Genomic DNA, 70,653 nt, shown 5'->3' with positions numbered 1-70,653 from the left:
TTAGTGCTACTGGATTTATTCATATGTTCTTTAGAATTAATTGGGTGTTTGTTTTGCAAACTATGTCAATCGTGGATGTTATGTGACTTGTGTGACCACCCACTGAAGTCACACATATTTAAATAAATTTAAATTAATGTAATTTTGAATGGGTTTCATTCAGTGGTGAGCCTTCGTTTGAAAAATAAATTAATGTTCCATATGGCATCTGCGAAAAGTGTTGTTTTTTTCCTTCTCCGTTACATTTTTAGAGCTAATCGAATGCGCCGAATGTAAACCAAAGCATAATTAAATCAATTTAAGCATATAAGTGAGTTCGTAAGTAGTATAAGAGTCGTTGAATCACTTTACACCAATCCGCATAGAATTGTTCGGTACTAAATGAAACTAATTAAATTGAAGGCATTCCTATAGGACGTGTGCCTACGCAAAAATTGTGCTCATTTTATGAGTTGTGTCATTTATTCAACATCCAAATAAGCTAAAGAATGGTTGTGTTTGTTTTATGAGATACTGGCAAACCGTGGCAAAAGAACGTGGGGTTCATGTAGCTAGACGTCGAGTCAAAAATACACAACATTGGTGATTCATTGGTATGATGTTTCGTTGACTTCCGATTTCAAGTGCATTGTCTGCAATTTACAAAAAGAGTCGGCGATCAAAAGCAGCATGTGTATGTTTTTTTTGCTTGTCGTGCAAAAATGCAACCCTCCGAAATTTTAGACAGTATTTCACGCATCGCTGACGATGAGGCACAGTTATGCTACAAAACATACATCGGAGTCTACTGTTTTTATACTCCCGTCGACCGTATGCTATGCGTGCGCGTTTTGGCAATATATGTTTTTACCCCTCCGAAAAAAAAAAAAAAACAAAATAAAGAATAAAACGAAAAAAAAGAATGCGAACAACCGAAAATCCATTAATGAATTGAATAAACAGAACCAGAGTCAAACCCTACAAGGAAGTGAAATTTGGCTGCAAAGGAAATATCGAAGTCCCTACGTTGTACATGATTGTACAATGTTACAATAGTTAAAAGCATGCTTTGAATGGTATTTCATTTGTTTGGTCAATCACTTCCAAATCGATTTGCATGAGACATTTTTGTCAGCTCTTATCAAATCACTATATATATATTACTATATTTGTTCGTTCTATTAATTTTGTGATTTCCTTTCAAGGTGTCTTACTAAGGTTTTTTTCTATGAAAACATACTATGATTTTTATTTGGGATTTTCTATAATTATTTCGTTTATTTACCATGTCGCCAACGCCTGATGACCTGGTTTATCCAATCCAGGATTGTTTATTCATCTTTTATTCACTGGGGAGAGAAAAAATACATAGTGAACATTAATTATTCAGTAATGGAGCGAAAAAAATGTGTGTGGCTGAATGAACTGTGAATTGGGTGGTGAACAATTTATCGATATAGTGATTAACATTGAACTTTCAAACAGAAATCAACCCATTAATTTCTATCTTGATTTCGATAAATTATGACAAAATTATGAAAATATCTGATTAACAATAAAATCGCAAGTTAAAAAAGTGTATGGACAATATTTGCCACTGTAAAAAAAAGCCATTACGAATCGACCAAATGTGAATCATTTCATTTTAAATAATCGTAACAGCTATTATGGAAAAAAATGAACGAGAATAACTCTTAATTTAATTGATGAGCGAGAGAGAAAGCATCTAATTGGTTTTAACTGCTTTTATGAAGGGGATCATTTTTATGTATACAGAAAAGCCAGCCAGCCGCAGTGTAATAATAATGTGTTCGTTCCGTTTGCAACGTTCGCCACTCGTTATAATGAAAATGATATAAACCTATACGAGTTCACGATACTCTAGTGTGGCGTAGCTCTGGCTTAAGTGAAATACAAGCTCATCATTCAGTTTGTTGGTGACGGTGTTACAATTTAGACGCAAAACCAGTTTATTATTAGTTACACGACTCAATTAGTTTATTCTTAAAATACGGTGCTCCGAACATAGAATTTATTTAATAAAATCGTTCGTCCAAGATGAAAACGAAAGTGATTGGATTTTTCGCTGTTTTACTTGCAATAAGCAAGTACATTGAATGTGATAATATGTTTCAGCAGCAACAATCACAGCAACCACAACAACCGTTATTCTGTAGTGACTTGCGGCCGCAAAATCAAGTTAATATTGATCAAGTGGGTGTTCATGTTCATTTTTACATTACGTTTTTTTTTTTTAACAGAAAAATGTTGATTCAAAAAATATTTTTCTGTGACAATTTTGTATATTAGCTGCTCGGAATGTGGTATGGAAATGAAATAATTATGCATCATGATACTATGCGTAGCGATCCTGTTGCATTGGATTCGTGTGTTATGATTCATTTATCGGATATTACTCATGAAGTAAGTTTAATTGCCTAAAATTGTGTGAATTAGTCAATTTGAAGCACTTGTGATTGTATACATGAATTGTCTGATTGTGTTCTGTTGCAGATAGCATCAACCCGACCACGGCAGCCAGACAATTTCCAAGAGTATCATAATCAGCAAATCTTAGCCAATTATGACTATAACCAACGGCCATTCGGTGCCCAACAATTCAATCATTTAAGATTGGTTTGGTCCGAACAGGATATCAATTTGGAATATACATTACGTTTTAATACAACACGACGTGGATTTTGGATTTCATCGGCACCACAAAAAGGTAGCGTTTGCATGACTTTTATCAAGTGCCTGTATTTTTAATTGAATACTGGATTTTTACTGTGAAGTGTCCATTGTTGTAGGTCAAATGATAAAATTGAACTACGGCCAATTCACTGGGGTCATTCAAGTAATGAAGGTCGTTAGCAACCAAATGATTTTAACTTTCTGCGAAAATCTGCCCGGGAAGCAGTTTTTCACCATCGTTCTATCACGGCAACCGAACTCCATTTCGAATGAGGTAAAACCGAGACAAATGCCATCTTGAATGCAATTACATTTTTTTTTTTGAAATTATTCCATTTGCAGGATATGGGAAGTATTCATGCATTACTAATGCATCGCGGATTACAGACGGTATCGGTTCGTAAAATTTGCAATGGATCCTCATCAATGCATAGCATATCAATTGTATCGGTTCTTTTCACAGCAATTCTTGCATTTCTTCTTAAACAAAAATAAAAAAAAAATATATTTCTAAAAAGCCAACATTCTTACTTTAAGTTGTCGCGTGAAAAATGTAACCAATACTTTTCATATTCACATCACAAATACAATTTTAAAGTTATTTTAACTGATTTTATGTTTTACATCAAACAAAATCATAACAATGATTATTTCATAAGAGAAACAATAAGTGTGAATAAACAAACAATAAAAAACATAACGTTGAGCATTTATTTTCTCTAGTCAATTCTTTTCCCTTTTTAAAGGCAGGTTGCTTAATTCATGTCGAATGTTCGATTAAGGTTTCTAAAAAAATATGCGGTTATAAAATAACGTGCGGTCGCTCATTCTGGCCATATCTTCATGGTTTTATAATTGTGTGTTAGAATTGATCGCAGTTTATCGCGTCCTAATGAATTTGACCGCACACGCATAAATTAACGGGAGAGAGAGAGAATATTCTAGAAAATTTACCAAAAAACTAACATGAACTTTATCGCTAAATAAGGGCACACGAAATTCTGGTGATATCTGGTTTTTTTTCTGGATATAGTTCATATCGTTTTTGTGTATTTTCTTTTCTGTGGGACTTTTTTATGCGTCTTAAATTTTAATAAACGAAGGAAATTCACAAAAAAAGAATACACATAAGCGATATTTTGCAAATTATCGAATTTTATACGAATTGCGAACTAGATCCAAACTTGATATATGACATGTCGTTTACTTTTGAATGTATTTATTGTATTTTCTATGTGTATCGGATCAGAAAAGGCGTTCCACATTTTTAGTGATAAGTTGTTCAAATTAAAACACTTGGACAATATATGTATAATGTGTCTCACTGTTCAACGAAAAATGCATTACGACAATTATCTTTCTTTCAACCATCTTGCACTTCAATTTAATTATTGTTTTTATTTTCATTAATTATCGCACAAAAAAAACGTTCTTGTTCTAGCCACTATCAATTAACAAAATGAATGTGTCTACTGTTGTAACGAACTATTGACTTTCATTTTCATGGTTTCGAGCATGAATATGTTTTGGAGACAGAAAATCCACGCGAAGAACGGTCAAGCTTCAAATGAGGTATGTGGGAGGTCAACGTTGGCGTTTCATTGCTGAACGGATAAATTTGTTTTAAAAAAAAACTAAGCGAAAAGGCACAATGCTTGCTTTATTGACGATAATTGATGATTCTCCTAATTATCAACTCACTTTCGGAAAGTAGATCACATTTTTGGTGAACAAAATTTAGAACAACAAAAATGATGATCATATCGATTCTAGGACAAACACAAATATATCAATCGAATTCGCTTTAATTTATACATATTCGTTCAACTTTCGTATTGATTTTCATGTGCATATATTTCGCTGGAAGTGAGAGCACGTGCAAAGACGTTGATGTGAAGAAGAAGAAAAAAAAGAGTCAATGTCAATGAGCAAGAATCAAAGTATGCGTTACACAAAGATGAAATACAGTTTCGAATTGTAATAAATGGTTTAGTTCATTAGAATGTGAACATATATGACAGTACTGCATCTATCGACATTTTTCTGCGTTATTTGTATGAAAATCTTCAAAATGTTGAGTGCCAAATTATATTTGAAATTCCCGATCTCAATCCAACCACATCAGAATTGGACATTTCTTTGGACCTTTCTTCGGGTGATTATGATGACTTCAGCTATGAATCCGACAGTGATTAGAACAGATGTAAAATGAATGACAAGTAAGTACAATAACTCTTGGCTATGTACGTTTGAATAGAAAAACAAAAATTACTAAAAAGTTTATTATATGTAACTCATTTGATTTATTTTCAGTAAATATTCGAAATAATTGATGCTTTACTAATTCAATTACAAATATGACCAAATATATTGTTGTACAAATGCGATGCAGTCCTCATGATCGAATTGATATTGTTCTACGTGGATTTTAATTATTTGGAGACAAATTAATTAGATTAGACAAGTAATTGATGCAAAAACGAAAATATTTATTAACAATTGATAAAATTAGGCGCAATGTTGAGTCCTTCACTGCGTTTACCGTTATGTCTTTTTGCGTTTCAGATTGGGTATAAAGAACACCTAACAAAAGTTTACTTTATTTTTTAGATTTTATGTAAATTCCCAGCAAACAAAAATGTAACGTTTTTTATCCATTTAGTTGAAAAGTGCAACGCGTTGACCCATTTTGCTGGTCATTTAGATTTGATGGTTTTAGATTATAGGCATAAATGAACACAGATCCTACGTTCTACAGTATAATGTGAACCCGACCCAAAACAATGTTAGGTTTTAATTTTATATTCAAAATTATGTGAAATAGCGTGAAAAGTCAAATAACAACAAAAAATCATCCGTTCATTCAAATCAGCGATTTGTACAATTTTGAACGTTTAACAATTAAATACTCTCTTGACTTCAGAAATAAAAAAAGTCGACTTATACAAAATTATCATTAATTCAATTTCGAATAAGAAAAAACACAAAAATGTGACTATAAATCCAGGACAGTTCGAGTGAAAAATAAAAATATTGATCGAATTCTTTTTGTTTACTTTATGGCATTTTATTTATTATTTAAATGTTGTGTGTTTTATTTTCTCTCACAATAACTATAGTGTAAAGCACAATTTATAGCGTCTATGGCATCATTTTATTTTCTTTTGTTATTGATAACACACAAAATGATCGAAACAAACGGTAAGCTAATAATATATCAGTGATGGTTTTTTCCTATCTGAATAGCGCTAGCTATTCGCAGCGTCTGTACAGCATTGCTGCCCAGATGATGAATCGACGCGGTTGCCGCACGCGTCTTGTACCACACAACATATTGTCATATAGTCTAAGTAACCAGTGAGCTCACAGAGTATGATACACTAATACCATAGTCAGTATACAAACGCATGTCAAACAGAGAAAGAACGCGAACGTATATGCTCTGTGTGGTACAAACGAAGTGTGTGCGCGTGCGGCAACCGCTACGATTCAGCATCTGGGCAGCAATGCTGTACAGGCGATGCGAATAGCTAGCGCTATTCAGATAGGAAAAAACCATCACTGTAATATATTCATTTTTTTATTTCAATTAAACTATGAATTCTTAACATAAATTCTGAACAGAAATAATTGAATACACAAATATTCATTTCATTCTTTTTTTTCTTGCGTTGATATTTATATTAATTTTTTTGTTGTCATTGATTTTTTTTTTTTCAATATTTGTGGCACATAATTTTCTTTAGGTAAATGCTATTTTGGAGTTTGTGGTTTTAAATAATACAATAAAATTCAACTATGACGAACATGTGCGATAGTATTCAGATTGAAGTTGAATGCGCTCCAAATAACCGACCATTTCATTGTTTAATGCATCGATTTGTGCCTGTAAGCCTTGAAGTTCTCTTTCATTGTTCAGATATGTGTCGGCCATGCCTTGGAGTTGTACTAATTTATTTTGTGTGTTTACCGTAACGACTGAAGCACGTTGCAACAATTGTTGAGCACGAGCTCGTGCACTTTCCGTTGAGCTGGCTTTTTCGGTCAGAACATCGTTTGCCTTGCGATAATTGTTCTTCAACTGTTGGTATTCAATTGTTTTTTATATTAATTATTTGGAATCTCTTTTTTAATAGAGTATGTCATACCTTAACTGCGCTCTCATGAGCTTGATTGGCTTGGTCGCGAACATTCTCCGATTGGCTTTCGATTTCCTTGGCATCGAATTCATTCTTGAGAACATTCTTTTGCAATTGATTCAACTTTTCAAACAATTCATCGACCTTGGCAGCAGTTTCGTTGGCTTTTACTTGGGCTTCAACAGTTACACCGTCAATCTGAATACAATGAATGGTTGGAGAAGAAAAAATTAGAAGAAAATTCAGATCGACATGGTTGAATATACTTGTGTACCTTTTCCAAATCATCGCGTGCCAATGCAATGTCTTCGTTTGCTTGTTTAATGGCATCCTTGGCTTTCTGTTGGGCAACATCAGCATCGTCGAGTGCTTTTCTCAACTCTTGCGCTTGTTTTAGTACATTATCAGCATGTTCACTGTAATCAATCCATAGATTTAGCTTCATTTTTCAACGATTCAACGTTCTTAATAATTTCTTACCTTGAACCAATGGCAATTTCCTTGAGACTGGTGGCGCGTGCCAAATCAGCGCGAGTATTTTGAATAATTGCATCGACATTTTTCAATTGTGAAACGGTATTATCGATTTTATTGGCTAATTCTTTGATTTGGTCAGGATCCAATTGCAAGTTCAGTTCCAAAATCTACAAAAATATTCGTTATCATTTTAATGTTTTTCAAATTGAAATTATTCGAACTCACCTCTTCAGCTAATTTTTTGATTTCGCCTGGTGAAGCAGTATTGTTGTTCAAAATAGTCGACAAATTGGCAATCAAATCATTGCCCTCGCTAATCATCGATTTGGTTCGGTTTAGATGAGTGTTGGCAAGTAGTAGTGCGCCTTCGGCTTTTTTGTATGCTTCGGTTGCATTGGATCTGGCTTGTGATAACTTGATAAAAAAATGATGGACAAACGACAGTTAAATCGAACAATTTATAACGAAAAATAAAATAAAAATACAAACCGATCGAATAAGATCATCAGCGACGTCTTCTTTGGCCTTGATTTTACCTTCAGCATCCTTAACATATTCCAGCGCTTTTTGAGCACGTGTCAATGCTCCTTTTTCACATGAGAAACCACCGCACGTGCCGCAACCGGCACCACCGCAAACACTGTCGCATGGATCGCCACGTTTGTCACACACTTGTTCATTCAAATCTGGAATTTTCGATGTTAGATTTTGCAACTCTGACAAATATTGATCCAATGTATTCTCATTTTGTTCTTGAAGTGTATTGAATTCGTCATTTGCACGACTAACCAATTGTTCGGTACGATGACATTGGCGTTCGGCATTTGCGCTCAAATCTTGTGCTTCGGCATTCAACTGCGACAATAGATTTGCCTTATGCCATGCCTGTCGCGTCAAATTCAAAGCGCCTTCAATGTTGGCCTCTTGCAATTGCGTTGAATTTTCTTTCAATTGATTGGCAACACCTTTAATTTCATCGCCTCGTGCACGAAGACCGTCCAATGCAACATTTGCCAAATTAACATTCGAATATAAATCATCCAAGCGAGTCTCTGACGCTTGCAATTCGGTCAATGATGCGTTCAATTGTTTACGTAAATTCTCTTCAAGATTTTCCAATACCCGAATATCTTGTGAACTAATCGTTACATTATTCAAAACGCTTCGAATTGATGCAATTTGTTTTTCCATTGCGTCAAATTCTTTGGTATAAGCTCCAGTAGCGCCGGTTGTCTTGATTTGTTTGGCTTCTTCAATGACACGTTTAGTTTCTTCGCGCAATGAATTCAATATCAAATCCCAATTATCGAAACATTCACCGCATGGTGAACAGTATGGAGCCCGTCCCAAATAACCACGAGCACATTCATTACATTTATATCCACCGATTCCTTGAACACATTTACATTGTCCATTTGTCCGATCACACTGTTCCGTGGCCGATCCATAGTGATCACATTCGCATGGTTGGCATTTAACATTCGGGTTACCCCAGAAATTGGCTTGACACTCGTTACATTGACGACCGCCAAAACCATCTTTACAACGGCACTGACCATCGTATGGATTACATTGTTTATTTTCCGAACCGATTGGATCACAGTCACAAGCTTCGCAACCTTCACCACTGGCAATTTTCCAATAATTCTCTTTGCATCGATCGCAACGAATTCCTTCAACATTCTTCAAACAAGGACATTGACCATCGTTTCGATTGCAAAATTGAATTTGACTATCCGTTCCCAATACATCACAATCGCATTGGCGACAATCTTGTACAAGTGCATTACCAAAGAAACCATCGCGACAATATTCACAATTTTCACCGGATGTATCGTACAAACACTGCAAACATGTTCCAGTGTGTAGGTCACAATTTCCTGGTCTCGATAGTTCGACATTATTATTACAATTGCATGGTGTACATGTGCCGTTCACAAGTTCTGGATGACCAAAGAAATTTTCAGCACAAATATCGCACTTGGCACCAGCATACCCTTCACGACAATAGCAAATCATATCCTTTGTACGACGGTCCAAGTCACAAGAATCCGAATGAATATGACCAGAGGCGACGGTGCCGGGACAACGACATTCACGACAACCAACTTCACTTCCAAGCAATGGATCACCATAGAAACCTTCGATACAACGTTCACAATTGCGACCACTGGTGAAATCGGCACAATCCAAACATTCGCCCGTTTGTTGATCGCAAAGCTGTGCATGTCCATTACATTCGCACATTTGACAGCTTGGGAAATTCCAAAAACCAGGTTGACACTGATCGCACATACGACCGTATGTATTCGGATGACATTTACATTGACCAGTTATTTGATCACAATTATTGTCGGTCGCACCGATGCTATTACAATCGCACGCCTTACAACCTTCTGGTCCAAATCCATAATAGCCTGGTGCGCATCGATCACATTGTCGTCCGACAACATTCGGTTTACATTGGCATCGTCCACCAAATTCATTACATTTCTTTGTATGTGAACCAGTTGGATTACAAGCACATGGATTTGCACCATCAAACACAAATATACTAATGGTATCGATTAGATCTTTACATTCAGGTGACGATGTTTCATCCCAATCGACACGATAGAATGATTGATTACAATTCGATTCGTACAATTGTCGATTACTGTCGGCATCTGGTGTGCCCGACAATAGTGCTGTGGCCTCAATTCGTGGAATTGTTGATATGGAATCGATAAGAATTTGTGCGGCCGGATTATTTTCTTGTTTGCGTTGACGTTCAAACAGCAATTTGATTTTATAGATTTTGCCTTGTTCGAGGCACACATTTGTCAATGCACTAACACTCGATTCACGTTCTGGCAACGAGAATGGCACACGATCTTCGTACGATGGATGGGAATACGTGCATGGACCATTTGGATCGTATTCTTCGGGACGAATGACTGTGATTTTGGCCACATCCCAATCACCGCGTGACACTGTTTGATAACGAACAACAACATCATACGGCATCGTTTTTGGTATATCATCAATAGTGAATATAAGTTCATTGCCTTCGTTAACACGAGTATAACCGGGCCCTGTCCATGGTGCTCTACCATCGGTTGGTGGTTCACGCAATACAATCGTACAATTCTAAAAATATACAAGTATTTGATTACAATTCAATTTTGAACAGATCTTGGCCTGAGAAATTCAAGTGTTAAAGTGAAGGAAAAAAAGACACTCACGCCATAGCTTGAATAACCCGATTCACATTCAGATGGTGGCACTTCAGCTTCGTATGTTATTTGTAATGATGGAACAAAATAGTTTTGCTTTGGTGTGTCACATCGAAGACCTTGCATGTTCGGTCGGCACGAACATTGTCCACTTATAACATCGCAATGATTATCGTACGAACCACCCGGATTACAATCACACAGTTGACAACCGTCTTGAGTGGCTGATAAACCATATGTTTCTGGCATACATTGATTACAATCTTTTCCAGTGACCAAACGTTTGCAAACACATTCACCGGTGTATGGATTACAGCCCAAATTTCCAATTGTTCCCAATGTATTGCATGTACATTCTTGACAACCCAATGTATTATTTGCATCCAAATTCCAGAATCCTTCCAAACATGTGTCACATCGTCGACCGGCTACATTCTTTTTACAATGACATTTACCGGCTTCATTTTCAGCGTCGGTAATTGAATCGCAAATTCCCTCATCAATCGCACCGCGAGGATCGCAATCACAACCTGAATGAATTCAATTAGTAAAATTATCAGTCGTATGCAGTTTTTTTCAATCAAAATTAAGTCATTTTTTATCAGAAGATAATAATCATGTCTGCCAAGACTTAAGTGCACATCAATTAAACTCGACTTACGTTTGCATACATATGGACTGTTAATTGGTTCATTTGGATCACGATAGAAGAATGGTATACATTCTTCACAATGTTGACCTTGTGTATTGTGTTGACAATTGTCACAAACACCGCCGCTCACGCGACCAGACAGCTCATAGACGGCTGCATCAAAGTGACAGATCTCCGTGTGATTATTACAGTTACAAGCTGAAATAGACAATGTTTATTCGTATTACATTTGACCGGTGTGTTAATTGCATTGAAAGTCGACGGTGTGACATTTGCTTACCTTTACACGCGTTTGTTTGTTTACCCAAAGCTGGCTTCCATGGTAAATCATTGTAAAAATCTAAACATTCTTCACAATTTAAACCTTTTGTATTGTGCGTACATTCGCATCGACCGTGCACCATATCGACTTTATTCTCAACATTTGGCATTGGCAAACAATGCGATGCATGACCATAACATGAGCAAGAACCACGAACAACCATATTTGAAATGGCATAATAGTATTTTTCCTACACAAAATAGATGAAAGAAAGTCATTAAAAAGGGCCGACCAAAACCTTGAAAAATTGTGCAAAATATTTACCTGAATTTCTTCGCGATCATCGAGTAAAGTGTCACCCAAATTATGCAATTGTGTAAAATTGATACGTAAATTGGTCATTTTTAACATATTTTGAATGTGATCGGCGTATGGATTTTCAATATTGTGTTGTGGTGGCAAAACACGGAAAATAACTTCACCATTTTTCGATGGTTCGACACTTGAATACCGTTCATCGCACACAACGTCCGTAATATTCTTTGTGATGCGTGGTATACCTGTTACATTCAATTTTCAATAAAAAGATTTATTAAAAAAATAAAAAATAAAATAGATTTGAATGAACACTTGTGTTGTTACACACTTACCGGGGAAAGCTTCATGACATTTATGGGCAAAGTATCGATACACATGCCAAGTTCGACCGAAATCATATGATCGTTCGATTAACATAGCGGCCGGACGGAACGTTTGGAATACAATGATCAAATGCGTAAAATGGAATTCAGCTTCCAAATCCAAACGAATGGTAACATTTTGTTTGCCATTTTCCGATTGCCACCATGATTGTTCACGAGTACCGGGTTGATTTTTATAAATGATTTGTCCAATACGATGATTCAATCGTGGATCGTTAAGGGTATTATCGGTGCTTTCGCATGAAAAACATTTTTTCTCTTCCAAATGCGATACAATACAGAATCGCTCACGGCCACGAGTACCACATGTTGACGATGCCGCCAAACGATCCTCACGACCAATTAACAAATTTCCAGTCGCCGGATAACATGAACTCTTCTCACACGGATGTACTGGCTTTCGCGGTCTGTATGCTATATTAGTCGAAATATATTGTGCAAAATATATATATTAGCTATAATGAAACTTAAGTAAGTGTTAGTAAGTGTTAGTGACTGTACAAAATCTTTTTTTAAAAAAAATTACAGTTTGCATCATTTGTCACATCGATGAATACAAAATAAAAAAAACACAAGTTTGTTAGAAACTGTGTATAAATTTAATGATTATTATGCACAAAACGATCATATGAAAGAATGCCATTGTTTGCATCACATTTCATATGCGGTGAAAAAAAGAAGGAAAAAAACGACAACAACGCATTGCATTGCGCTTTAATTGCAAATGTTTATGCATTTTTCACGTGCAAAGTGTCACAGAATTATGTAGAATCTTCCAATAGAAAAAAAAAACACACAAATTATGGTGAAAAGAGTTAGTCACAAATCATAGTTTATGAAGATTTCGATGAAGGTACGACCTGAATTTATCTATCAAAAGGAGCAAATACCACAAAAATTTTGATATAAAATCTACACATTGTGATTTTTCAATGTCATAATTTGTTGCTCCCCACAATTTTCAGCCATAATTTGGTTTTGTAAAAAAAGTTAACAACAAATCATGCCATTGGCAAAAATATCTCATAATTGACCCAAAACGGCCAGCCCTAGTACCCAGATTAAAATGTTGAATATATTCGGTCTTTGTAATCACTATGGTATTACGCATTACATTTGACTATTTTCCCCCCTTGATCAGTTATCACTCTATGTACACGTACAGTATGGAAGACATATCTATTTTCATTTCATTCATTCGAATTCGTCATATAAGCTGAGTGTTCTGGGAAAATCACTGTAAAAGGCACACCCAAAATATGTTTTTGTTTCTACACAAACGATTGTATGCGTAAGTTATCGACTTGAAAAAGAAAATGAAAAAAGAATCATCTGGTTGTGTTATGTTTATTTCATTTCGTTCTCTTTCATTTTCTTATTTCTCAATATAGTAGTAATTTGACGCGATAAAATTCTCGATATACATTGAAAAGGAAAAGGTTACATATGATGTTTCCTATCAGCCTTCGTTAGATATACTTTAAAAGAGCATATATATATTTCAAGTTAGATTGTACTACAAAAAGTCACATTCAAATCGAGGCAGCTCGTCAAAACTGTATGAGAGTTCGCTGAGCATTTTGTTTGCTAAAGAGAAATGTGATCATCATCACTTGGCTAAATTTAGAACGTCTTTTTTTATCTCCGGCTAACAAGATATATACAACTGATGCCGCTGCATCTTAAAGGGAACCACACGAACTACGATGGCGAACGGTTTTCCAAACAAATAGAGTCAATATGAAAATATATACAAAATGAAAAGAAACAGATAAACATATTGGATTGAATAAAACGATTGATGATCCAGGTTCTAGTGCTGGCATTATATCGATTGAAAAGGGGAAACAAATGTTCAAATAGTGAAAAAAGTAAAGAAAAACATTGATAAAAAAAATGAAGATGGGATATAATATTGTGAATCAATACGTTGGTGCATTTGGTCGCGTTCGTTGATGAAATAAATGGGATGAACAGTGACTGGATGCTTTGAATGATTTTTAATGCCAGACACTACAAATTCCTTGATATCTTGGCTATCGTCGTCATCGATTTGTGGTTGTTGGTCGCCACGCAATGGTGTCGTCTTTGTGACCATCGTTTCTGCGGTCGTTTTGCGCTCTTTGCTCAATCGGTTTCGAATTATTGAGGCTGGCGTTTGTGTCTTAAATCGATGCGAGACATTTGAATTTGGAATGTATATTGGAGCGTGCAATGCTTCAGTCGATTTACGCAATGAATATGAAGATGTCCATTGATTTTGATGAGTTGTCATGCGATCGTCAAAGCGATAATTTGAAGTGCCTAAATGGTTTTTGTTTGTATTGCATTCATTTTTTATATGTGATTCATGCAACATGCATAATCGTAATGTGTAAAAGGTGAAAAAAATGAAATCGATTTTTAATTCAGTTCGATAATAAAATGAACATTTTCTTCATCAAATTCGTCGTCATACCAAAACATATGAATATTAAAGAAATTTTGCCTAATTGTTATTCGTCTTCGTTTCTATTTTTTTTTTGAAATAAAAAACGTCAAGAATGAAATGCTTACGTTTTTGCCGAGCTGACTGTGCATCCGACTGTTGTGCCACACATTCTGCTAAATCTGAAATGAAATTTCACATCTGTGTTAACTTGTTGCCATCTGAACCGCGATTTCGTAATAGTTTTCGAACAAAACACAGCAACGACCAAAAAAAATTGTCGTTTTCAATTTTAGTTTAAAATGTCACTTGCCTTTAACTAACACTAAAACTATATAGAATATAACTCCGACAAATGTTGATTTTAATTTCACCATGGCTCCTCACACTTGTCGTCTGGTAAACGTTTTTTTCTACGAAGAAAACGTTCCCGTCCTAAAACGAATACATGAACATATACTACGATCAGATTTCGAATAATTCGTTTCTTTTTCTTGTTGCTGTTGTTGCGGTTCGCGTTTTCTGTCGGTCGTTGTTTTTTTTTTTGAATTAGAACACTGTGGGTAATAGAAGTTCAATTTGTTGTTGAAATAATATTTTTTTTTTGTGTAAAGTCAACATATGTAGAAAGATAGAGAAAAAAAAGACACGACGATCGATAAAGACCAATAAGAACATGAACGACAGCATGTAAAAAGACAGCGAAAGCGAAGATCAAGAATAAAACCAACCAAGAAAAAATCGTCTTTATCATCATGTGACGAAAAACCATGATAGTTGCCGGGTTCTCTACAATTCATTCACATAATCAGTTTCAAATATGGAATTTCTGCCCCGAATATGCCATATTTCATTCAAATTGTACTTGCTTTCAATGAAAACCGAGTAATACACATTATTTTTATTCACTCTTATCACGCTGAATGTGTGTTGTTCATACATCCGTACATCGGGACAGAATTGAGCTATTCAAAATAACAAAACTGCTCTCATGCTATCAACAAAAATGGCTAGGTTTTTTTCTCCTTTACTCTTCCGGTAAAATGTGTAATCTTATCGAAGGTTAAAGAACTGATGTAGCTTGTAATGAGCACACATTCTATAACTATGGCTTGTAAATTTATTTGTTTTTTTTTTGGCGAATAGTTAATGATCGGTTAGTTTCATCCTGTTGATGTAAAATATTCGTATACGTCTCATTCATTCTATTTGAAAGCCAAAAAAATGTGCTGATCAAGTGAATCCTCGCTATCTACAGCCTTATTGCTATAGTAAATTTATTACGAAAGTGATTGGAATTTAAAAATGTGAAAATGTCAAATAAGCTCAAAAATGTACACGTTACGATTTGTAACCTAATAGCGATGGAAATTATACGGTTATAAATTCTCGATTTCAATTCGAATTGCAGGTGCCGAAATTATTTTTTAGCACTGAACGGCAAAAACACATTATACATGTCGATATGGCCAATGTGTATTAAATGAGTTTATGTGAGCATTTAAAATATATGGTGTACTGTTTGGACTGTTTTCTCAATTATTCGCATATCCAATGTAGTCATTTCGTCGAATTACCAGCGATTTTGCTGAATGGTACCACACACTTTATTGCATTTTCACTTGTGTTTGTGATTTGAACAGTTTTACATGCGCTATTCGTCCATAAAATCTCATGCTGTGCAAATCTTTATGCACACTTTTGGCCACCGTAATGTGATGAATAATTTGTTGCAAACAACAGCATAAATCACATATTAAACTCATCATATTCGAATATCCATGTTGCTTGGATGCAATTATCAATTTCCATATATTTGTTTTTGCTTGTTTTTGTACAATTTATCGTCAATCGCACACACAATGAACTGTTTCTATGTCGGAAACAAAACTCCAACGCTCAGCATGCGTGTCGTATAAAAACCCATAGTTAAAATGTTTAATGTTTTTGAGAACACATGTGATAAAAATACTCATTTTATGATCAATTGTGGTCTTAAATTTTTCTGTACATTTTGTACTTAAATTATATTTCATCGCACCATATGTTCAATTTTTGGTATTTCAATTATTTTCACTGTACAGATTTTTATTTTTTGCGCCAGCTTCACTGTGTTCGTTGGTACAAATTTTCGGGTCGTCCATTGATTTATGTAGTCATGCACGTCGGCAATGATCAATACACGTATTACAAACAAAAGATATCGTTGCGATGAATAAATGACGTCGTTACCATGCACAAAAGGAACGTTAAATTGTTTTTTTCATTTTGGTCGACGTAAAATCAAATTGTCTTTTTACCAGATGAACAATATTTTGTTTTGAAAATACCATAGAGTTTGAAAGGATCATAAGCACACATACACTCACGCTGATGGAAGAGAAAACATTCAAAATAACCAAATACATTCAACAGATGCACAAACATTCTTTCACCATATAGTTGTGATATCAACGTATCCAAATGCACCGAGAATAACTTGAAACTGTAACACGATCATACTTTGTCTTTCGTCAGAATTCTGCAAAAATCTTCTTTAACACAAAACTATTTCTATTTAAATGCGTTTTATTTTCGATCAAGCTGAAGATTTATCCGAAAAAGAAAATCACACAAACACAAGATAAGCCATATAGCATGGAATTCAGAAATGCAACAACAAATGGTACCTACACAACTTCAAAGAAAAAGGAGAAAAAAAAACAAATAACTTGGAAGAGAGAACGGAACGAAATAATACTTTGGTGCTGTTGACCGATTGAAGTATTCCACTCGACTGACGACGGGAATGATCGAGTCGGGATCCGGCATTGCGCATTCATTCTTCTTATGGTTTTACAGTGCTGCGCGCATACATAAAAATGAAGTGCGTTCTCTTCGGCTGCTTTTGGTTTGTTGTGTTCCTTTTTAGTGCGACGACGATCATTTATGCTTTGCGTTTTGTTGCACGTCCGTCTTCTCTATCTATGTTGCTGTTGCTCTTTCGAAAAAACCAAAAATAGAGTTGTGTTTTTGTGTGCTGTTTTCCATGCCATATCTCACTCTCTCTCCCGCAATCGCGACAGCCACAGACAGAGATGGCATGTGTTCTGTGATTATTTTTTTCTGGTATCCCTTTTCATTGCATACAGAATAATACCGACTTAGAATATATATTCGTTGCGTTCTTGTCATTTTGCCTTTGTCCCAGTTTACATCGCATTTAAAATGTATGCATGCACACCAAATAGTTCCATACAATTGGAAGCATGTGTTTATCGTAAAACATTCAGTATTCTCTTTTTTTCCCATCAAATTGTTTTCCATTTTTTTTTTTGTGTTCCGTTTACTTGTGCGTTTCATTTGCTTCTTTTCAGATTTCTTTCGCTTGCGTTACTTGCCGCACTCAAATTAGGCAGTCTGGAGATGATGGTGAATGAAACAACGATAGGCTACAATCATTTTGCTATGTTATCTCTAGCATGAACATAATATTGGCTTTTTTTCATCTTCTTTCGTCTTCGTCTCGTTATTGCCGCATAACCAGAGATTTTCAGTTTCATGGCGGCGGCAACGAAAACAAAAACAACATTCTACTAGGACTGTTGTTATTTTTTTTTTGTACCAACTTCTAATGCTATGAACGAGGCATAAAATACTCGACTTGAATGAGTTTTATTTACATGCGCAGTTGAGTGCAATGACTGGCGTGATTTCTAGCATGTATTTTTTATAGATTTTGGACAGTGATTTGTTTGCTGAATGCTTGTCGATGATATTGCTGGAAATTTCTCCATTTCGCTTTTTTTCAACGTGTTTTGTATGAATACCATTTATGGCCAGAAAATGTGCCCCATAAATGGTGAATACAGACTGAGATCAACTGCTGACAAACGACTTGACGGATCCATTTAATTTACCACCGCCACCGGATTGTATTATTACAAAAAGCGATACGTATCAAGCGAAATTGTTGTATTTTTTTGCCAACATGTTTAAATTTAGTATGGATTATAAAACGGTCGCCGATAACAAAGGTCACCAAACATACGCCCTTTTAATTTCTATTTCTAACCATTGACCAAACGACGTTTCTTTATTCAAAAATTTTATCAGCGCACGAAATAAAAATAAAACGGCATATGACGGTTATTCCAAGTTTCATATGTTTTATCAATTTTCAGGCGATTCTTTGATTTGAAAGAAAAATACTATGTCATCTGAAAAAAAGATCTGACGATTCAATTGGTACTAAAAAAATTCAATTCATCAATTTTATACAAAAAAACACGCATTTTTCCATAGTATCAATCAATTTTATTCAACAAACTAAAAATATTGTTCACTCTTATTCTTTTTTTTATTTCGCTGTGTATTTCTGTTTATTATAACGATGTGACATTTAATTTCATTATCCAAGATATTTAAACGTTCGAAAGTGTATGGTAATATAGATTATTTAACTTTTTTGGTTACTATTGTTTGCCGGAATTTAAGCAAGATCCTGTAGATTCTTTGCATTTAAATTTGAATTCCAAATACGATTTGGTAATGGTCATAATATCAGATCCCAAAATGTGCTAATTCATACTGTATGAAGAAAATAGCAAGGAAGAAAAACTTGCCTCTCAACGATGTCCGAATTCGGTCTAATAATAATTTCACAAACGTAATCTATAGTTGGTGATAATTTGTCGATAATTGTAGCATCAAAAATGAAGATGATTTTAATCTTTATTAATTTTCAAATTCATTGCTCTTTGTTCATCAAACGTTTGTAATATATAAAAAAGATAAATTCCATATTCGATGTTTCTAACGGATATTTTGTTGAATTTCAACTGGGTTACACGCTCTTTTGATTTTGTATTGAATTACCACATTTTGTATCCAATTTACTAAATATACACATGAATTTTCATCAAATATAATGTATCATTGAAACTGCACACAAAACATAAAATTTCAAAAAAAAAATGTATCTCATTACATCCTAGTACTAACAATAAATTTTATTCATTTTCGACTTTGTGTTTTGTTGTTTTTTTTTTTAGAAAAATAAAGCAAATTTCATCAAATTTAATTTTTTCGTGTTTTTTTTTTGTTCTGAGTGTGTATTGAATTTTGTCCGAGCGATTAGAATCGAGGGATTTGATTTATTAGGTGTTAAATGGCAAATGTCGACATTGAATTAAACCAAAAGGAATTTACATCGGTCACCATGATAGCTTAATCAGAAAAAATGCATTTCTTACGAGACTCTCGTAACGAGAGAAAAATTTATTGAAAAAGCAATTATTCTGTGTCTCTCGTCCGTTTAATCTTTTATGAATATCGTTTTCAAATGACTGTCACACTCTCTCATTCTACACTTCAAGTACAAAGACTTGTGCAAAAATATCACAAAAATCAGCTAGTTTTATAGAATGTCTTATTTTGCATTACATCAAAATGTACAAAAATAGAACCGATTATGTGGCATAACAAAAATGTGTGGCTTTTGCTGGAATTTCAATTGCCTGAATAATAATAAATACATCGAATAATAGTTTTTTTTTCTCGACGATATAATCAAGCGTAATCATGAAGCGATTTGCCACTGATTCGACTTGAGTTGGGATTTTTGTTCTTTGTTTTAGGCAGGAAAAATAATGAATTAACGACGAGTAACGATAGAAAGGAAAAAAAATTGACAATAAATGGATAGGAATAAATTGCATCACATAAAAGCGCATTTATTGATGGCTTTGACGACGTTGCCGTTCAACATGTAAATCAAATAATAACTTATTCTTGTCGTAGTAAAATGGATTTTCATCAGCCGTCAGTTCGGGACGGTAGACGTCTTCCATTTGATTACTGTTTGATTCTACATGATGCAAGTGCTGCTGATGGTGCTGCTGATGGTGCTGCTGATGAGGATGATGCTGGTGGTGATGGTGATGGTTTTGCTTGTGTGCATTGGTCCCTAGAGCTAAATGGCTATTGTTTTGAAACCCGTTGGAATGATTCGTTGACTGAACGATGTGACTTTGGTCATGATAGTTTGGATTGTGTGCGGTGGCCACAGCTGCTTGTCCATTATGGTTCAGATAATGATGTGACATTCCATTTGGATAACTATTCACAATCGATGATTGTGCAAAATGCTGTGACTGGACTTCCTGATTGTTTACCATAAACTGATGATGATTTGATGCAATATTATTACCATTAATACTGTGACCATTTGGTAGATCTTGTTCGCCTAAATTTTGGCTGGTCAATGTGAGATTATTAATCCGTTTTGAAATCGGCATAAAATCACATGTGTCCTCGTCGCGTGACCGTTTTCTGAAATTCCAAAAAAATGAAAAATTATTTTTAAAAAAATATATATGTTGATACACATTCATTTATACACAAAGATATTTTTAGTCAATGCGAACAAAGAATTTCACAATGGATGTATAACGGAACTATTGTTATGAAATGTTGGCATTGTGTGATGTCATTTATCTGATGTCATGAACAATACAAAAAGATCTATCTTAAAGTCGATTGCTCCAAAATAGATATTTAAATGAACGAAATTGTTCATAATGGTGGTTTTGGACCACGTTCGGATCATTCGCATAACATGTCATTTCGTGTGTTGGCCTTTGTGTTTGTCAAAATAAAAATAAATTATTAGAAACGATGAATATATTTCTTTTCACACAAACCTCGTATCAGTGATTGCTGTCATTTTTGTGTATTTTTTACGTTGTTTTATGTATTTCGTTTCGTATGATTTTGTTCCTTGTTGTTGAAATTTTATTTGCTTTGTTCTTTGGTGATTTTTATTAGTATTTGCCTATTTTTTGACACCATACACCACTTGACACTATCAGCCATAAAAAAGAAAAAGAAAAAAAAATTGTTCACATTTAAAATTTTGATTAATTTCATTAAAACTCACAGTTTGTTTCTTCTTAATGATTTACCAGATTTTGAATGATCTCAATGCACATAAAATTTCAATTTGACATTGCAGGAGAAGGAAAAAACGAACAAGCAAGCAAAGAAACAACAAAACTCAACAACAAAATATTTGGCTCCCTTCTACTACTGGCTAATTACATACAAACGCAATAGATGGTTGACGTGAATAGACGATTTGCCTTTGTTGTGGAACGCACACAATCATTGCTTCGCTTAAAATCTATGGATTTTTAATGACTTTCAATAGTAGTTTCACAACACACATATAAACACACACGCACACAATGAAAATGCTGTGTAATATTGAACAATCAACTGTCAAAGTGTATACAACTGTCAAACGAGTGCCGATTTTCATACCGATTCGAATGACGTTGTCGATAATGAAACATAGTTCATAGTAAGTCATTCTGAAAATAAAAATAGATAACAAACTAAATGCCAATCGACATCTTATTTGCTTTTTTTTTTGACGCAATTCTTTGTGCAAACAACAAAGTTGACTTATCAATTGATGTAAATTGCATGGTGACCAGACATTCACTGAACTGATTAGATATTTAAGCAAGAAATATCAATTTCACACGTGTGAAGCTCGTGTGTGTTGATTTTTTTTCGCTTCATTTTCGATGGTATTTGTGTGTGAATGAGCGCACAGAGTGTAGTGTGCGTGTAAGTGTGCACGTTCGTATCGTATCTTCTCTGTCTAGCCCAAATGCATGACGAACGTTTAAATAAGAAATTCGACAGCTGAAAAAGAAATCAGAGTGGCCCATGTATTACTGCTTATAGGAATATGTCTGTGTATTAATACAGGTCGCGCGCATGTATATAAATTCATGCATTTCTGTCATAGAAACACTTCGAGTCCAAAACGGTGTTTGTGTCAAGTACATCGAGTTAGTTCGATTTGGATTCTTTTGCGTGAACTTCCTAAAAAAATCAGTGCTGCACAAATTGAAGCGAATTTTTTTTTCTTTCGTTCGTTCATTTCTTTTTCGGTGCATTACATCAATCGTAAATTGAATTAAAGAAGTACACACATATTTTAGTCACAAATAAAATCGAACGAATTCTCTTTTTTTTTCGCTGGTATTAAAATAACGGGATTAAATCGAACGTGAAAAAATGAACTGAAATCATCGTAAACTACTAAAAAAAAGAGTGAAGTTTACGTATGAATCGAAAAATCTCTCAGCAATAAGTGAAAGTGAAGATTACCTCACGACGTACACTGCTTCGTATCTATGTATTCGATAAAGAAAATTATATACGTATATTTATATTTTTAATGGTTTTTGAACACTACACGAAGTTCATGTCTAGTAAACAAATCAAATTAGTGCACTGTCCAGAAATTAATGCAAAATCAACCAAATGCTTTGGAACATAACAGACGAAAAACTAGCAATATTTTTGTTCCGTCTTCATCAAACACACAATTTTGAAACAATTGAAATAATCAATCATATGGCGGAAAAATAGAAATCACAGGCCCATTTTTGTGAAGTTCATGTATGATGTTTCCGATAAACGAACAGAGCAGACAATTTTTTGTGTGAATTCATTGAGAAATCAAAGAGAAAGTGAAAGTTATCTGTGTGCGTTTAAGCACATATATAGACACACAGTTCGCATTACATAATATACTACTCTTAAGATATAAAACATTTTTTTTTGTCGGATCGGTTTTAAATTCAAAGTAAAATATCAACAATAAAAAAAAATTCGCCAAGATATATGTACATCGAAAAGTGGTATTTTATCACAGAGTAACACTTTGCCCAAGCGCATTATATAAACACGCTTGTGGATTTCGAAAACCTGATTTTAGCAGACTGAAAAGACTCGATCCGGGTTAATTGAAGTGCAAACCATTTCGTGATATTGAACTTTTTTTTCATCATATTTCGGTTCCAAGAATTTTTCTCATTTTCTTTTTCTTTTGCGCTTACAACTTACGTTTGTAATTAAGAGGTCAAGTGACAAATTTTAAGTGCTAACACATCAAAATGACATCGCAATTGTTTCGAGCTCATGGCAAATTTTGCGCATCACATCCGTGGGAAGTGATCGTTGCGTTGCTAACACTAACAGCATGCATGCTATCAGTGGATCATGGTAAAAATTCAACACCGTTAAACAAGAATCAAGGTCGTGGCGATAAGAGCGATGGTGCATTCATTTCAACAATATTGATGACAATAATTGGATGCTGGGCGGTACTTCATAGTTTTTATCGATTTTTGAAATTAAATAAAATTGGTTCAAAATATATACCAATCACTGCCGGATTGTTTATCATATTTTCAAATTTTATCTTTACATCGATGATCTTAAATTTTCTGGGCGGTGAGGTGTCCGATTTAAAAGATGCACTCTTTTTCTTTTTGCTATTGATCGATCTACGACGTGTAGGTGCATTCGCACAATTCGTTTTTAGCGGTGCATCACAATCGGAGGTGGTCGATAATATTTCACGTGGCATGGAAATATTGGGGCCAGCATTATCATTAGACTCAATCGTTACAACGCTCATCATTAGTGTATGTACATCGTCTGGATTTTCAGAAAAACTATGCAGTTTTGCAATGACATCGGTGATTGTTAATTATGTTGTATTTATGACATTCTATCCGGCATGTTTGTCATTGATTTCGGACTTGTCAATGAACGGTCTTGATATTGGACATGCAAAACAAATTAGTACAGTATTTGAAGACGATCAAAAACCAAATCCAGTTGCACAACGTTTGAAAATAATCATGTCAACGGGATTGATGATTGTTCAATTGTGCAGTCGTTTTGTGTTTTCCGACAGTGACGCCATTCAAGCGACAAAATCACATGACGTCCCATCAAATTCGACTGATAAAACTGGCCTATCCGAACACGTTATGGAATGGATCAAAGTCAGTTCCGATCAAATTATCATTTTAATTTTGTTGACAGCACTTTTGGTGAAATTTATGTTTTTTGAAGAGCGCATCGAATTGACGAGTCAATTGAATCAGACATCAAAAATCAATTCACAAACGATCGTATCAAACACAGTAACCGGCATTGCAACGCAAACGAACAAAAAAATGCTTAATCAGTACACACAAACCGAAATTATCGAAAGGAATCGAACAATTAGCACACATTCAATAGATAGCGAATCAGAGGACAGCGGCGATGAAGATATCACAATTGAACCACGAACAATCGAAGAATGCCAGGAAATATTGAATACACACGGCGGTAGCCAATTGACGGATAGCGAACTGATTGCCTTAGTTCGGGCTGGTCATTGTCCATTGTACAAAATTGAAACATACTGCGACAATCCAACACGAGGTGTCAAAATTCGCCGCAAGGTCATTGCCGACAATGCAAACTTACCGATCGAAAAATTGAGTAATTTACCATACAAACATTTCGATTACACCAAGGTAATGAATGTTTGTTGTGAAAATGTGATGGGCTACGTTCAAATACCAGTTGGTTATGCCGGTCCATTAACATTAGACGATAAAAAGTATTTCGTTCCGATGGCAACCACAGAAGGTGCACTAGTCGCAAGTACGAATCGTGGATGTAAAGTTATTTCAATTCATGGTGTAACCAGTTTTGTTGAAGATATTGGTATGACGCGTGCCCCATGCATTCGATTCCCAAATGTACATCGGGCTTCGGTAGCTAAAAAATGGATTGACGCAGCCGAAAATTTCCAAAACATTAAAACTGCGTTTGATTCAACGAGCCGATTTGCGCGTCTACAAGAAATTCTCATCAATATTGATGGACCACAATTGTATGTACGATTTCGTGCATTGACTGGTGACGCAATGGGAATGAATATGGTATCAAAAGGTTGCGAAAATGCATTACGTTACATTAAATGCTCCTTCCCCGACATGACGATTATTAGTTTGAGTGGAAACTTCTGTTCGGACAAAAAACCAGCCGCTATTAATTGGATAAAAGGTCGCGGAAAACGAGTTGTATGCGAATCAATTGTAGCAGCTAGCGACTTGAGAAAAATTCTTAAAACAGATGCCAAAACATTGGTGCAATGTAATAAACTAAAGAATATGGCTGGATCAGCGATGGCCGGCAGTATTGGTGGCAATAATGCGCATGCAGCAAATATGGTGACAGCAATTTTCATTGCGTGCGGTCAAGATCCTGCACAAAATGTAACGAGCAGCAATTGTTCAACGAGCATGGAGTTATGCGGTGATAATAATGACGATTTATATCTAACATGTACAATGCCCTCATTAGAAGTCGGAACAGGTAAATATTGATGTATCTATTATTATTATTTATTGGTCGTTGATCGTTTAGAGCGCGAATATTTCCCTGTACGTTTTCTTCCTTGTATGTTGAACTTTAAAAATCGCATGTTAGTTTATTTTTATTTTTTTTTCTCGCTCTCTCTTTCTTTCTTTGTTTTATTGACACCATTCCACAACAAATTCATACATAATAATATGTATGCATGCCAAATTCATATATATGCAAATTTGATATTGATTTGATCCGAATGGCTTTCGATTTGGAATGAGGAAATCAATTGATTACCATTTCAGAAATCGAATCGACCCAAAAATAATTTGCATGTGTGCGTGTGTTAACAGTATTTTTACGGCGTTTCACTTTTTTTTGGAGTTGGATCTTTTTAAACACTTTTTTATACGATGGTTTTAATAGCATGTTGTGTATTCTTTTTATTTCTCTGTTTCGTTTGGTTTGAATTTTTAGTTGGCGGTGGAACTGGTTTACCGGGTCAAAGTTCGTGTCTGGATATGTTAGGAATTCGTGGTGCACATCCAACAACGCCCGCCGACAATTCAAAAACGCTGGCCAAAATTGTGTGCGCCACTGTAATGGCTGGTGAATTGTCGTTAATGGCTGCGTTAGTAAATTCTGACCTCGTTCAAAGTCACATGAAGCATAATCGAACGTCGGTTGCATCAGCGATGAATCAAACAGCAAACAGCAACATTAGTAGTAATTCATCGTCAAGTCCATCAACAGTGTCGCCGCCATCGTCATCAGCGTCGTCAAGCGCTCAGTAACATTAGATTTGTAATTTTTTTTTTGGTTCAAATTCGAAACCTGTCTTTGACTTATACAAAAATTTACACATAAATAATGTTCAAGCCATGTTATTTAAACTATAAAATCACACATACACACAAAAAAAAACATTATGTATTCTAAAGCGTTCTTTCTTCCTAGTGAAGGAATACATCAGCTTTTAAATAGTCTATATGCAAATTGTTATAATTTTATTATTGCCTTATGCTATGTACATGTTCAGATGAATGAAAAAGGAGAGGGAAGAAACTTTTTCTTTCTGTCTCCCTCTCTATTTCTCCAGTAGTAGTATATATATATTTTTAAATTAATGTTATCTTAATATTTAAGAAAACCTACAGATTTTATGAGTGTTGCCAATACAACATAGACCAATACCAATATATGTATATCTATTACGCAAAATACACACACACTCTCTTTTTCTCTATATATTTACAAGAAAATCGTTAAAGGTGCAGGATATGATAAAATTAAAAAAACAAAAATCATTCTATTTTATTTAATTAAATTCGGTTTTTGAGTGCTTACGAATTACAAACGATATTTTTTATAAATATTCTCAAATGAAGAAAAAAAAAACAATACACACCGGTCGTTTCATTTCAAACAAATTGGCTTATGAAAATCTATTTCAGAATAGAAACCAACTAACTAAAGGCATTCACCCGTTCGTCGTTTCTATGCAAGTATTGTAGCGTGTTTATTGTATTGAGTCGATTTCAGAACTTGTTTTTTTTAATTCTACGTTATACAATTCAATTATCCGGATTTGATGAATTTCATAATAGGTGTGAGCCAACTATGGGATTGGTTACTATGAACGACACAAAAAATGCCATTAAGTGTTGTGTCACTTATGTTGAAGGTAAATTTTCTTTATCATTTTGTATTACACCATCAACAATAGACATTCCTACATTCCAGGCGCATGTTTTTATCTAATCAATAGAAGCAAATAACAAATTTGAATGATATTCTTTCTAGTATTCTTTCTAATTGCAAATACTCAACGATATGATTTTATATCGTTCGCAGCTGATCGTGACCTTGGCAGTATTTTATCTATTACCAACGATTCGAATAATAACGATTCATAATATGGCCATCGAAATCAAGTATTGAGATTATATTGGTTTTTTTAATAACGCATTCATTGCTTTTTAAAACGATAAATAAATATTTGTTTTCAAATGGTTTGTAACGGTTGAATCAACAATCGTATTTGTGGATGAGCGATTAAAAACGTTGCATTTGCGACTAATAACATGTCATTTCATTTTCATAACATTCGCAGTTTACCTATTTTACAGTAGGTAAAAAAACAGCAACATATAAACATAGCCGTTCGTTAAATGAACTCATTAGTACATTACTTAGTAAAGAACAATTAGTGTTGTTGATTATCATTTGTTTTAATTGCTGAATTTATGTTTGTGCCTTCTTCTTATTTAAGGGTCAGTTTTATCTGTGTGGTCTCAATTTTTAACCTCGATAAGAATTTTAATTTATGTAAATCTGCAATTTACTGAACGTTTAAATTATGTCTGTCTTTTCGTATATACATTGACCGTAAATTACATGACATGACCGCAAATTTCAACACATGCAATCGATCACATAGCTTGCGATTGATCTACTTTCGTCAAATTGCGAAAAGTCATCTCTAAAGCTTTGCAAAGGCACGTGTGGCAAAAAATAGCAAATTTTATCGATCATCCGAAAACATTGTATGAATTTCTTGTTTATATTTATAAGTTTAAATATAGAACAATGAAATAAGTATTCTTCGATTATAACTTCGATGTTTTACAAATATGTGGATAGTGTGAATTTACGTCAGTCGAAAAATTAAACAAATCAACGTGAATGATTACAAATTCAGATTTCGTTTAAAGTCTACAAATTTGAAAATGAGAAATTCAATAAAATCTAACAACAATGCTTCAACAAATTTAGACTAATTTACGTCATTAATGGATGGAAAATTTAAGTGATTAATATTTTTCAAAAAAAAAAAAACAATTTGAAGCAAAACCTTACAATACTAAAATGTCTGATTGATCAATCACAGATTCGCAGGAGTTTGATATTTTATATGGAATTTTGCGTAAGCTAATTTTGCATAGTGAATCAAAAAAAGTCTTACAAATCAAATAGTATGTGAAACAACTTACCAGTATGGCTCGAACAAACCTACAATGGTATTTACAAAGAGCAATGATTGAATAAAAATGCGTCAGTGATTACAAATATTAACAGATTGGAGCAAATTTACCAATATACAAAACAAAGAAGCAATCAGTTAAACTGCGTCAGTTGGCGACTACATATTCACCACAATACAAGTCTATCGCATTACATTTTAAACTCAAATATTTGAATGTCATCTTCATTTTGGCAGGCGCCAGATAAAGTTGTCAAGTATATGTAATTGAATGAAATACTGAGGATGAAGCTACAAAAAAGAACATTTTATAAAAAGAATCGTTAACATGTTCCTAAAAAAATAATCCGGTTTAATGCAGGAAGTAATGTTACCACCGGTTAGTTAATTGGGAGATGAATCACACAAAAAACTCGTTCTTTTTTTTATGATGCATTAATGCACGAATTGAATTCTGAATATCATGTAAATTATATGAATATCTATAATGTATAAATAAAAGAATCCAAGAGCACTGCCGGGTCTTGCATAAAACGATGCTTTTCTGTTCATTGATAATATTTTACCAATTTAGATTTTTACATTTCGTTTTTTTTTCTGCTCATTCAGTTTTTACCAATACATAAGCTTGCCTAATATTTATTTATGGTTGGTATCTCAGACGATATCAAAAGAAATACAAACTGATCGGAAAAACTCATATCAAGCTATTTGTGAGAAATGCTTGAGGATTTCGAAATAGTAAATGTTGTCTTTTATGAAGACTTGCTGGAATTCCCATACGAAATCTCCATAACCAATGAGAGCTGCTAAAAACCTATGTGTATACAAATTTCAAAAAAAAAAATCGCACTTTGCTCTGCAACATACGAACATGGAATACAAATAGGCAACACGTTTTCAACTATACTTTGAAAGTTAGTGAAGTTTTTTTGTTATTTTTTTTTGTTCATCTTTCATTTTATTCTGACTTTTATTTAATTTACATAAACATGTAAGTGTAAATAGTTTTGTTCGCACCTACATTCATTCATCATCGCACAATGGAATACATGCGATATGGGAGAAAGAGAGGAAAGCAACGAACGACAAAAATATGCTCAATTAATTTTTTGGAACTCGCTTGTTGACGTATGTAAGAAATATATATTGTAGTTGATTTTTTTGTGAATCGATAGAAGGCTACACATTTTGTTCAGTTGACTCATATTCTATTTGAACAATTCAAGGTAATGAAATTAATGCATACATATGTAGATATATCTTTATAATATGTAAACAAATCATTGAGCGTGGATTTAATTCAGCTGAAATCAATTTTTAACGAAGAAGCGTTCGATTTCGCAAATAATCGCATTTCGAAACGTAGAAAGTGGGAGAATTTCGATCCATATCGGTTTTATGGTATAGTTCATTGTTCCGAAGCGCTCCACATTGTCGTGTGATGGGTGGTATGTGCGCAGCTGCAGGAATCAACCGGTGTGACATTCAATTATTATTATAAACAATAAAAATCTTGACCTGCCTCATTGCACGCACCAAATCAACACACCAATTCTCAATATAATATTCTCGCCGTTTGTTTTTTTTTGTTTTTTATTTTAATTTTTTTTTTTACATACGACGTGGTATGCATTAGTTTCCGCATTCATTTGTTTCCGCGTTGGGAAATTGGTTTGACCAAAAAAAAATTAACCCTTTGTTTTTTTTTCCTACCTTTTATGAAAGGCCTCTTAATGAAATAGTTTTTTTTTTTTTTGATTGAGTTACATCGTGGGCAATATATTTTAATGCCGTCTCATGAATCGGCTACAAATAGTCTAAATCTCATAAGGAGCTCGGGATGTGCACATTTCTTGTTTATATTTGTAAATCTTAGTTTTGATTTTGGGCATATGCATTAGATTTAAATGTTGAAGTTGTTCATTATTTATTTGCCATTAAAAATGTCTTTATCGATTGATCGATACTATCAGTTATTTTGTTTTGTTCACTTCTCAGTATCTTGAATCAAACAAAAAAAAGCAAAAAATGCATTTTTTTTCTTTCACGATACAGAACTTTACATATACTATAAATCTTAACTTTAACGACGTAAATAATGGAAAAAAATTAATCAATTAGTAATTTCTATACAAATTATGGCAATCGAATAATGATTTTCCTTCTACAAAACAAAATGTTCAATTTAAATTTTTTGTGGTTACTTTTTTTCATTCTTTTTCAAATCATTCGCATCATGTGCGGATATCGCATTCATTCATTGGTATATATTGATTTAATTACGCGTGTTCAATTACGTTAAGTGTAATTTCATTTTGGTAGTTCACATTTATCCAGATTAAAGCTCAACTTTTTTTGTAAGTGTGTGTGTGTGTATGCATGTCATTAAATGAACGCGGGAATCTGGCTTTAGATTCGTCTTCGCTTATTTGCAAGCGTTGGAGGCGGTGTAGTTGATGGGCTGCTATTTGATTCGTTCGAAATGGAGCCACGCGTACGTTTTTGTCCTCGTTTTGGTTGTTCGGCCATTATTTTATTGGCTACTTTTTTATCCAATTCCTTTGGCGTTTGCGGTCGGGTTTTGGTACTGGTACTTTGTGGTGTTGAGGCTTTAACTGCTGCATGGGAAATATCAATAAATTTCATTAGTACATCATCTTTATTTTCATCAATTTTTGTTCAATTTGTTGTGCATTTACCTTTGGTATTTGTTTCCGTTTTGATATCTATCGGTTTCTTTTCTTCGGCTTCAGCCAGCTTTTTAGTCATGAGTGTACTGAACTCCGACTCGGGCAACGAAAATTCCACCTCTTCTTCAGCAAATGGTACACGTTCCATTTGATCAAGTGCATCCAGATTGTACCATGTGCGTAAATGTGCCCAAATTATTTCAGGCGCAATGTCACGTTTCAATGCATTTGACATTCGTTCACAAATTCGCGCCATATAAAAATGTTTATTGATACCAACCGGCCGTAATCCGTCCAATGCATACAATAATTGAACCTCTTCTTCGGTACTCCATTCCAAATCATCCGGCTCTGAATTCTCTTTGACAGCCATTGTGCGTCGTTGCAATTGACTATGTTGTTCTAAATGCACCGTATTCGCTATTATTTTCCTTGATATTTTGCCAATTTTTCGTTGCTTTCAAAACAATTACGAAATTGAAATGATTTTTCAATATGTTTGCAAAAATTTTTTTTATCAAAACGAATGACAATCCAATGACAACGCGATGTTTATACGAATTGTGTTATATGAATGCAATGATGCAAATGCAAAAAGAAATAATGTTGTTTTGACTATGCTCAAAACTTTACGAAATTGTCTAAATTTTATGATGTTCGCTTGTGCATTTGACCTATTCACGAAAAAACTGTTTTCGTATGCAATTTCTTTCTATTCTTTTTTTTTTTTTGTATCAATATGCACTTTTGCAATTGTATTTGTGAAAATGAAAATTAACTAGAATGTGCTATATTTATTAAATTTGATAAGTCACATCTAGAGGTTCGGTGCTAAAAACTAAATATTTATTGGGTTGTTAGCACTGTATTTAACTGTCACATCAATACTAAAGTTATGCTCACAATTCAACGCCTACTTCTCAATATTTGTTCAACGATCTATTTTCTAATTCAATTTATGTGAATAAAAAAAAAAAAAGAAAAAAATTCAATTTTTTTCATCAAATTTTCGCAAAAATATCTCAAATGAAGATTTCGCATAACGAATTTAGTACAGAAAAACCGATATTTGTTGTTAATAATGAGTGTGTTCTAAATGTCAAGCGTTCGCCGGTTGTTTTAGCCCGAAACATAGCGACGACTGTCAACTGTCAATATAATAATGGCGATTTCGCCGCTGTCAACTTGACGAACACATTGTGTTTAAATGAACACATTGAGTTTACCACAAATGTGCGTGAGTGATGGCGACTTTTCAAAACACATTGCACGTGTCTGAGCATTCTGCCGACGGTAAATTATATGCTCTTTTGAGCTTCGATGGCAAATTAAAAGTATGGAATACAGAAACAAATGAATTACAACGAGAGTTTGTGCCAAACTTTCATTTAAATGCACCATTCACGTGTTTCACATGGATCACAGTCAATGGCACGTTGGGACCGCGCAAGGTGAGTTATACACCGATATGTTTTTTGTGTGTGCTTAAAATATTGAATAAAAAAATGTTTTTGTTTTGATTCAGACACCGCAAAAAAAGTCCCAACGAACAACAGAGTACATTGCCCTTGGAACTCGTAGTGGTGGTGTCAGCCTGTATTCATACAGCAAAAGCGAGGTAAGTTCTTATACATGATTGCCACCATTTTTTTTATATTGAAACAATGCACTTTCATTTCAGATCGAATGTACATTGAAAGGTGTTGGACATCAAGGTAGCATAACGGCCATTTGTCGTGGTACAAACAATGTTTTGTTTACATGTGGCGATGATTGTCGTGTGATCACATGGAACTTGGAAACTGGTTCACAAATATCATCATGGGAGATTGGCAATGAAAAACCATCGAGTCTTGTCTATTTAGCTGAATCAAATCGTTTAGTTGTTGCAGCTCGACAATTGTATCTGTGGTCAGTTGTAAATCAGGAGCTCGAACAAACCTATACCGGTCATTCATCCAGTGTAACAATGTTAAAATATTTTGTTATTAAATCAAAAGAATTCATTTTATCAGCATCAAAAGCAGATCGCATACTTACATTGTGGCGAATTAAAATGTCGAAAAAGTGTCCAAATTCATATTCATATTTGATGGAAGATATTGCCAACAGTGTTGCAACTAAAGTTGATGATGATAAATTGGAAATTGCGGCCGTTACACGAAGTGGTGTATTGCATTATTTTGGTGTGGATGGTTTGGCAAAAATTGAACAAATTCCATGTAAACCGATGAAACCAACGTTGACCATTGAAATTGCAAACGATTCACCACAATTAGTTGAACCAATTCCAATTTGTACAGTGGGTATGGAAATTGGACGGGCACAAAAGAAATTACAAATTGGCTATGGTGATCGTCAAGTGGTACGATTTGAATTGATTGAACCTGATTTTAATGAACGTCGACAGGTGCTCATTCGAAGCAGTTCAAAATCTGTGACCAATGATGCAACAACAAAAAAACGTACAACCAACGCACTGAAGACAATTGCACCGATTGTTAATATGGAAAGTGTTGAATTTCAATCGAAAGATGTTGTGCCGCGGAAAGGTAAAAATAATATTGAAATACCGATGGAAACACGATTGGAGAATTTAACATTTGATTCACTCGGACAAAGTAGTGCGGTTGGACGAAATGTGGCACAATTATTGGTTCAAGCACTTCATAGTCACGATGCAAATCTATTGAAAATGGTGTTTTTGAATAAAGATGAACAAATTATTCGAGCAACACTCAAACGTCTACCTCCACAATATATTTCGAGCTTGATTGCCGAACTCACAGCATTGGCACAAAAGAAAACAATCCAGTAAGTCGATCATAAGTCATGAAGATATTCTTTTTTTCTTTTTAACTTAATTTTTATTATTTTTGATTACAAATAGCGTTCACACATCAATTTTATGGTTGAAACATCTGCTTCAAACACAATCAAGTCAACTGATGGCCATCGGAACAATTGAATTGTACGCTACGTTCGGACCACTTCTCGGAATCGCTGAACATCGAGCAAACACATTCCAACAACTGACCAAGTAAATTAATGTACACATTTTTCTTACTTGAATTGGCATAAACGTTTTCCTTTTTTATTGATATAGACTTAGCGGGCGATTGGATTTGCTGGTGAACCAAATCAAACAAAATACAGATCATGACATCATTGAAGACTCTGATTTGCTAGTGTATGAAGATAAAGGTAAACTATTTTTCACTTCCAATTCACTGTGGTGACATAGGATTTCAGTCAGTGTAGACTCAATTTGTAATTCATGTATTGATAACTGTCATTTTCTTTCATCGCAGATTCATCAGACGAAGATGGAATACCACAAGAGGAAGAATCATCAGACGATCAATGGGAAGATGGAGAAGAGGAAGATGGAGTTGAAGGGATGGAAGTTTGTGAAAATGGCAACGACAGCGATATGGAGAGCGACAACGGAGATGATGATGATGATGGAAAAGATGTGAATGAAAGTGACTAGTTTCAAACAAAAAATTGTATTTTTATTTGAAATAAAGAAATTGAGAGAAAACAATCATATTAACATAAAAACGATTTGTTGGCATTCACGGAATAAATTAAGCAGAAAATCACGCATGTTGTTTACTTCATCTTTTGCTAGAAGATAAACTAGATTTTGTAGATTTAATTTTAAAAATTCAAAAATCTGGACCTCATCATTATCGATTTCTAAATCGAATTCCTCTGGATATTTTTGTATGAAATCAATTTGGAATTTACGTCTTAATCAAACTGGTCAGCTGAGAATGTAGACTAAATTTTTTAAATAGTCGTACCAATTGGGCCAAGTGCTTGAAATGGTGTGCGAGTGAGAAATTTTGTTTTCTGGCGTTCCTAGATATTTGGATACAATCTGCAGAGTCTGCTGATTATCAGGATGTACTATTTTTTTTACATGTATAATACCAATGTAGCCGAAAGTATTTTATTTCTAATTATTTGATTTCGTTTTTTTTTTTTTGGAAATCACTTTTTTCAGTGAAAATTCCTAGCAAATCGAATGAATTTTCTCGACGAAAAACCTAGCAAATCGAAATAATTTCTGCTATTTTTAACTTTTGTTAAGCAAAAAAAGGGTCTTCACTTTTTGAATCAAAATCCCTAGCATATTCAACTCATTTCCCAGTTGACGTGTACATTCGTTTGAGTACGATGTTTCTTAATTTGTAAACATGATTGGATGATGTTTTTACGTTGAATACAAAATATTTACATTTGATTTCAGATGATTCAGCCATTTATTTATTTCAAATTGTCTATCGATCACTGTAAGAGAGACTCATAGCATTTTTCCACAATTTTTCGTAGCAAAATGTGAAAGTAACAAAATGAATAACAACAAATGTGTTGTGATACATTATCACTACAATTATCGTAAAGTATACTTTAAAGTTTAATCGAAGCGCCCATATGATATGTGCGTCAATGGTGTAATGGTTAGCATAGTTGCCTTCCAAGCAGTTGATCCGAGTTCGATTCTCGGTTGACGCAGTAATTTTTTTTCCTTCCGTCATTTATATTTCTATTTGATTTTTGTTTAATATACCATTTTTTTCTTCTGTAATTGTAATTGGTCTATTTTCCTATAACTACACTTGCATCTCAAATTCAAGTCGACAAATTGCAATTTTTACTTTGGTGTTTGAATTAATATTCTGCTCGTGCAAATTATTACAAGAAAATTTGATATGGAGTATTTGTGTGCAGCTCGATGCCTTTTCAAAGAAGTCCTTCCCATTTTGAACGCATAAATGTTGCTCATTCATTAGTGTTCATTTGAAGGTGAAAAAAGGACATTTGTGTAATTTTACTCAGAAACTGAATTTTTTGGCAATTTTATTGCATTATTATTACAAGAAATGTCTAAAAGACGATTTCATGATAATATATATTTTTCAATAACATACAATTTAATTATTGACAATCCGATTGCCACTCCAACTCTGTGAAAAACACTTGAATAAATATGCGTCACTAGTTGGACTTTAAAATATATTTTTTATTATTATTGATTGATGGAATTGAATCAAAATTTTAATAGTCATTTACAAGCATTTCATCTGGTCCAATACATTTGCTTCTTCAAATTAAATAATTTCTTAAAACGAGCGCACACAGTATCTTTAAAAATGAGACTAAACGGAAGCAAGTTTGATAAGAATGTCGCTGACATTCATTAAAATAAACAACACAAAATAAAATGTACGTTGCTTATATGGTAATTGCCGATAATTGTTCGAGTTGGAACTATGTACTTTCATCAGCATCGGTGGTTCAGTGGTAGAATGCTCGCCTGCCACGCGGGCGACCCGGGTTCGATTCCCGGCCGATGCAGTAATATTTTTTTTATTTTTCATTTTAAATTGAAATAAACTTATCTATTAATAAACTCGTCATCAGTTTTTTACATCGAATTCAGTTTAAATTCAGGAAACGAATAAACAGACCATTCAATAATTTAATTGTCTAATTTGCTGTATTGAATTACTATTTCAAAAAAAAAAAGAATGAAGATGAAAAAGAAGAAGAGAATAAAATATAAAAAGGCAAAAAAATAATTCCCCTACCGGGAATCGAACCCGGGCCTTCTCGGTGAAAGCGAGATATCCTAGCCACTAGACCATAGAGGAGATATATGTATTTATGATATCGAATGGATTCGTTAATAGGTTTGCTATGAAGTGTGTCTAATGCATAAACACCGGACAATGTCATTGAATTATCGCCAAGGTGAAGTATTGAATCGTGAGGCGCTTGGAAGCATTAACACGACAATATAACTATATAACTTGTTTTCAAATGTTGTAATTTCTTTTTATAAACTTCATTTGCGTGTTCAATTCATATTCATACATCAAAGGAGTACAAATACATAATTAAAAAAAGATAATTAACTGCTATAAACTTTAAATCCTTTTCTCGAATGCGCAATTCGCAGCTATTTTGAAAACAATACGTAATATGATTTGGTTTGGATTAAAGTGATCTGAAATTCCGTTGAAAATGAAACGGCATACTTTTGTAAAGACTTTTTGTTGTTTGACGAAATTCGAATCATATCTGAAATAATAAAAAAATGTACAAATCACACTTGCCCTGAATATGTTTTGAACAGATTTGTGGATTCAAAAAAGTGATTCCCCTACCGGGAATCGAACCCGGGCCTTCTCGGTGAAAGCGAGATATCCTAGCCACTAGACCATAGAGGAGATATATGTAAATATGATCCAAAATTCCACCGGTTTCAATTGAAATTTAACGATTTACATGTTTTCTTTTAATATAAGCTACTTAAAATCTCAGTGCACTCTACATTAAAATATGAATGAAAACTATAGAACTAATAACAAAACTAGATTCAGGTAATCGTCGCGGCGCATCTTTTATTTGTTAATAAATTTGAAGTATACATTGATCAATGATCATTAATAAAGAATTTACTAAACAGAATGGCCAACTTTTATCGATTTTAGTGCCATTTTCGCAAACGGAATACAATGTGAACAAACTATGCAATCGGTGTCGTTTTGAGGACCTCTTTAATGCAATCTCTCAGTTTCGCCGCATATTCACATTCGTCGCTGTCTTTTATCAACGCACATTGGTCGTTAATTTTGGCTGTGATCGCGGTGTTTTCCTCTGGATTAAGATTCAAAACACCATTCACAATCTGCAAAAATGTAATTTTTAAAAAGAGCTTTCAAACATATGACAAGCATAGCTAATCATTATACAACATGCAATCTCTAGTAGAATTATTCTTATATGTTTTTTTGCTAGGTGGGTATTAATTAAAAAAAGATAATGTTTTTCTTTTGAGGCTCTTTGAAATTTACGACAATGAACTTTGAATTCAAACACACAACTGGAATATTTATGATCGCCGTTTGATATCAAATTGAATTTGAAATAAAATTGAAATATACCGTTTTTTGTGCCTCTAAGCCGCATTTTACAAAACATTTATCCTTTTTGGATAGTTCTTTGCTGCTGGATGCATTATCAACTGCAATCTCACTTCCTGGGAATTTTTCACGGCATGCTTTAATGGCATTTCCCAGCTCTTCGTTTGCCTAAAACAAACATTTTCATTTTCATTTTTGTGTGATTTATTGTGAAAAAGGTTCTCAATTTTGATATCATAAATCAATTAATTGTTTTTTTTTAATCATTTGATCTGAAATATTAAAGACCCAGCTGTAAATAGATTTTTCTTACCGCGCTTGATGTCCAGAATAAAGCAATAGTCAAAATAAAAAAATGTATGGACTTCATCACTGAGATGAATAAATCTTCGCACACAATACTCAAAATATGAACGAATACTGAAACCGATTTTAATGGATTGCCTCTATTTATACTTCAATTTATCTAACATCATTCCATACTCATTTTTAATAATGCAATATCACACGTCCATATGTCAAATCACATAATTTGCGTAACATGTTTTGTGATCACCGTTTTGATCGTTATTTATAGTCGTTAGGCGCACGGAAGCGTGAACAAAGTGAAATATTTTTTTCATGCTGATTATTTTCTTATTCACTTTAGTCGTGCCTGTAATTTACATTTGAATGTTGTATCTAAGATCATTAAATTCAGATAAGATATACATATTCATTAAAGTCGTCCGTAAAACAAGTTTATGGAATCGAGATCCACTTTGGTGAAATACAGAAGGAATATCATGTTTGCCGTTTTTCGACGAAATATGAAACCAACCCCCACTACGTGTTTTTACAACGGAAAAAAGAGATTTTTTGTGAATTTTAAAAGTGCTCAAAATCCGTTAATCGAGAAAACTTCTTCGAGAAAAGTCTTCTAGGAGGGAAATTCCCTGGGCACCACAGATTAACTTTTGGATGAAACCAAAACAGCAAACATGTTAACTTTTCATTTATTTCACCAAACCGAATGAGGCGCCTCGATACCATTAACTTTTTTTGAATCACTCTAATAATATTCATCAAAATACAAATGTACACAGATCATAACAAATAATCTACTATGGTTTATATGGAAAATAAAAGATGGATTTTGTTTTTTGATTTGATTTTGTGGCAATATATTCTTGTCTCTCTGAAGTGTCCAATAGAAGTATACAGATAAGAGTTTGAATTTCTCCAATGTGTTTTTTTCTTGGTTTTTTTTTTTTTTTTAAATAGCACAAATGAGCTGGTGAAAACTCAAAAGAGGAAAAAAAAACTTTCAAAATGCTACATAAAAATGAATGAAATCCAAGTAAGAAAAAAAATTATGCCGAAACCGTGGATTGAACACGGGACCTTTAGATCTTCAGTCTAACGCTCTCCCAACTGAGCTATTTCGGCACATGTTTCATGGGGGCTAGATGATGAAAAGCTTATACTTTCCATGTGTTATTCACTATTAATTCCACGAACAGCGCCGTTAAACGTTCCATTTTATCACATTATCAATTGGTCACAATGTCATTCGAATTAAATCAATGCATTAATGCATGAACAATTTTGCCGCATAGTCTATGAGAGATAAAATCAACAATTAACTAAGTATTGTTGTTTTTTCCATGATAATGTCAAAAACAATTAAAATTACTCATTCATGAAATATATATATACTTCGTTATTGTATTGTAAACATTCATCGTTTTTTGAACATTGTTCAATGTTTGCTCTTTAACATTTGATCACATTGATAGCACCGACAGCTATGTTGTGTCATTTAAAGTAAAATTTGTGTCATTTAAAGACATTTAAAAAAAAAAATTTAAATCATTCAGCATATTTTTTATGTTTCATCTATATCAAAAACATATATATATATTGAGAATAATTAAATTGTATGTTATAAAAATCAAATTAATTTAAATAATATAATTAAATGGACATGCATAAGCGTTCACGTTCACATTGAAAACGTTCAATCGCTTGGCATTTTGACGTGCATTGTGAACGTTTCGAAGAACGCAGCCATTCTGTCAACACATTTGACAGTATTGTGACTTTACAAACAATCTCGTAAATAAACGCAGTGAAATTAATGAAACTCATCTGAAAATCCTTAGAATAAATAGGATTTTGTTTGAAAATTTCGACAAATTTTCAATCGACTAGAAATAAAATGGCAAATGATCGTGAAGTGTTGCGAATCATATGGGAAGGACAGATTCCCATTTGTTTTCAGGCTGATCTAGACGAAGCAAACGCTGTTCGACAGCCTGAAAACTTTTATTTGATGGTGTCTCGTCTTTCATATTTGCCACTGGTCACCGATAAAGTAATTACAACCGATAAACCATGGTGTTTTGATATAATAATATGTGTGTTTATTCATTGTAGGTTAAAAAGCACTTCAGTAGATTCGTTTCAAATGATGCACAAGAGGGCGAAGTTTGGTTTGACTCAAATGGAATCCCATTGAAATGGCACTATCCCATAGGTAAGCAAAACTTCAAAATAAAATAAACATTTATCAAGTGACAAATCGTAAAATAATTAATGCAATTTTAGGAGTTCTATACGAATTGACAAAACGTGACGACGAATTACCATGGTGCATTACAATCCATTTCAGTAAATTCCCAGAAGAAATTCTATTTCGATGCCCAAACAGGTAAGCGAACTATATAATACGGGTTTTTGTCTGAAATGTTAAAAGGATCGGATATTTTAATGTTGCAGAGAAATCGTTGAATCACACTTCATGTCATGCCTCAAGGAAGCCGATGTGCTGAAACATCGCGGACAAGTTGTATCAAGAATGCAGAAAAAAGACCACAATCAATTGTGGCTGGGATTAGTCAACGATAAATTTGATCAATTTTGGTCGGTGAATAGGCGTCTAATGGAACCAACCAGCGAAGATGGTTTCAAATACATTCCAATTAGATGTTACAAAGAGGTTGGTCGAATTCTGAATGTTTTTCTCTTTATACTAAGCTTTTGAAATATTTCACGGATGATTCACATTCGAGAGAATTCAAACGATTTCAACACTTTACTTTTCATCGAATAAAAAAAAATGTGACCATTTCGTTTAAAACAAACTCATCAAAATAATGTGATGTGATGTTTTGTTCTTTTAATCGTTTGTCTGTGTGACATAATACAATCGGACAATTTTAATCTGCCAAACCAATTAAGAAGACAAATGAGAAAATTACCTAACACACGCGAATGCCAGAAATGTATAGCATGTAGTTGGCATTCGTATCAAAGGATACTCCTTCTCTTTCTTTCTCTTCTTCTCTTTGTGTTTGTTTTAAAAATAAACGGTAAATTATTTCGATTAATTTCATGTGAAACACCGAGCACACTGCATTTCAATTTTGGCCTGATGCAGTCACCTATAAATAAAATACACTGATGATTTTGTGTTGTTTGTCGGTTTTGTCTTCGATGTCATCATCATCGGTGGAAAGCTTGGCGCTTGTTAATAACAAATGTGTCATATGGCAGATTGTAAACAACAACTCAAATATTATCAATGATAAAACAAAAATAAAATTAAGTAACGATTCTGTTTCTCTACCTCTACCGTATATCTCTCGTTCAGCGTAACACCGAAATGAAATTTTCGACAAACATAACAACAATTGTCACTCAAAACAATCCTGACCTCGCCAAATATCGAATTTGTTTTTCACTTGTTTTGATTGTATATTGATGGCTCATTGCGATTTTTATTTTAATTTCAATAGGATGGGACGTATATACAAAAATTGGTGCCGCCCAACAGTGATAACGGATTAAAACGCACCGTGCAAAATTTACTGGACGATTTTTCAACACCTGCACAAAAAGCTGGTAAATATAAAAATTCTTTCAAATAATCTTTTATCGTTGTTTGCATTGAAAGTGCACTTATGAATGTCGTTCATGTCGACATTTGAACATTAAAAACGGAAGAGTTTTTTTTTTGTTTATGGTAAACAGAATCATTTGCCCATTTATGATTAATTAGAAAACTGCATGAAAATGAATGCATTTCATTGTTTTTCTTCTTTCGAGAGTGAAAAAAGAAAATATCGACTAAAAAAAACCCCGTCTTTTCAAAGTGAATGTTAAACATTTCAACTCAAACAAAATGAACTCTGGTCGATTAAATAGACATGGTTTGTGCATTTCAACAAACGCATCGTCGATTGTTAGCCCGTATATAGTCAAAAAATGTCGTTGATTGTGTTTTTTTTTGCTTCGTATCACTGAAAAATGAAGAAAAATTTCACATGATTTTTCAAATACAATGTCGAGAATAAGAAATGATTTTTTTCATAGAATCCCATTAAAATGGAATATTTTCTCTGGATTTGATCGAACGGTAAAACATTCATTTCAGCATTTGAAATGAATGAAAAAAGCCATAGGTCATATGAAGACGCGAAAAGAATAAAGAAAAAAAAAACGAACGATTAATTCCAAAACAGAAACAGACATAACAAAGCGATTTAAGCACCGGCTTGGTTGGCTCACATGTACAATACAAAGTAAACGAGTGAAGAAAAAAAACCGCGTGTTTTGTTTTAACTTTGTTCCTATCGTGGCTCTAGTCGGCGCGTTGTTTTCCTCTTAATTTTGAACCAACATTTGTGCGTGCCTTTTTTCGAAAACTTTTTTTCATCGTCTTCTTCTTCTTTGCTGTTTTTTTTTTCAATTGCTATTTTTCTCGAGTTCCCTTTTTTTACTTCTCGTCTCTTAATTTATCTTTTTGTTTGTCAAATGGAATTCATATGATTTTTTGCGTTTCTTTTCACAATACGATGGCAGGCATTCGGTTGCATACATATGATATCGCATTGTATTTTCATTGCCTTATATAGACTTGTTTTTTTTCTCGTGTTTGTTGTTTTGCCTTCATATCGATGCTCTTGTTGATTTTGTTTTCCTCCTTTTTTTCAATATTATTATTATAATTTTGTTGTTCGACGAAATATCGAAAAAACGGGAGAAAAAAAAATGTTCATGTTTGCATTTGTTGAGTTCATGAAATTGATGTAAAATGACCAAAAAAAAATACAACCACTCGACATACAGCAAAATGTACACACCAAAAATTCGAGGATAAATAAATTTGTATATATACTTGCGCCGTTTATGCGACGATAAAGTGAGAAAAAACACACGAAAAATGCAACACAAAAAAGAAATAAAAATCGAAACGATTAAATAAAACAAGAGTGAACAGAGAGAATGGAAAAACGTACACAATATATTGTACATATATCGAAATGTGTATATACTGTGTGAATTCACAAACAAAATACGCACGAGAGAAGGAACAGATATGATGGAAAAAATAAAATACACACACAGCTTACACCAAATTGGGAAAGAAAAACAAAGGCGAACACGATGAAGCAAAGAGAGGTGTGAACATTTTATTAGCATTATCCGGAGCAGCGCAATCCATTCTGTTCCATTCTTGGACATGATACTGATTTGCCTGAATTTATTTCTGCCTTCTTCTCATCATGCTTGTTTGTGCCATCGTAAACGTGTACACGCGCGTTTCTCTCTTATTTCAAGACTATCATATTTGAAAAATGAAAATTGTTCGTTTTTTTTTTCGATGTGCGCGATATGTTGCGACCATACCGCCAAATTGATCGCGCCAAAAATTGGCTTAGTGGTGGGTTTCTTACTTCTCGAGAATTTGCCGCGTTAGAATCATGAATAGAATTTAAAAATGTTACATGGTACGATTTTCTTTTATTCAAGTGCAAATGATCACGTTTGCACATCTCACGATTGGATTTGCATCGCAAAGCATCTATATACTTTTCGTTGTTGTATAAACTTAAACACCTATATTGTTTTTTTTTCGTCGAAATTGAACTTAACGATTTGCAAATGGAAAAATTCCAAAAAAATGTTTACATTTTCGCTTTTAAGAAGTCTGGCGTCGGTTTTCAATTGTATGATGCAGTTTTTTAAACTTACATTCGTTTTTCTTTGCAAAAGCCAATCGAAGATGAATAAAATTCAGAAGAATTCAGCTAAATTCATCGATGATAGAATTTTAAATATCTACCTTAATATATCGTCATTTTATTCGAGTCATTGTTTTGTTGTGCAAAGGCGCTAATATTTTTATCATGCCATTGGAGCGTGTTTCATGCGTGTTTTTGCATGTACATCAAATCGTTTGACGCACAAAAATTAGATGAATGGTGCATGATTTCTGAGAAATCATGAATTTTTTGTGTCTGTTTCAAATGTATTTTATTTTCATCAGAAACAATTGTTAATTATCAACACGAGCTTTTCTTCGTGATAAAATTAAAAACAAGAACAAACGTCACCACAATGGTATGTACGTATGTGACATTTCTATAAAAACCGAAACTTTTCAACTAACTAAACCAGACGACGATATATCGTATGCAGCAAAATCGTGTAAGCACCAATAACACACTATATTTTTTTATCACGATGGCGCGCGTGTTTATCGCAGACACATCAAAATATTTAACGCACATTTGCATTTAGTCGAATAAATATTTGTTTGGCAAACGGCAAACAAATAACGTTTGGCGCCCCGGTACATATCGACACATTTTAAATCGCGAAAAAACACATAATGTTGCCATGAAACAAAAAGAAGAAAAAAGCAAATTAATCACATTTTGGCACTCTAACCACTCGATCGTATTCAAGTGTGAAAAAAAATGATCATCATTCATACACATACATATATCTTCGGTCGGAATCTCATTTTTTTTGCTTGATTTTCAATTTCACAAAACTATCGCAATTTATTTATGAATTTATATTCTATTTCTGCAATGGTATTTGCTTTTGAAGAATTGATCGTCTTTTTTTTTGTTCGAATCAAATTACATATTAAATCATGCACATTATTACATTATAATTTAGTATGCTTTTGGCATGACAGACAAATAATTATGCATTTGCAAATGTTGCTAAAATAAGTATGAAACGCCATTAAATTAAATCGAAACTCATTCATTCAACAATAATATCAACTACGTCTGGTTATTGTTAGCGACATGGTTGGGTCTGATAAGGGCAAACACGTTCATCATTAGAAAATATGGTTAAAATTCTTCAATAAAATAAAACGACCAGAATGAACGATGATGAAATATGCTAGTTAGTAGATGTATTGATGCCTTAACGAACGCATCGGTAGAACCCAAATCAAGAAATAATAATAACATGTCGTGTTTGCAAAGAACCACGTACATATGGCCATATTGAGAATACGTTCGCGTACAATATCGGCTCGGTGAACCTTATGGACTACACACTGTATAATTAAAACGATAAGACGTGCGAAGAGCGAGAAATAAGAAATCAACTCAAACATTTATGGAAAAGAACGTTTTTAAATATGGGAACGAAAGATATGAAAGCGCATTTTGAGTGAGTGCAAATGCATTTGGTATGTGACTATGCGCTGGCTCTGGAGTCACAAAGTCTGGCATTGCAGTTTTCCATTCAAAGTTTGTATGTGCGCGCGCACAAATGGAAAAGCAAGTAGAAAAAAAACCTGAACCAAGCAAACGACGATCGAAAGAAGGAAAAATAACACTAGCAACAACAACAACGGTTGCAGCAGAACAATGTGCGCGCCAGCACACACAAAACGGCAAAAAGAAAGAAGACAGAGAGATGGAGAGAGAGAGAAAAGAAAAAGGAATGATGCATTTTATGTGTTGCAACTGAAATATATGGATCGAGTATGCACCTCACCGAAACAGAGAGATAAAAACGCATTTCGCATTTTTACAGTGTGCAGGCCCATTAACTTCTGGCCATTAAATGCAACGCACATATTTTATGTGTAAATTCAATCAGTATGTAGTTATATATATATGTGTGTGTGTGTTTTTTTTTTAAATTCAGTTGGCCTGGCTCATGTTCACTCACACCAAACGATGTGAATCGAATGCAAACTCGTTTGTACTATTTGATTCTTTGAAAGCCTCCAACAACAAAAACAACAACAATAACAAGAAAACTGTAAAACGGATCGGATTTCTCCGTGTTGCCTCTTTTGCCACTCTCCTTCTCTTTCGCCAGCGCGTTCGCACTGCATACTTATTTGTTCAAAGTGTTTTTGGTCGATCGTATTATTTTTGTTGTTGTTGTTGTTCTGCATTACTGTTGCATTTGAAAATGTTCTTCACTCTTGCTCCCACTCTTATTCTGTTCGGTTCTCGTTCTAAATGAGAATCGTAGACATTGTGTCACTGGCAGGCTGCAGCCACATTGCATTTTTCATTTTAGTTTCTCTTTCTATCTTGTTGCCATTATATGCCAATTCTATATAGTGTGATAATCGGTTGTGTTGTGCGCGCTTGCCGTTCGTGTGTTGTTTATGTTTGCAGTTGAATTACAATGCGCACATGCACTTTTAATAATTCTTTCGATTCCCAAGTTTTTCCGTTTGTACATTTGATTTTCTCGTCGATTCGTTCGTCATTATTTTTTATCGTTTGTTTCTTACCATCTCTCTGTCCCTCTTTTGGATCGTCGTCGTTCTTGTATATTTCTGTACTCACTGATCGTTTATAGTTCTTTGGTTTTCATTTGCTTTGCTTTGCTTTGCATCGTTCGTTCGTTCTTGCTTCGAATGGATGTTTGTTTCATCTTTTCGTTCTTATTTGTGGGGCAGAACGTGTCGACACCAAGTCTACCATTGCCGATTTTCAAGTGAAAATTCATCGTATAGTGAACAACGTAATAAATATTCGAATTATTTGCTTTGTTCACGATGTCGTTTTCGCAGACAAAAGCTCAAAATTTCTGCGAAACTATACGCCACATCACCGATTCAATTTGAATCGAAAAATTCAATGCCTACAAATGGTTATTTCATCGAGCTATTAAATTGGCACATTAAAAGGCTTGACACTTGGGTGTGTTCATCATTTAAACACGACCGTATCGACTTTGTTTGTTTTATTCATTTCGGTCTTTAGTTTTGATGCCAGCGTAAAACGTCAATTGTGCACCCATTTTTTAGGCACTTGGGTGACGATGGCGACGTCTCTCTCTCTCTCTCTCTCTCTCTATTCATCGCTGATTCTATAATTTTCGCATGTTCGACGTTGCATCAAATGGCGAATTGCAAAATGCTAAATTTAAATCAATTTTGAAACGTGTGCATCAAAGAAACAAATAACAACTCCTCTCTCGAAATTGTAACGCGTGCACAAAACAAAACGAAAAAAAAAACAACCACACCAATGCCATCATTTAGGTAATGCTGTTGTTGTTGAGTGCGCGAGAATAGAGATCGAGTTGACAACCTACGCATTACACCACGCCACTTAATCCAATAATAGGACATTGTACGTGTTTATGCGTACCGTATTCAATATTTTTCGTTATTCTTTTTTTTTCTTCTGTTAAAAATCGGTTTGTTTTTTACGTTTCTTCGCACGTCAAATGGAAATTCGCAATAGAAATTATCATTTCTAAAGAGCTGACGCGAGGTTGTTGGCCATATTATGTGTCATTGCGTGTCATGTTGTAACTATTATTACGAATCGGTTTGAAAATTTGACGTTTTTTTTGTCACCGCCGTCTCCGTTGTCATCAATTTCTTATATTGTTTCAGTTTTGTCGTACGAACGCAATTTTTCAAGTGGCTCAACACATTCATAATACATCGTTCGATTTTATTTTCGAAGCATTCAAATCGAACGACATGCACTCTTATATATATGAAGTGCATTTTTATTTTATTTGTTTGGCCATTGTACATTTAATGGTGTGTAAATTCATTTATTTATTATCAGGTTTGTTCTATTTGCCGTTTGAATTTCGATTTGATAAGATCGTCGAAAAATATGAGCACTCTTCTTATCACTCACAATTGAAATGTGCATTGGCTTTTGTTATTACAATGCAAATGATTTATAACTCATTTTTCAAAGTCTTCTTAGCACTCATAATGCTGAAAACGAAAAAAAAAAAAACAAACGAGAACAATAAAAGTTCTTGTTTTACGATTCGTTATTTTTTTCGAATGCGATTAGATGTTTGTTGTTGTTGTTGTGGTGTTTTGATACAAAAACCAAACGAAAAGCACAAAATTAATTATGCGAATATTGTACGCAAACTGTAAAAAAACACAATGTATGAATGTATGAAAATGATGCATTTTCAATTCAAAAGCCTCCCGTTTCATGACTCAGCAAATGAATTCGACGAGAAAATAAGTAATAATCGAGTAGAGAACGAACGAGAAGAAAAAAAAAAACAACGAAAACGAGAAAAATAATGTCAAACCAAAAACGACATGAATTTGCAAATGTTCGCCATACAACAACAATCAGAATGAAATAAAAAAAATACTTTGTTGGAATGAATAAACAAACGGCAAAACGCCTAAACTAATAAATACGCGACTTCACACGATCCGCCATGCGCAAATGGCAACAATGCCTTAGCATACACACAACGGACATGAATTCGAAATAAAATTTGATGCGATAAACGGACCAAAACATGCTCACGTTGGATAAAGCGAAATTAAAAGAAAACAACTTGCTCTCGTATTTTTTTGTTGTTGTTTGTAAGTAAAAGTGTCGCCGGCGAATATGTGTAAAATCATAATGCGAATGAATAATTCATTCAAACATTGGAAACGAAAAGATAGCGACAAAAAATACTAAAAAAAGCGAGTGAAAAAGATTTAGAAAGAGAAAGAGACGTTATCTTGAATTACATTTTCCATGGAACCATAAATGAGACACGTTCTAGGGGCATCTTTTTTGGATTTTGTCTCATTTAATTCGATCAGAAAATGTGGTGATATTAAAAGAATGCTGTGCTGCATTCGTAACTAGTTGGTTGAATTGATGATGATGGTGGCCGCTGTTTGTTTCGAAACCAGCCCGATGTCTTTAAATGGCAAACCGATTTTCCTCGGTTCTTATTCTATGAAATCGATTGGCAGAGCGCGATAACTGTTTGATTCACGGCGGAACTATTTTCGCGGAATTGACTTTGAATGAACAAAAAAAATTGCTTAGTTATGGCGTTTGCCGCATCGCTAATCTTCGATTGCATTTTGTGCGGACGCGTGCGCGCACACACACACACACATGTAGCACACTCGATTTAATTTGTATGTTTGGCTTGCTTTCGCACTCTCGCTCTATCTCGTGCCAATAATAATGTTCAGGCATAAAGCGCATCATTATTTCAATGCACATTGTGGAAATGAATTGAAAAAAAAAATAAATAAATCGGTAACGGGGAAAAAAATCAGTTTAATCGATACTCAGAATCGATTGCAATTTTGAAATTATTGAATCGCACCTCCTCAACGATTAAATACAATCGTTTGCTAGTTCCGATTTCAAATTGAAATTACAGATGAAGAAACTGGGTGGAGAACGAGAGACTTTCTTTAATCAACGAAACCATTGATGCACCACACACTCTAGAAATCATTAATTTCAAAACAAAGTCACTTTGCATGTTCTCTCTCTCGCTCGCTCTCTACCGCATCGTCCTATATTTTGTTTCTAAATGAAATCAGCTGTCCAAACTGTGAAAAACATCTCACTAGCATTTAAATGATGAACACTCATTCTCGGTATAGTTTTCTGCTTTGCAATTATTTACTTTCATTCAAACAAACATTTAGATCATCAATTTTTGTTTTCCTGCGTCCGACATTTCAAATTGGTTTTCCGTTTCTTAACGCATATACAAAGTCATCAATTCATCACACTCACAAAATGCACGTATGGAATGCTAGAAACAATCTCGTTTCATTGTTGCACACGACGACGAAACTTATCGACACAAAAAAGCAAAAAGAGAACGACAAGGAAGAGAGAGAGAGAGAGAGAGAGAAGGGCACAAATCAACAACAACCAGAAGAAAAAAATGTTCAAAATTTTATTATTTATTCAAGCCACTTCCTTTTTCACACTTGATGCGATCGATGTTTTTTCTACTTGGTATGCGTGTGCGGCTTTGAATCAAACGTGCGTGAGAAACATCTTCCTTTTGAGTAGAATTGACTGTGCTGCAGTTGCCGATGCATTCCAAAAATGACATTGCTTTGACTTTTTGAAAGTCACAAAGGAAACATGAAACGTTTTCAAAAAAGGCAACAACGCCATCATTCTATGCTCTACACTCGTTTCACATTATGTGCGCACACGGAGGAGAAAGCACATCATTGACACGCAACATATTTTTTTTTTTTGCGCCGAACCGATCCAATCCAATCCAAACATACTGAGCATAAACATTCGAAATCCCAGAGACGGAAACATTGAATCAATGACGAGAGTAAAAAAAAGGCATTTTTATTTGTCTCTCGAACGAAGAAACCAGATGCAATGAATCTAATTGTGAATGCAATAAAATATCAATGGGGAGAAAATGAAATTCGTCAGTGAATATAAAGCAAAAAAGAAGAAAAAAACGAAACCACTAAAAAAATTCTGACAGTGGCAATGATGACAACAGCAACAACAGTGAAACGAATTGAATATTTGCTTGGAACATTTCTGATGTGATTTGCTTTGATGTTTACGTCGAAAATCCTCAGATCATACGAGACAATCAACGCTTTAAACTGAAACATTTTATACAGTGTCGCTACAATGTTTGCCATCGCATCTTGTAAACTGATCTTTTGACAAGCAAGAGAAAAATAAACCGCAAATGTGGACTCTGCATGCAGTATAGTTGTTATATTTATTGATCGCAAAATGTATAATGATAGCAAGCAAATGTAGTACGTGTGCAGAAGAGTATATTTGCCACGATTGTGACTGCCGAAAACCATAAACTCAAAAAGGATGTCATATTTTTTTTACGATTTTGGCAATTAAAATCCTTGTATTTCTTTATTCGTTTCAGCGTAATATAACGGTTAAATCCCATCGCGGTTTATGTCTCTCGCTCTCTTTCTGTCGGAGTTTAAGTGTGTGTGTCGATAACTTTCCTTTTGAGTGCACGCACTTATTCGCGGACATACACATAAAAATCGTGTGATTCAATGTAAATTTTTATGAAGAATTTATGCTGTTGCGTTATTATATTTGAACACACTTTTCTGCATGATTCTCATGCAAATTATGCCGAAACGAAGAAAAAGAGAGAAAAAACAGTGCGTGATACGCATGAGCAAAGAAATAATGTTAAACGTTCCGCCTTTTCAAATGCACCAACCAAAGGAAATGACGGAAGTGATCGACAATCGAGAAAACCGATTATTGAAAAATAAAAGAAAAGCGAAAAAAAGCAGCAGCAACAAAACACAACAACAGCAATACAAAATAAAATGGGTAAAACCAGTGTGAGCTTGTGGGTTTGTGTGTGTATGTCAAATTGAATGCATTCCAATGTGCATCGGGTGCGATGTGTGTGTTTCGATTTTAATTGCTTTGATTTAAGCCTAGCGCTAATCGAAATGTGGAAGACAAGAAGCAAGTTAAACACGTTTGTCGGTGCCACCAAATAAAATCAAATTGCGCTATTTATGCGCTTCTCTTTCTCCTCATCTATTTAAAGTGTTCGAATAGTAAAACCATTATTATAATGCTACCTGTGTCTCTATGTGTGCCGACTGTGTGCCAATGATGTGCATGCACACATTATACACTGAATTGTGTTGAAGATTTATTTTCATTATTCCTTCGAACATTTTATGTTCACCGCAAACAGGAATTTTAACGGCATCACATGCACACAAAAAGCATTGCGAACCAACAACAAGAACATCGGAAAAAGTGGTCGTTCCAAGAGACGACAAGTCTACGACGAAATTGTGAAAACTCAGTGTGCTGTTGTTGTTGTTGCTTTTTTTTTCTTTTTTTATATTCTCCCTCTTTATTCTCTCATCACCGGCGGTTCACTGAACAAGCAACGCACACACACCACAAGTGGCTATATTTCTTTCCGCTCTCGCTCATTCTTAAAGATGCAACGCAATAAATGTCAGGAATAAGATTGTGCGTGCACTTGCATTAATTATATTTTTGTGCACGTAGCCACACAAACTATGTATAATAATAATAACGAACGATGGAGATTATAAATTAACAATCAGTGCATTTGATTTATAGTATGATTTTTTCTCCCTGTCGCTCTCCTTTTTATCATCAACATCATAACATACGCATACTTGCCTCTTACAGCATGGTGAAAACGGCATTTGCCGAGTAGCGGCGACACCAGATATAATAACAACAGCATCAGTCCAGGCATATGCTAGCCAGTTTGGTGTTTTCTTTTTGTGTCTGTTTGTTGTTGTTTTTATCGTTCGTGTCTTACCGATTGCAAGTGTGAATTCATTGCGCGAAGTGAAACGGATAGAAAATGGTCCAATATAGCAACGCAAATTGTGATGGCGGAACGACGATCGATTCTGATTTATTTATGACTAATTTATTTATTTATTGAATATTGAGATTTGTTTTTCCTTTCTTTTTCGCCTTTTCGTTTAAATATACAAATACATATTTTGAAAAAATAAAAATAAAAACATAGGCTTCCGATAAACCGCAAACGCATACCAAACGCTTCCAGCAACAAAAACCGTCCAACGACCGAAAGAAAGAAAAAACAAATGCAATATATTTGCTGAAGTTGCTGGTCGATTTTCTGTTGCTCTCTTGGGGATATATAGATAAATTTATCGTAAATGTCAAAGCAAATCGAAAAAATATAGTATGTGGTTTGGTGTGTATATGAAAAGCGAAAAAAATGCACACATTTCGCTTTGTCGGATAATAATTTGAAATGGCAACGCGATAAAAACCAATTTTAAAAGACGAACGAAGACAAAACGTTAATCTTTATTTTTTTTTCGTTTTATTATACCAACAAAGACTGGACAACAGATTTTTTTCTCTCTCTCTCTTTCGTTTCACGTCAGCAAAAGGACGTCTGCTTTTGAAAACCGGATAGAGAAAATTTCATCGAATCAAACACCAATTTACGTGATACACTGCTGGAAAATTGAAATTCATTTGATAATAATTAAAGCGAAAGTAAAAAAAAAAACAAATGAACAAAAAGATGAATTGTTGCCAGTCGTTGTCGTCGTGGCTGGTGGCTGCCCAAGGTGGTTCAAAATATGTCGGCACTTTCAATCGAATGGAGAAAAAAAAAACAACCGAAAAATAGAAACACACCGAGAAGGACAATTCAGTTGAAAATCGGTGTGAGTTTCGGAACTACTACCTGCCGGCTCATATGAATAGAAAGAAATAAGCGATTCGAGTTAATAGCTACTGGATTTGAGTAATGAATGCACTATACTCGCTCACTCTGACATTTACATCAAATCAATCTTCTTTGCGAATGTAGTTACGTGTTCAAAAGAATAGCAACAAACTTATTCTTCATCATCATCGTCGTCGTCGTCGACTTCTTCTTTTTTTCTTCCTTTTCGTTTGCATCTCTTTCCAACTCCGAAAATCACAATCCGTATGCTCTCGCCCCAAAACGAATGTTCAAACAATCTTACCGACCGGTAAGGCTCTTGTATCTTTACCTTTGCCGACTGGTTGCGGCAAACATGCAATTCCGTACTCATACTACGCGTAATACTAGAAGCATGTGAACAATACTCACCCAATGTCCGCCGTAAATTTTGTTATTTTCTGATTTTTCTTTGGATGTTCATCGTTTTTTCACTATTTCTCCTTCGTTTACGATGAGCTTTGTTGTTGTTGTTATTGCTTTTTTTGAGTTTTGTTTTAACAACGACTCAGATTATTTGCTTCGGTAAGCTGTCAATGGATTGCGTACTCACCATCTTTTCTCTTTGGTGTTCTTTTTTTGCTTCTCTCAAATCGACTCATTGCACCGACCATTTTAAGAGGAATGACAAAGCGAAGTGTAGTCACACTGTCTGGCCAGGCCAAAAAGTTTTCGGTTGAACGACGCACAATGGAATTCAATGCATCTTGTTAGATTTGATAACATCGCAATATTTCTGACTATACAGTCGATACATTAAATTGTTGTGTTGTCGTGCTTTAGTAAATCTCAATTCGACGAAAACAACGCCCTGTCTAGAGCAATAGATTCATCTGGAAAAAAAATGTAGCCAACAATATTTAGAGGTTGAATGATGAATGTATTCAAATATAAAATTCAGCGGAATAATCACTGCTGTGTTACTACCACCGCCTTCGCTGCTGCTGCTGTGGCCTGATGAGATGAAATGCAATCCAAAAATTAATTAATTAATTTATCTCAATTCATCTTAATTGCATGATCACACCCCGCCCGCCACATTCGATGCGCATTCATTCGGCCCAATGAATACACCAAAATCGATTATTCGAAGACAAAGAACGAAATGGAAAAGAGAGACAAACGATCATAATCCGAAAATGAAATGGAATTTTTATACAGAAATCACAGAAAAGAATTTTATCTAAATTCCAATCGAAGATTATTTTGAGTTGTGTTCTGTGAAGAACAAACGAGAGAAGACCTAGAGCAAAGTGGTAAAACGGACAAAAGATGAAGGTGAAAAAAAAGAGAATCAAATGCCATCAACAAGTTGAAAATTCTTTAAAACACCATAAAAAAGTGATTTATCATTGAACAGCGTTTAGCCATAAACTTCTGTCATGTTACTGCCATACACACATATGCGGTTTTGGATCAAAATGCCGTGCTGCAAAATAGAACGCAAAAGAAACGGCGTTGAAATTAAAAAAAAAAACGATAACAAACCATAGATTACAAAACACTTTGCTAAGGGTTTTCAGGATGAATAACGAATAGCAACTAAACGAATTCACGTAACCAATAAACAGAATACGTTTAACGAAACTCATAAAAGATGTTAGCGCAGAGCGAAAAAAAAAGTTAATTCTATCCTTCGTTTTGTTGTCGACTTGATTATCTTTGGGTCGAAATCACTATTGTTTTTTTTTTCTCGTTGCACTCTTCTCGCGACGAATAAAAGCGGTTTTCGTTTTAAAAAGCGAACAAATTGTAATTTACTCATTTGTAAAAATGTTGTAAAATGTCTGCACAAAATTAAATTTCTTTTTTTTTTTCAGTTGGCTTAAACTATAAAATTTGCACAGCCACGTGCAACACTTTTAATATGTGTGCCTTTATGAGTCACCATTTGCCGTGCCAAAAATTTGCGCTCGTAAACGGCAAAAGGTGTTGTTGGGCTTGTTTCGTCCGTTAATTTAAACAAAAAAAAACGTTTCGCTTTGACAACGACGTGCGCCTTGTCCGAATGAAAAAAAAAGGTGATTAAATTGAATTTAAAGGACAAGTTTTTTCTTCACATTTTTGATAGTCATTCATCTCTCATTCGATGATACATCATTTTCTGCACTATGCGCACAATATACGCTGTACTTTTTTTTTGCGCTCAAAATCATTAATTAATTCTGTTGAAAAGGAGGAAATTAATTAACGTTTCATTTCTCCCTTTTTTCTTCACCGCATCGATTAATATTTCAACATCAAAACAAAATGTATTTCAGACATTGGAACAGCATTTTGGCACCGAAACATAATCATTGCAAACTTCACAATACAGAAGAAAAAAAAACGTGTGCGCTTTGTCACAGAGTGTTGCACATTTCACACAAATCGTGACTGCCTCCTTAAAATAGTCTTTGCTGCGAATATGTGAAAAGAACCTTTTTTTTATATATATATTTTGAGTATAATATATAAAATAAGATCGGCAACAGTTTTATGGTCGGTCGGTACCTTTGAGTTCAGTTTTGTGAATGCGAGACAAACAGGCGTTTTATGTTGTTGTTGTTTTGGCATTTGGCCCAACGATTCAGCGATTCACATTTTCGTTTGAGAGATTTTGTCGACACTTTTCTCTTAAACTAATTTCATACTAACTGGCCTCGTATATACAAATGTTTTCCATCATGTTTTGTGCTGTTCTACAGTGTTTCTACAGTGAAAACCCGTGAAACGCACCATTTAATGTGCATTTGGTCTTATCTCCATCTCGAATCGTATTTCCATTTATTTTCTTCTAAAACTCTTTTTTAATTGATACCATATTATCACCTGAACTGTTAGAGAGGGAAAAAAAAGAAATGGACTCTCGTAAAGATGGTAATCAATGACATATAAAATCCATTCGATCTCGTTTGTGGCATTTTAATGTTGAGCGTGCCATAGCTTGGCTTAGCTTGTACAGCCGTCTGTCAAAATGACCGCTGATTTGTGTGTCCGCTACGCTCTGTTCTGAATGACACAAGAGGTGCTTTGACGCAAATTGAAAAAAAAAGAGAAAAAAAAACTGAATTCAGTGAAAAATAAAATTCGAAAATATCATCATTCATGTTGCGATATATTTTCTTCCGTTCTCCGATTACCCATTTGAATTTAACCGACGGCTAGAACATTGTTTTCTATTCATACATTTTTTTTTCTCTTACTTTTTCTCTTTTTGGTCGAAAAATTACACCACTATGTCTAGTAAGTTGATTATGGAACGATGAACACACTCGAAAACGCATGAACATGGAAAAAAGCCGTAGAAATGATAACTCATCATCATGTGCACAACCGAACTATATATATCTCAGATTACGTCACACCGTGAGAGAATTGCCAAGCCGTTCACTTGAACGCAGCTCCGTTTTGGGTGTATTTTCTTCTTCTTCTTCTTTCCATTATTGTTGTTGTTATTCGGCTGCTTGAGTTCCGTTCGTTAGTTAGTACCCTTTCTTCTACTTAATCATTAGAAAAACTTGATTTTGACCATTACTAAATTAATGTAATTCGGTTTAATGATGGTGTTGTTGCGTTTCTTTCTATGGTTGTTTTTTTGTTCCATTCTGCAACGCCGACATTTACCGCTCCATGAAGAAACAATAAGCGATTAATGAAGATAATCGTATTTGACGGATGTTTGATTGATAATAAAATGAGACCACCGACCGTGGATTATTATATATTCTTCAAATGGACAGAACCAAATGAAAATAGAAGCGATATTGCATGAAGGAGACAAAACAGTTTTCGTTGGGCTGTAGTTGTATATTTTCGTTTCGAAAGTTCGAATGAAAAAGCGAGACGGAATCGATTTGTGTTGGCCATTTGTTTCACTGCTTGGGTCAGAAGCGATAAAAAGCAATTTTTTGTGTGTGTACTGAATTGCTAGCTTTTTCTTTTAAAAACGTAAGGTTTAATTTATTACAATAATAGGTGGCTTATTATATTCATTTCATCTTGTGTCCATAGTTCAGCTGCTCTACTTATCTGATCTAATGAATTAATTAAAATATATGTTCAACCACTTGATTTTTTCTACATTTTATTTCTTCTTTTTTCTCTTTTCTTTCTTTAATTTCAGTAACGTGCTTAACACATGGCATCGAAGTTGAAAAAGAAACCCCGCTGCAATGGCTAAGCGAACATCTAAGCTACCCGGACAATTTTCTACACATTCATTTGATTTGGGAAACGATACAGGAAACGATCGCATAATTAATTTACCACATCGAAATATTGTGTCGACAAAACACTGAAATTCCACTGAAAGTGATCGCTGATTTCGAACAATTGACGAGGTTTTTAATCACATGTTCGGATAAATTTTTATGCATTAGAATAGAAATAAAAGAGAAAACAGTTTTTGAGCTGTATAATGAAATTTATCCTCAACACAACCAGCCAATGTGTATCCTGAATCCAAATTTTTTGTGTATGTGTGCTTTGTTATAAACTGTGAACTATGGCATTTTGAATAATCACAATTAAATATATGCTCTTCTTTCTTATCTCAAACAAATCGTTAGAATTGTTTTCATTTTGTCTCCATAACATACCATGAATACAAATAACGGCAGCGGCACGCACACGCACTCATGCTATTTGTTTTGTTTTCGTTTTTTTTTTTTGTTTCTTATTTTGCAGCCAATGAATGTGATGAGCCCTGGTGAGTGTCAATGTTTTGATTGTCTGGTGGCTCATTCGCTTAATGTGTGGCTAAAAAAATAAATTTATTAATATTATTACAGTCGTCGCCGTCGTCGTAATCGAGAACAAAACCGTAAAAGAAAAAAAAACTGTTGCAATCGATACGTTTTGTTTGTGGCATTTCTTCATTGTCTTTCATATCTTTCGATATTGTATACATTAATTGAATATATTGAAGTGGAATCTCGCTCGTCGACATTTGAACAAACAAATGCGGTTCTGTGTTTTATTTTGATAAGTACCTGAGAAGATAAATACAAACAATGGTTGATACACCAGCAACAGCGCAATTTAGTTGAGAGCAGAGACAAAAAATAATGTAAAGAAAGAAAGAGAACAAGAAACAAGAATAAATCTCGACCGCACAAAAGAGGAACATCAAAAATGGATACTGTACACAGTGTTTGGGGTGTGTGTATAGTATATTCGGTAAACAATTAAATATTGATAAATAAGCGGTTGTTCAACCGTTGCTCTGGTTTTATCATTTTAATGGGGCTCCATCTCAATGGCAGCGGCGCGTTGACAACGGACAAACCCATTAAAGAAATGACAGTGTAATAGAGAGAGAGTCAAGAGCTCTTCATTAATTAGTAGCTCACTAAAAAAATAGTTTGATGTTAGACGCCGATTACGGGTGAATAGAGATAAAAAGAAGGAGAATAAATGGTACTCTATGCACGGTTTCGAAATGTTCTTGTTTTTCTTTCGAACCGTCACATTTGATTTTCACATGAGAAAAAATAGACTTGGATGATAATTATCATGATGGGTGCGTGAATGGATCTATCTCACGTTTTTCCTCCAAAAAAGAACAAATGTAGGTAATAAAAAGAGTTTTGACAGTTTGTTTGAACATGATAAGCTCATAAATTCAATTATACACCTTGAGATTCATTTAGATAGTGCGCGACCAAGTCTGAGGCAACAATTTTTGTGTTACTGTTGGCAAACATACATTTTCACACGGATTGACAAGAATGACAATGGAAAATTACGAACGAATGCAAAAAAATTGTTATTTTTCTGTATGTCATTGGGGTTATTATTCGGACGTTCACAACGTCTGGGCATCGTGTCACTCTCATACTCGACACACATGCACACGGCTGAAAAATGTAATTTATTTTTGGGGTGCCGGTGTTCTCTTTTTTATCATGTCTTTGTACATCACTATGTCGCTGTTTTTGTTGTTGATGTTAATAATCTATTTCGATTGTACCGTCGATTGTTTTTTTTTTGGCGCTCTTTGCGTCTCTATTATTCACACTCTTACTCTATATCTCTGGTCTCTGCTCACGAGTCAAACGGATGGATGTCTGCGCGAAACGTAATGAGCGAGAAAAAAAAATTGAAACATTGTATCTTCATTTGGCATGGCTCGTGTAATTGTTTGGCGCAATGACTTTCCGAAAACTTGCAGTTCATTTCAGATGCAAAGCGAAGTAAAAAGAGAAAAAAAGCGTCTGTAACATGAATGAGCGAAACGAATCTAATTTTTGCCGTCGCTATTTTTTTCCATTTCATTCCTTGGTCTGACAGCAATCAGCTGGTTTTATATTCGTCGAAAGGTAGACACACAAAAAATGAAATTTGAAATTTTACGTCGCAAATGTTCATGGATGATTCATATTTGGCGCGTATAACAAAAATACACATTCGTAACAAAGTACGACGCGGTAAGTTCGGTACATAGATTGTGAACATTCACCGTTAATGGTTTCAAGTCCAAAATTAGAAACAAAAAGACATAAACCGCAAATTCGAATCATGCATGCCAAAATGAATAATTGACAAAAATTCTGTAGTTTGAGACATGTTCAGTTCGGTTGACGACAATAACAACGGCAAAAAAAAAACGTTATGTGATAAATGGTTCAATGATCAATGGTACACATTCAATTTCCATAGCTCACTGTCCATTCGACCAATTTTATGTGAGTCAAGATCAAATTGAAGCGAAATAAATTTCACAAAATTGATTCAAATTATTCATCTATCATATCAAAGCATATAATTCCTTTCGCCAAATTGACCGGAAAAAAAGAAGAAGATAAGTCAAGCGTTGCGTGCCAATTTGAAGGCTAACGCCATTAGTTAAATCAGTTTGCAGCAAATGTGACAACGTTGCATCAATCATGTATTCATCATTTGTCTGGTGCGCTTTGAAATCGATTTATTTTCACAACATCAAATTAAAAGTACAATTATACGAATGGGGGGAGGGGCATATTTGACGTCCACATCATTTGTACACGGTGTGATGCATATCAAATCAACAGGCAAATTTTAAATGACATCGCACACACTCTCCTATTTTCAAAGCAACAAACACAAAACTAAGCATTTGATTGAGTTGGTGGTGTGATCATAGAAGTACACTTTCGATTAAAGCACTTGATAAATGAGTGTTAAAAAGCGAACATTAAATTGATGCATTGCAAATGGTTGATGATCGTTAATTATATCATATGACTTTTTTCAATTCGTCTCTCTCTCTCTCTCTCTTTCTCGCTTTTTTTAAATTATTTTTCTCGAATTCAATGCCCGAAATACACTTGTTTTCATTTGGAACGTGAAAAGGGCAAATAATTGTGTGACGTATTTTTTCTGGTTCTTTTCAAATGTAAGCACGAATTTGCGCATTGAATTGATTTTCATAGTTTATTGTGCACTTTTCAATGACTCATTTCCGACTGTTGTTTTTTTCATTGATTTCGCCGATTGGAATGTCATTGCACAACGATTCGCTTATATACTCATTGCTCACATGCACTTGTTATTCGATTGAAGTGGTCAGTTGACAATTGGATTTTATGATTAAAGTTGAATATTCTAGACACTTGAAATTCGTCTTAGATTTGACATTCAACACAAATGTGCACAATGCATTCAATGATACTGGTTTCAAGAGGACATTCGATATACTAATTCAAAAATAAACAATAAAAGTACATTTTCAGCGGCCCATTGTCAAAGGCATTAATTGAAGACAATCGAACGATAATTCAGATGTGAGTGTCCAATCTTTGGAATACATCTATAAAATTCATTGGAAATTTTGGACTTTCTCGCTCATTCTCTCTTTCAGAGTTAGACTCTTTTTCTCAATTCCTCTTTCTCTCACTCTTTTTCACGATTTTTTTTTTATCAACATTCAAGTGTGGAATTTTTCAGATTGAACTGCTTTTTTTGATTTATGAGGCGCTAGTTACTACAATTTATACTTAATCGCTAATTCGAAGAATTTGATTTTTTCTTTTTCTGAAAGAGAATTCCAAGAAGGAAAAAACAAAATAAAACGATACAAAATTTTTGTTGGATTGATCACTTTATTTGGGTAAAGATAAGAGGTGGAGAGACTTAAATTAAAAAAGAATAAAATTGGTCATTTGAATTGCTTATAGACAGCAGAAAGAAAAAATTGGCGATAACCTCGACTTGCTTGACCGAACCCGTGACAAGCTTGTGCATGCACCACCAACATATGACATAATTTTTGATTATTTCATTTTTTTTGGTTTTTTGTTCTGGCACTTATTCAACTCGATAGAGAGAGAGAGAGAGAGAGAAAGAGAGAGAGAGAGAGAGAGAGAGAGAGCGAGAGAGAGAGAGAAGAAAAACAAACTGCGATAGAAGTGTGCTAACGAACAAGCCGAAATATTAACGACGACGCCATATAATAATAATTATACGAAACGGCGATAAAGCAAATGATTAGAGTCCCCATGCACAGTGGCAGAAAAACGCCGGGTAAATAATATAAAAAAATATGACAAAAAACGCGCAAAAACACCGACTGTATACGCGGTCGCGCGATACCAAAATTATCGAAATGGTTGTTGTTGTGTTCATTAAATCAAACAGTTATAATAATGAATGGTACGGCGCTTTGTGGCAATGTCGTAGATAGCGGAGAATCTATATTTCTATGTATACTCGGGACAGACGTTTCAATCAATTAAACGTGTCTAATCGATTAAATTTGATGCAAAATTTGCAAACCGGTCGTAGAAACTGACAGCAATGAATGGAACAAAAGAAAAAAAAATATGATGGACTTCAATGTGACGGCGATCACTCATAGAGTGAATGGGTGGGTATACGTGAACTCTTTTTTTTATTTCTAGATGCGCTCGTGTCGATGATTGGACCATTGCTTTTTTCTTTCTTTCTTTTGCTTGTATGTCATTTGTACCCACTTCGTTGTCGATTAAGTAATTTAAGTGGAAAACAACAATCGCTTTTCAACGTTATCACTTCAACATAAAAATCTATATAAAAACTTTAAAGCACTCGTTTCCATTAACGTCTATTTTGAGGAGAATGCAAAAACGATCAGCAACAACAATAACGAAAATATAAGAATTAAATTGTTCGATGTCTATTTTTAAGTGAGAGAGAGAGAGACTCTTAAATAGAGTTGCTGCTATTCAAGAGAATTGTTCATTCTTTGCACTTTTAATGCAAAATGTGCCCGTTGTGTGCCATCAAAATCAAAAGCGATCGTTAAACAGCATTTTATGTGGCAAACCTCAAAAGTAGGAATCAACACAACCGATTTGAATGACCGAAACTTAATGTGACATGTGACGGCTATAAACCATTGAAATTGTAAAGAGTTTGCTCGCTTACTTGGACATATATTTATCTGTGTGTATTTAAAAATAGACAAATCGTTTTTCCTTTTTAAATTGAATTTTTATTATGCAATAAAACAAAAATTCGAAACAACCAATCTTCAATCAAAGCGAATATAGAAATAATTTTTTTCATTCGTTCCCTATTTGTCTGTACTAGTATATGTGCTGTTGTCGTGTTTTTTCTTTTGCACACTTATTTCTAGGTAACAAATCTCTGGCGAGAGAAGAAATGATACACAATTTATGACTTATTTTTTATTGCCTCATTGCAAGTGATAATAATAAATTGCAACGCAACATTGTCTATTGATACATAAAAAAAGACAACAACACACGCTCACAGGAAAAAATGAATCTCTTCTGACTCGCAATTAGTCTTCGTAATTGCTGCTGCTGTTGCTGTGTTGTTGGTGTTGTTTTTACTGTGCTTTTTTTACAGGGAAAATCTGTGTCAAAAACACAATCATCGCCCGCAAAGTTTTCGAAGAAAACGGTCTGTTTTATAAATATAAATAAAATCGGTCGCATTGTAGGTTTTGTCAAGACTCGATCACTATTTTCTAGTGACTTTAACATACACACACACATCGTCCAATTGTGTTCTTTGTGTATAATGTTGATTTTATTAAATGTAAAACATTCCGCAGCCACAACGGTAAGCTGATGAGTCAACCGATCTGAATGTATCAACACATTTTAAAATGCATTTAAGATACGCATTTATTGCGAAGGAACAAAAGACAATGGCGACACACAAACATGTTTTCACTGGGTGATTTCCATTTTTAGACAAAAACAAACAAATGAATGCGCCACATCACTCAATGTGCTCAATTTGTGTCCTCTCTTTATTATATGCATTTGATGAATAATCACATAAATTGGATATTCAGCGAATTTTGTATCGAAGAAATTGACAACAACAAATAATTGCATGGAAAAGCAAAACTACGTCGTGACTTTGTCACTTTGTTACAACATTTATGAATCATGTGTGCAGTGATCTTTAATTTGTTTCATTTGTTTTTTTTCTTTCGTTTTTCGCTATTTTCTTCTTTCAATTTCTTTGCATTGCATGTGTTCAGTTGAGAATATTTTTGGAAGCAACTAATAAAAATCTATTGCATAATTTATGACCCATAAAGTTGTTTAATACACGATATTCTTCCACGTAGATTGTTTTTCAAAGGAAATGATCGACATTACAATTTAAGGCGAAACAAAAACGTTAAATTTCAAAGCACACAGTAATTTGTATGTTTCTTTTTTTGATTTTTGTTTTTGCATTTTCTGCGCACCGGACACAAACCCATAAACTAATAATGGCATAGCGCATTTGCTACCGAAACTAGAGTTTCTCATATCAACAACCAAACCGCGCACGATATAGACTGAGTAAGCAATGACACGACGAAATATCATATATTGTTACTGTTGCGCTCGCGCACTTAGCACAGCAGGCATACGCACTCATGATCAAAACTCAGTGTGCTTTTATATATTGTACTTACAAAAAAAAAAAAAAAAAAAAACGAACACCGAGTGTTATATGAACCCACAAATTAAATGTCGAGACAGACGGCAATTCTACCTACTCGTTTGTGATAAAACGAAAACAGTTATTATGGACGTTCATCATTTTTTTATGTATTTTTTTTTTTAAAGAGCAGGATAGACAATACGTATAAAAACTAATAAACCAATTGCACTTGGTTTGCGCGTACCATTTCAATGAGATTCTCAACCGCTGTTGTTATGGCTGATGTGCGCGATACGTGCAAAAGAGACTAAAACATGAGTTGACGGCCATAATTCGATGAGTGTTTCGTTTCGTGGGAATTAACATCAATTTTCATCGCGTCACCGGATCAAAATATATTTTTCGCCAAAATTTCATATAAAAACTTTCTCATTAAAACAAAGCTCAAGTCATCGTCGTTTGCCTAATGAGACGTGGTGCCAGTTTTTACTGGGGAAAATGGTGGGTTTTTTTAGTCAATTTCGTAAAAATCTATGTTTGAAAAAAAAAATCGTACATTGGCTTGTATAATCGGACACATGTTTTGCGACCCATGGGAACACATGCTTTGACACATTTCAATCACAACCAAAAAATAAATTCCAACAATATTGAAACAAGACGCGAAAAAATACAAATGCTTTGAGATACAAACAGTGGGAAGAGATAAAGAAAGAGAAAATGATTGCAGATCGCTACTTTGTGTCGGGTGCGTGTTTTTCTTGAATAATAAGTTTCTCGGGTAATTCGATGATGATGTGTGAAATGACGAACAAAAACAAAAACAAAATAAAATAAAATAGATAGAATGAGATCAACGGAAGCTCGTGTAAATGACAGCTTCGTGCGATAAGAAGCGTAATTGTTTACAATTGATTTCGTTCAGATTTACCGTTTTGTCATTTTATATTGCCATTCGACAAATGTGTCGAGTTTTGCTTCTTATCTTTTTTAGAAGCGTCACACAATTTTTTTATGTGATTTCAAGCTGTCAGACACAATCATACTTTTCTCGACCGTACACTCACTCCTATTGATGTGGTTTCTTTTATTTATTCACGCGATAAGGAAATGAGAATTGGGTTCCGATGATCAACAATAATGCGTAAGATAGATTTGATGTTGGAATTCAAATATTTGACACATCAAAATAACAAGCGAAAAAAGTCTAAACAAACATTTTCAAATCAACATATGATTTTAAATTTCCATAAGAGTGGATGTATATGACGAAATATTTCGTAATTGAAATTGATTAAATTCAAAAGTGAAAAACTATTTGAGCCAGAACATTTTTCGTTATGATTATTTCATTTTTTTAATTATTAAAGTGTCAATATCAATGTCACAATGACTAATCGGGAAATTAGTTATTCAAACAGACATGAACTATGTTTTAAAAAAAAACCCTTAAAAATACCACGTTAGATTGCTCATAATCAACAACGTAATAAACAATTCATTGGAAATATTTTTTTTAATCAATTGACATGAAACTTTGTTTAACCAACGAAACAAACGAACGCGCATTAGTTAAGTAAGCAAACGGGCCCACAGTGAGATTACAAAGCTCACGTACACAGGCGTTTATTCGCACTTGTTGAATGAGCGTATAATTACACGGTATTACTTTTTTTCAGTTTTTTTTTGCATCAAGAAATATGATTATTGCGCATAATTATCACATTAAATTGTTTATTTTACGAATAAATGAAACATACCGAAAAAAAACAACAACAATACATCGCTTGATTTGAAATGTTCTTTCAATCTCTTTTACACACTGTCGCTTCCCGTAAATACAAAAGAAATCAAACAAACATTCATAGTCCAAATGATTAATTCGATGCCATTTCGAAATCATTTTAAATCGTACAAAATTCATTTGAAACAACAAAATGCTGAACATTTATGTTTACTGTGCCATAGAGTATGACGAATATGTGTAATCGGTTAATTTATCTGCCTGAAAATTGAATAAAATGAATCAAACATCATATTTTGTCGGTGTTTGTATAAACAAAAAGTTGAAATCAATTTTCTTAGAAGCGATAAATGAGCAAATTCAATAATCGGTAATATAGTTCGACATTTACATTCTCTCTTGATTGTTTCAATATATTGACAAATCAAAACGGCTAATCGAGATCATCAAACAAGCAATCAACATGCCAAAAACGAACGAGACTTTGTAAATGTGAATCAAATGATGATGCTTTTTTTAGTATTGTTGTTGCTGTTGTTTTTGCTGGCCGCTCAAAATCGGAATAGACTGAATGGCAGCCACAGTAAATCCGTGCCACATGTCTAACATAAAGTCGGCACATTAGCTATTCAATGATTAAGGTCGTGATTTTTTTCTTCTTCTTCTCTTAAATTCAAATGAGCTCAACATAGATGGACTTAGATGAATAAAAAAAAAGTAATAATCGCACATGAATCGAATGTTATGTTCTTTGGTAAGCCATTTGCCGATGCGATTAATCGATACAAAATAAAAATCGGCACATTAGTCGTCATTCAAGAGTGAAGAGAGGGAAAAAACGATCAATGGCTGCCGAGCAAAAAAAAAACAAGAATCATAACTAAAAATATATCGGAAAAAGTAGTCAACGTTTTTTGTTTCATTCATACCGAAAATACACACAAGTAAATGGTATGAAAGGCACCTTTATATAGTAGACGATAAATTTTAATGTTATTAAAAGATGAAAGAAAAAAAAATACGACCAACGACAACAAAAAAAAAAAAAACAACATCAACTAATCGAACAAATAAGAAATGACACATCGGAGAGAGAAAGAGAAAAGAACTACGATGACAACAAAGACACGAAGAAGAAGAGCGTACGAAAAAAAAGGCAAAGCACCGAGTTTACAACAAAAATGTTTTGAACGATTTTTGTATGGACGACGCCAAAGTGTCTCTCGTGTTCGGGCACTCTTTTTTTTTATTCTACGTTTCGATATATTCAACATAAGTTTACATTGTACAAACGTAAAGCCGAGCAAACGAATGCATTCGAACAAATACTCACAGCACACGAATAGAATGAGAGCGAACGGCTTTCCGTAAACGATCACGCATCACATATCAACCGTCGAACAAACAAGCGCGCGCGCGCGCGCTCTACACACAAGCAACAGAAAAAGTTGAAAAAAAGCATTCTCAAATACGAAGCAAAAAAGATTGAGAAGCCAAATAAATGCGACAGTGTTATCAATATTTGAAATGTAATGCATACGCTTCTTCTTTTTTCTTCTTTATAAGTTTCTTTTTCCTCTTTTGCTCTCAATCGTTTCTATATCGCTTGTCGTTTCAAACAAAAAGTGCCAATCTCTCAAATGATAATTGTCGCCCGTTGTCATTGTATTGACAGAATAATTCAGAACACCAGCTATTAATTGCGACTTATTAAAAATATAAATAAAATAAAAGTATTATAATAATTTGCAAAGCACTTTAATAAGCTCTGAAAATGTTAAATAAGTGATAAGCCAAATGTTTCATCAAGTCAAATGTATATAATCTATGAATAAAACAAAAACTACTACCAGCTAGGGGGAAGTTGCGATACAACTTCGCAAATGAATATTTACAAATATAGACGGCATATTTGTAAAAAAATTGTACATACGAATATAAACCAAATGTTTGGCAAATGATTACAAATAAATTGCACTTATATCCATCGCAATTTATCCCTAGACTACCAAAGAGAAAGAGAGTTAGAGAGAGAGAAAAGCAGCCCATGGAGTTGAAAATGACTAGTATCAAAATGGAAATCCGATCATATTGCATGCAAACGAGTTTTTTTCTATGTCTATCCCCAAGTTTTTTACGTTTTTATTTTCGAGCAAAAACAGTTGTGCCGTTCACACGGTTATAATCACTATAGCAAAAATTTTCCACAACTAATTAGATTCCAACAATTTTTGATTATTCATTACCGCGGAAAAAAAGAGAATTCAAAACCGAATCGAAACGATTTATTCTGTGGTTGTCGTTTCGTTTTTTTTTTTCTTCTCTTTTTTTCAAAAAGAAATTGATCAATCGCATTTCTAATGCTTTCATATAGTAGCAAGTATTCACGGTGACTTTTGATTTCATGGCGGCCTCAATAGTTGGACGGATGTTTTCTAGTCTGATAAAAATAGACGAGCTTAGTTCAGTTGGTCAAAACCGTTATCACTATCTCACGAAACCTCACTGGCTCATGACGGTTTCAAATACATTTGCTGGTTTTTTTGTTGTCGCTGTTGTCATTATTATATTTTTCTTCTATTTCTTTTCATAAAAAATGCAACACACTGTGAATATATCACTCGTTAACCAAACATGTTTTTGCAATAGACAGTTTTTCCTTCCAGTTTGAGAGGCTTTTTAAAACTAAAAATTGATAAAAATGCTTATCACATTGAGTTATGTGTTTGAGTGTGCCAATATCGAGCCTCGTTTAGAATACAAACGGGGTACTGTTACAAATTCAACAGATGTGATATGTTTCGCTTTACAACAATCTCTCGTAACCGGTTGGTGTGTCATTTGAGTGGTCCACCGAACAGCAAATCTGAATAGTGATTGAAAATTCACTTTGCACCAGCCGTTTTTTTCCTTTTCAATGAGAGGAAGGCAAGGGAGAGAGAGAGAGAAAGAGAAAAACGATTAAATTGCAATATCAGATCCATTGACCTTATATGTGTTTGGCGTTTGCATTCCGAAATTGCCCTCCGAAATGACCTTTTTTATTCGTACAAAACTGAAAAGAAAAATAACCCTACTCACTTACAGATTACTATCAAGTTTTCATAATTCACAAAGTGATACTCATGAAGTGCATTTTTTTTACTGTTTCGGTCGCTGTTTGAACAGCAAGCGTCGCATTCTCTCTCTAGTGAGCGCGGACGCGGTTTTCATTTTCTCCATGCCGATTGCACGTTCTCAAGCCAAAATAAAGCGATTAATTTCGATAATGGTTTCTTTTCTCTGGCCGGCTTTTTTTTACTCTCTTTTCAGTGTATTTTTTGCACCCAAATTGAATGCGAAACCGTTGAAAGGCTTCCAATGCACATATGTCGTTGTTCGAGTGCAAAAAAAAAGTCATATCACGTATTATTTCGCGGAATAAAAAGCGATTTACTTGTTACATCACTAATTCCCTTTAGTTTGCATTTCGACCGATTCTCGGGCATTAGTTCTGTTTTATTCTTTCGCCTTTCTTTACTATTTCTCGGTTATTTGCGTGTGTGTATGTGCACATTTCGCATGCAAACGTCAAAACAAATTATATTAATCAATTTGACGAGAGAGAGGAGATATCGCCGTTTGTGGTGTTTTAAATCGTGCACGATTTTCATTTCTGTATTTGTGTCTGTGTCATATATATTTCAGTTAACGTAAAATGTCTATGTATACGAGAATTAGTTCATATTGCAAAACATGTGATTGGTTGATGAAAATTGAAACGTTGCGTTGGGTCTATTCTCTTCTTCAATATTTCGAATTCCATTAAATTTCGCATTTGACATATATGTAAGTAATGGTTCGATCAAATGACATCATTTCGTTCAAACAGAACGCATACGTTTATTCATATTATTTGAAACATCTTTCGAATTTTTCGGATGTAAAAAAGACTCCCGCTAAATATGATAAATGATCATTTGAATTGCGAATAAATCATATTAAGTCGACAAATATATGCAGAATGTCCATTTTGAAAAAAAAAAAACCACAAATCCAACGAACACATTTATGACTCCTGAAATCATTTTGTGCATGGTACACGAGTTTATAGTCTTTTGAAATTCGAATTCAGGAATCGGTTGTTCTGTGTCGTATTTCTTTTTTCATTCTTTTTTTTTTCTCGAGAAAAACATAATCGTAAAGTATTTCAAATTGTGACAAAAAGAGACTTATTCAATTGCAAACTCGTTTATGGTTGTGTATTCACATATACAAAGAGAAAACATGGGAGGAAAGGACATAATGCGTATATTCAATGTATGATTTTGTGTGCTCGCTCAATTGATCCACTGCGTGTGTGTATTCAGTAATCTCTCGACAGCTTCATGGACCATGTGCTCTCTCTCTCTA

General features: G+C 34.2%; 8 protein-coding genes and 5 non-coding genes across 15 annotated transcripts in view; 6 read left to right on the top strand and 7 right to left on the bottom strand.

The window, feature by feature from the left end:
- Window positions 1-3,263, top strand: part of LOC116339689 — a 4,783-nt gene extending 1,520 nt beyond the window's left edge. The window contains exons 5-9 of the mRNA XM_031765717.1: window positions 2,028-2,193; window positions 2,290-2,403; window positions 2,494-2,707; window positions 2,790-2,947; window positions 3,016-3,263. Of these exons, the coding sequence (XP_031621577.1) occupies window positions 2,028-2,193; window positions 2,290-2,403; window positions 2,494-2,707; window positions 2,790-2,947; window positions 3,016-3,168 (805 nt within the window). The 3' untranslated portion in view covers window positions 3,169-3,263. The remainder of the gene's footprint in view (window positions 1-2,027; window positions 2,194-2,289; window positions 2,404-2,493; window positions 2,708-2,789; window positions 2,948-3,015) is intronic.
- A 3,115-nt stretch (window positions 3,264-6,378) lies between these two features.
- On the bottom strand, window positions 6,379-17,334 carry LOC116339413 (laminin subunit beta-1). Its single transcript, XM_031765271.1, has 14 exons — window positions 17,221-17,334; window positions 14,861-15,104; window positions 14,676-14,729; window positions 12,069-12,533; window positions 11,743-11,978; window positions 11,437-11,668; window positions 11,166-11,354; window positions 10,514-11,034; window positions 7,779-10,418; window positions 7,515-7,703; window positions 7,293-7,456; window positions 7,087-7,228; window positions 6,822-7,010; window positions 6,379-6,754 (listed from the first exon to the last, which is right to left on the bottom strand). Exons 2-14 carry the CDS (start codon window positions 14,922-14,924, stop codon window positions 6,470-6,472), a joined length of 5,370 nt encoding a protein of 1,789 aa, XP_031621131.1. The 5' UTR covers window positions 14,925-15,104; window positions 17,221-17,334; the 3' UTR covers window positions 6,379-6,469.
- A 2,443-nt stretch (window positions 17,335-19,777) lies between these two features.
- On the bottom strand, window positions 19,778-21,638 carry LOC116339542 (uncharacterized histidine-rich protein DDB_G0274557-like). 2 transcript variants are annotated; one of them, XM_031765480.1, is made up of 3 exons: window positions 21,467-21,638; window positions 21,231-21,391; window positions 19,778-20,859 (listed from the first exon to the last, which is right to left on the bottom strand). In XM_031765480.1, exons 2-3 carry the CDS (start codon window positions 21,251-21,253, stop codon window positions 20,262-20,264), a joined length of 621 nt encoding a protein of 206 aa, XP_031621340.1. In that variant the 5' UTR covers window positions 21,254-21,391; window positions 21,467-21,638; the 3' UTR covers window positions 19,778-20,261. The 2 variants fall into 2 exon arrangements, with proteins under 2 accessions (XP_031621340.1, XP_031621341.1); XM_031765481.1 differs by having other exon boundaries at window positions 21,492-21,638.
- Window positions 21,639-22,350: 712 nt separating this feature from the next.
- On the top strand, window positions 22,351-26,986 carry LOC116339559 (3-hydroxy-3-methylglutaryl-coenzyme A reductase). Its single transcript, XM_031765512.1, has 2 exons — window positions 22,351-25,770; window positions 26,239-26,986. The coding sequence occupies exons 1-2, from the start codon at window positions 23,502-23,504 to the stop codon at window positions 26,553-26,555; spliced, it is 2,586 nt and encodes an 861-aa protein (XP_031621372.1). The 5' UTR covers window positions 22,351-23,501; the 3' UTR covers window positions 26,556-26,986.
- Window positions 26,987-30,326: 3,340 nt separating this feature from the next.
- LOC116339778 (MRG/MORF4L-binding protein) lies at window positions 30,327-32,222 on the bottom strand. 2 transcript variants are annotated; one of them, XM_031765818.1, is made up of 2 exons: window positions 31,447-32,222; window positions 30,327-31,362 (listed from the first exon to the last, which is right to left on the bottom strand). In XM_031765818.1, exons 1-2 carry the CDS (start codon window positions 31,808-31,810, stop codon window positions 31,157-31,159), a joined length of 570 nt encoding a protein of 189 aa, XP_031621678.1. In that variant the 5' UTR covers window positions 31,811-32,222; the 3' UTR covers window positions 30,327-31,156. The 2 variants fall into 2 exon arrangements, with proteins under 2 accessions (XP_031621678.1, XP_031621677.1); XM_031765817.1 differs by having other exon boundaries at window positions 30,327-31,365; window positions 31,447-32,209.
- A 407-nt stretch (window positions 32,223-32,629) lies between these two features.
- Window positions 32,630-35,001, top strand: LOC116339809 (WD repeat-containing protein 43). The gene is made up of 6 exons (XM_031765865.1): window positions 32,630-32,888; window positions 32,963-33,055; window positions 33,119-34,251; window positions 34,328-34,477; window positions 34,544-34,641; window positions 34,749-35,001. Exons 1-6 carry the CDS (start codon window positions 32,682-32,684, stop codon window positions 34,928-34,930), a joined length of 1,863 nt encoding a protein of 620 aa, XP_031621725.1. The 5' UTR covers window positions 32,630-32,681; the 3' UTR covers window positions 34,931-35,001.
- Window positions 35,002-35,889: 888 nt separating this feature from the next.
- On the top strand, window positions 35,890-35,961 carry Trnag-ucc. Its single transcript has one exon. It is a non-coding gene; the product is annotated as a tRNA-Gly (tRNA).
- Window positions 35,962-36,733: 772 nt separating this feature from the next.
- Trnag-gcc lies at window positions 36,734-36,804 on the top strand. The gene has a single exon. It is a non-coding gene; the product is annotated as a tRNA-Gly (tRNA).
- Window positions 36,805-37,028: 224 nt separating this feature from the next.
- Trnae-uuc lies at window positions 37,029-37,100 on the bottom strand. Its single transcript has one exon. It is a non-coding gene; the product is annotated as a tRNA-Glu (tRNA).
- A 507-nt stretch (window positions 37,101-37,607) lies between these two features.
- Window positions 37,608-37,679, bottom strand: Trnae-uuc. The gene has a single exon. It is a non-coding gene; the product is annotated as a tRNA-Glu (tRNA).
- A 148-nt stretch (window positions 37,680-37,827) lies between these two features.
- On the bottom strand, window positions 37,828-38,824 carry LOC116339657. The gene is made up of 3 exons (XM_031765669.1): window positions 38,689-38,824; window positions 38,397-38,543; window positions 37,828-38,140 (listed from the first exon to the last, which is right to left on the bottom strand). The coding sequence occupies exons 1-3, from the start codon at window positions 38,743-38,745 to the stop codon at window positions 37,979-37,981; spliced, it is 366 nt and encodes a 121-aa protein (XP_031621529.1). The 5' UTR covers window positions 38,746-38,824; the 3' UTR covers window positions 37,828-37,978.
- A 906-nt stretch (window positions 38,825-39,730) lies between these two features.
- Window positions 39,731-39,803, bottom strand: Trnaf-gaa. The gene has a single exon. It is a non-coding gene; the product is annotated as a tRNA-Phe (tRNA).
- Window positions 39,804-40,438: 635 nt separating this feature from the next.
- On the top strand, window positions 40,439-58,206 carry LOC116339511 (autophagy protein 5). Its single transcript, XM_031765429.1, has 6 exons — window positions 40,439-40,731; window positions 40,794-40,893; window positions 40,965-41,067; window positions 41,136-41,355; window positions 42,155-42,260; window positions 57,769-58,206. Exons 1-6 carry the CDS (start codon window positions 40,576-40,578, stop codon window positions 57,900-57,902), a joined length of 819 nt encoding a protein of 272 aa, XP_031621289.1. The 5' UTR covers window positions 40,439-40,575; the 3' UTR covers window positions 57,903-58,206.
- The last annotated feature ends 12,447 nt before the right edge of the window (window positions 58,207-70,653 follow it).

The sequence above is a fragment of the Contarinia nasturtii genome, unplaced genomic scaffold (assembly GCF_009176525.2).
Source record: "Contarinia nasturtii isolate CC-2019 unplaced genomic scaffold, AAFC_CNas_1.1 Cnas_scaffold_533, whole genome shotgun sequence".
In the NCBI taxonomy this organism is placed as follows: domain Eukaryota; kingdom Metazoa; phylum Arthropoda; class Insecta; order Diptera; family Cecidomyiidae; genus Contarinia; species Contarinia nasturtii.
This window is presented reverse-complemented; position numbering and strand designations above follow the sequence as displayed.

Coding starts and splice junctions, on each gene's coding strand:
- LOC116339542 (XM_031765480.1), bottom strand. CDS start 21,253: ATGACAGCAATCACTGATACGAG. Junction 20,860..21,230: donor ACAGCAATCACTGATACGAG/GTTTGTGTGAAA, acceptor TTGGAATTTCAG/AAAACGGTCACGCGACGAGG.
- LOC116339559 (XM_031765512.1), top strand. CDS start 23,502: ATGACATCGCAATTGTTTCGAGCTCATGGCAAATTTTGCGCATCACAT. Junction 25,771..26,238: donor CTCATTAGAAGTCGGAACAG/GTAAATATTGAT, acceptor TTGAATTTTTAG/TTGGCGGTGGAACTGGTTTA.
- LOC116339413 (XM_031765271.1), bottom strand. CDS start 14,924: ATGGTGAAATTAAAATCAACATTTGTCGGAGTTATATTCTATATAGTT. Junction 11,035..11,165: donor CAGTCCATATGTATGCAAAC/GTAAGTCGAGTT, acceptor GAATTCATTCAG/GTTGTGATTGCGATCCTCGC. Junction 7,229..7,292: donor GAAATTGCCATTGGTTCAAG/GTAAGAAATTAT, acceptor GATTGATTACAG/TGAACATGCTGATAATGTAC.
- LOC116339809 (XM_031765865.1), top strand. CDS start 32,682: ATGGCGACTTTTCAAAACACATTGCACGTGTCTGAGCATTCTGCCGAC. Junction 33,056..33,118: donor ATTCATACAGCAAAAGCGAG/GTAAGTTCTTAT, acceptor CTTTCATTTCAG/ATCGAATGTACATTGAAAGG. Junction 34,642..34,748: donor GCTAGTGTATGAAGATAAAG/GTAAACTATTTT, acceptor CTTTCATCGCAG/ATTCATCAGACGAAGATGGA.
- LOC116339657 (XM_031765669.1), bottom strand. CDS start 38,745: ATGAAGTCCATACATTTTTTTATTTTGACTATTGCTTTATTCTGGACA. Junction 38,544..38,688: donor TATTCTGGACATCAAGCGCG/GTAAGAAAAATC, acceptor TGTTTGTTTTAG/GCAAACGAAGAGCTGGGAAA. Junction 38,141..38,396: donor GCTTAGAGGCACAAAAAACG/GTATATTTCAAT, acceptor ACATTTTTGCAG/ATTGTGAATGGTGTTTTGAA.
- LOC116339778 (XM_031765817.1), bottom strand. CDS start 31,810: ATGGCTGTCAAAGAGAATTCAGAGCCGGATGATTTGGAATGGAGTACC. Junction 31,366..31,446: donor AACGGAAACAAATACCAAAG/GTAAATGCACAA, acceptor TTTCCCATGCAG/CAGTTAAAGCCTCAACACCA.
- LOC116339511 (XM_031765429.1), top strand. CDS start 40,576: ATGGCAAATGATCGTGAAGTGTTGCGAATCATATGGGAAGGACAGATT. Junction 40,732..40,793: donor TGCCACTGGTCACCGATAAA/GTAATTACAACC, acceptor TATTCATTGTAG/GTTAAAAAGCACTTCAGTAG. Junction 41,068..41,135: donor CTATTTCGATGCCCAAACAG/GTAAGCGAACTA, acceptor TTAATGTTGCAG/AGAAATCGTTGAATCACACT.